The 63247-nt window shown below is 35.7% G+C and overlaps 2 protein-coding genes and 1 long non-coding RNA gene across 3 annotated transcripts; all 3 read right to left on the minus strand.

Annotated features, from left to right (window-relative positions):
- Positions 1-1406: 1406 nt before the first annotated feature.
- Positions 1407-38516, minus strand: LOC307166886 (cyclin-dependent kinase-like 1). The gene is made up of 4 exons (XM_079885629.1): positions 38384-38516; positions 38132-38209; positions 9315-9467; positions 1407-1561 (listed from the first exon to the last, which is right to left on the minus strand). Exons 2-4 carry the CDS (start codon positions 38150-38152, stop codon positions 1460-1462), a joined length of 276 nt encoding a protein of 91 aa, XP_079741755.1. The 5' UTR covers positions 38153-38209; positions 38384-38516; the 3' UTR covers positions 1407-1459.
- On the minus strand, positions 21581-26502 carry LOC307166887. The gene is made up of 5 exons (XR_013822704.1): positions 26197-26502; positions 25374-25537; positions 25125-25189; positions 24866-24960; positions 21581-21832 (listed from the first exon to the last, which is right to left on the minus strand). It is a non-coding gene; the product is annotated as an uncharacterized lncRNA (long non-coding RNA).
- Positions 38517-51270: 12754 nt separating the features above from the next.
- On the minus strand, positions 51271-57765 carry LOC307166874 (cyclin-dependent kinase-like 1). Its single transcript, XM_079885617.1, has 7 exons — positions 57420-57765; positions 57205-57326; positions 55711-55783; positions 54647-54737; positions 53820-54020; positions 51425-51507; positions 51271-51346 (listed from the first exon to the last, which is right to left on the minus strand). Exons 1-7 carry the CDS (start codon positions 57585-57587, stop codon positions 51278-51280), a joined length of 807 nt encoding a protein of 268 aa, XP_079741743.1. The 5' UTR covers positions 57588-57765; the 3' UTR covers positions 51271-51277.
- Between the last annotated feature and the right edge of the window lie 5482 nt (positions 57766-63247).

Raw genomic sequence — 63247 nt, forward strand, 5'->3', positions numbered from 1 at the left:
TGTGGAGGATACATGAAATTGCAAGGCCTCCACTGGGATTTGTTTAGCCAAGTTATTTACTGGGAAACATTCACTTTTGTTTATATTAAGCTTATAACCAGAAAAAGATCCAAAATGGTTACAAATATTCAAAAGATCTGAGACTGAGCCGACATGGTTCGAAACAAAAATCAAAAGGTCATCAGCGTAGAGCGAGACACCATTCTGTCCCTCTTCTAACAATTCCTGAATAGAGTGGGGAATTTTTCTAGGCTATATGGATAGAGGTTCTATTGCTAAAGTGAACAATAGTGGTGAAAGAGGACAACCTTGACGAGTACCTCTTGTGAGGGGGAAATATTTGGAACACAAAAAATTAGTTCTCACACCTAGCAACAGGAGCAGTGTAACAGAAGGCGAATCCATGACGTGAAAAAGGGGCCTAAGCCAAATTTATCTATAGTGAATATATAATTCCACCTAACCCTAAGGCCTGTTCTGCATCTAATGAGATGACTGGAATCTCACTGGATGGAGAAAAAATTATATTTAAGTGTCGTCGAATATTTGATGATAATTGGTCGGCCCCTAATGAAACTGGTCTGATTTTCAGAGATTATTTTAGGATGTCAGGGATCCAGATGGCAAGCCAGCACCTTATCCAATAGTTTAACATCAGAAGTTAACAAACTTATGGGCCTCCAATTGCCTGTAAAGACGTATTTGATAAAAAATACTGGTGCACACTTGCAACTACAGTTGTGTACAGTTACTTTAGTTTACATAGTCTATTCAATCTACCTATGGAACATATGAGTAGACTCATATGTAGTATGTATGCAGAGTATGTATGCAGACTCTGAGTATTCCCAGAGGGGAAGTGCTTAAGGAAGTACATGAGTGGTATGTCTAAAAGTGGAGTTAAACACAGCCACATCTGACAGCAACGGAAGGGTAGACTGCTCCTTCTCCTGGTAGCCTTGAAAGTGGTACAATTCACCTGTCATAGTCTAAAAGTGAAGTGGAACACACCCAAAGTCACTGGCGGTGTGATCGGAGCTCAAAGCTATACGTATACGAGGCTCAACCAACGAGTAACGCGGTGCCAGGGTAACGCTGAAGCTTAGTGCATTGACCAGTACATGTAAAATGGCCTTTAACCATTGAAAGGATTCTACTACAAAGAAATTGGACATGGCTAACTGATTTTTGGTCACAAATTTATAATACTCTAATGCATTAATAACTTTTAACACTAATACATTTGTAAATTCAATATATACATTATGTGTGGTTTAAGTCTCAAAATACGTTTAGGGCTACTGTATATGTAGAATATCAGATTCCAGGACTATAACTTTTATAGTTTTAATACAGTATGTGTTAAAATAGCTATACTAAAAAATATGCTATAAATGCATCAAGTCATTCCACTGAAAACACGTTTGCCCTACCAAACACATTTTCACCAGTCCCAGGGTCAGATGTTGGGTAGGTGATGGTCATGTTTGTGCCTGTGTTTACTCTTCAGTTCAGGTGCTGGTGAGGTGGTACTGTTGGTCAGCTGTGGAAAGTATTGAGGCTGCAAAACAAAATTTCTCTGTCAATTAATAGCCAAATAATGTGAAGTGAGCAACATGCATGATTGGAAACCCAAGTTGGTTTTTGGCCACGTAAAATGTGTACAATTTACCAATTTACTCATCGAACCACATTAAGATTACACTAACAAATGCTGTTAAAAACGGCCAAATTTTACAGTAACATGCTGTTTTCCAATAAAACAGCAATATACCATAGAAAAAAATGCATTCTGGGTGATATTTGTCGTTTTCGAGAAAGTAGCCTACAGGAATATACTGTGAATTAACAGTGCTCAAAGTCGACACTCAGAGGCTGTGTTTCAAATCACACCATATACCCTCATTCACTATTCCCTACATTAGTTCACTAATAGAGTCCACTCGACTGAGTGAACAATTTCATAGTTAATTCAGTTAATTTTCTAAGTTAATTCAGACACTGATGAACACCTGCTGTAAACAAGCAGAATCACTGAAGCAAAGAGGAACAAGAAACAGAACAGAAAAAAAAGATTAAATCAACTGAAGAAAAAATACATTAAATCTCTGAAGATCTAAGCAGAGCAGGATACCAGCATTACCAGCTTCACTTATTACCCCACATGGAAAGAACCTATATGAGGATATATATATGAAACCTATATGCAGTTTATATGCACATATATCCTGCATATATCCTGCATATATGCACATATATGATAATATATATGCTGCATATATGCGTATGTATGCCACATATAGGCAAAATTGAGGTGCATATATGTGCACATACAGGCCATATAGGTCTCCTGTATTGCTTCTTTATATCCACATATAAGCCCTATATGTGCATACAAGATAATCCTATATAGCTCATGGCAGGATGGTCATTTTGTAGCTCATATCTCACTTTGGCAACTGTCATACATGATGCCTAGCTCAGATAGGCACATCTATCAATTCGAAGCTCACGGAGCTGAGATCAAAAAGATAAATTGTTTTTTTTCTGTTCAGTTTTTTTGTCTTATTTTTGTTCTTGTATACTATTTGTTTGTTCTTAAGTAAATAAATAATGTAAATTTCTACATTCTACTTTTATTTATGTTGCCTACACTGTAAAAAAAAAAGGTGTAATTTGACAGGTAATGGTCTGTATTTTGTTTTACAGAATTTTACCGTTTTGTCATTATACAGTGAATGCCTGTTATTTTACAGATATTTGCTATTTAAGATATTTAAAGGTCCACTATTAAATTTACAGGTAATTGCTTGTATTTTGGTTTTACATCAATTTTACGTTTTTTAAAAGGAACTTGTCTGTATTTTTACAAAGTAATATTTTACAGATTTTTTTCTGTGAAATTAGAAAACAAAGAAAAGAAGGCAGAAATCTGCATCTATATGTTGTCCTTACAGATTATTAAGCATGTGGGGGTTAAAGTGTGTTTTTTTAAGGTTAAATAATAGTATTTGTACATACAGTAGCCTACCCTACATATGCTACAGTAGGCCTATTGAATTCTTTTTTTATTGCATAGGCTATAGTCTTTTAATCTTGTCTTGTAAATAGATGCTCATTTTGATCATTATTTCATTGTCTTATTCTCCCATAATTTCATGTATATTTTATTCATATTTTTCCAAATCTCCGTTGCTGCACATTCAGGGCTTTGTGTGTGTGTGTGTGTGTATGTGTGTGCGCTGCGCGCGCACGATGACGCAGATTCAAATTCGCCGCCATTACGTTTCCGCTGTTTAGTCCCGCCCACAACGGTTAGCTGATCAATCGAGTTTGGGCAAGGGCAAACGGGAGTCGGGAGATTTGAATTCAATCTACTCTCGTGAAGTGGATTGTGAGATCAACAGTGGGTCAAAGCAATCGTATTCGTCGAGAGCAGCCGTGAGCAGGAGCCCTGGGCTGCGTTCAGCCCCGACAAAACGTTGCGCACCGTTTTGAACTTGAACGTGCCCCTGTTGTCAGTCAGTCCGTTTGGATCACTGATCTTTATAATGTCATTGGTTTGGATTCTTCGGAAATAACACCCTTTTCAGTGAGCCTGGTTCGTCACAGCGGACATCATGCCAACCGATCACCGGCTGAGGTAAGAGTCTACATGTGAACGATATTTTATATTACATTTGTGTAGGGGTGGGCGATATAGCCTCAAAATTATATCACGATATTTCAAGAATATTTGCAATAATGATATTTATGACGATATAGAAAAAAAATTTAGACAATTTTTTTTTATTACATTTATCTCACCTAAATGTTTGCTCACTCATTGCGTTTTTACAATTGGGTCATTTTGTTTTTAAGAGTTTACACAACACAAGGAAGCTTGATTTCAATCTTTGAATTAAATTGAAAAAAGTAGCAAAAAATATATACAAAATAATAAAAATACAAATAAAGAGAAAAGTTTTTGGGTAGGTCTAACACTAGTATTCAGAAATACTACAGAAACTGAATAAGGTAATCAAATGAAAAATAACACTAGTCCTGAGTCCTGACTAAATTAAATACATAGGCTATTAATTCTGATTCCTTACAATTAAAGCTATGTTTTGTTGTTTTGACAACAACATTAATGACAGACACATATGGCTGCTGTCACTTTTAGAGCTAGTGCCCGGATCCATTACTGTTTACGCGCGTTTTATGCTTATTTCAGACATAACCGACTGTTTACGAATATACTAACCATGACCGGAATTTACACAATTTTGCGTGTTTTTTTCCCCCGTTAAAGCGATATAATCCGCGAAAAAGAACTTTTGTTACTCGCGAGCTGTTTGTGACGTACTGTACTGTACTGTACGTATGAGTCGGTAGACATAACTGGTTTTGAAATAGCCGGTTCCTCTGCTCAGCTGGGTTGCTCGTGGCGAGGGGGGTGGGGTGACAACAGTTCGTTTTTATGACAGAGTGTATGAAAGCATTTACTACCAGACACTAGGGGGAGCTTCGTAGAGAAAAAACACTCAAGAGTTGCCTGGTGTCCCTTTAAACTGATAAGACTTAAAATAAGTGAAAATGATCAACTTTAGTTACGATGCAACAAAATGACAAAAGACAATTCCGTCATGTCCTGACTGCTAAATACAAGAGTGTAGTTTCGACGATTGACATGTGCAACCCATTTTGAGAGCGAGAGAGAGAAGACGCAGCACTGCTGAACACTCACGCGGTTGGTAAAATTGCGTCTTGGAGAAAGTTTTAAAATTATTGATTTGATTTTATAATCTGTATGGATTCATTTAGGCTACTCATACAATGTACATGCTAAAGTGAATCAATGTTTGCGGGGGAATTTCCCGCATTATAAGTGGTAGACCTGCGGGAATTATTAAAATACTATTGAAGTAGCTCCTTTTTAGGTACTAAATTGTCATTGGAGGCTGACTTGCTGCTCTCGCACTCTGACGGGTGTTATTGTTGTGCGTGCTATGGAACGTAATGCGCCATACGTCATTGCGTCGCTATATCAGTGATATCGCGATATGACACTTTTTTTATCATGTAAAAGTTTATACCGGTATTATCGTGGACGGTATGATATGGCACACCCCTACATTTGTGTTAAGTTTACGTTACAGTTTTCAAGCTAACGTTAGCATTTTAAATGATGTTCAGTTAAGTTAACTGGCGAGAGCTGGAGGCAAAACACTGAAAATGTAGCATGCGTCTTTACATTGTCCATCTGTTTTAAGAAAGATATCCCACACCTCAAAAGACCTAAAACAAGCTTTCATAGACTTGTTATACATAGAGTCCGTTTAGAGTCTAGAGCCTGTCAGTAAATCAATCTCTTAAATGGCGGGACATTTTGAAACACTGTCTGGAAGCTGAAAACTCTTCTCTTAAAAAATAGTAACCACGTTTTTGGCGGATTTTTATTACCATTTTTAATAACCACAGTTATACTACAAATAGGCCTAACGTTACCAAGGTTTTTTTTTTTTTTTTTGGTTAAACCATAGTTCATTTTCATAAGGGTTAACGTTGCTATCAAGACCGTTAAGAAAACGAATTCAGTAAATACTGTACTTGTTGATGATACAGGAAAGCACATGAGACTAGAATATGAACACCACATGATAAATTGCATATTCTGGCTGCATCTGCTTGCCAACACGTAGCTATAGAATGCATATGCATATATTAAGCTTATAAAGTAAGTTGAGGTTTTGCATTGTCTCAGTGGAACATATTCTGACATGTGTAAATGTAATACTGAGTTGTAAAAAAATATATAATTTTTTTGTGTGATTTCAGGTCAAGTGGAAAGCAGAATGATCATGGCAAACAAGGTATGGGAAGAAGTAATTTAAAATATTGTAATGGCAGAGTCTTCTGATTCCATATGATTGCACTAAAAGTGGCAGAAAATGTAATTTGTTTTATACTATATTTTCCCATGTGAATATTCATTTGATCCTTGTGAGGCCACTGGAGCTGCACAAGGTTTGGTTTTGCTACAGTAAGACCATGATTGTGTTAGATTCCACCCACCCATTCTATTTTTTTTTTTTTTTGTATTGTAACTAGGCTCTGTCATTTAGAAACATGGGTTTTCCTATCACTTAATGACATATATCTCTACCTTTCATTCCAGCCAGAGGATCTGACGGTTGCTGCTCGCATCTCAGCCTACCTGATGGAAAATTCTTGCTGGATGAATGACCTTCACCTTCAATTCAACCTTGCCAAGACAGAACTACTTATGGTTTCACTTTCAGCCAAACCATGCGATCCTGCTGATTTGCCTTATACAACACTAGAAAGATCCGGCTCTTCCTATCGGAGCCACACAACTCCTTGTCTAAGCTCTTGTTCTCTCCAGACTGGACTATTGTAATGCTCTCCTGGCAGGCCTTCCAGCATCAGTCAAACATCTGCAACTGATCCAGATGCTGCAGCAAGACCTAAACTCACTGCTTCAGATCTGTGTGTCTCCAGAAGCTTGTGTTCTGCAAGTGAACGGCGCCTTGTGTTGCCATCATCCCAAAGAGACACAAAATCACTTTCACTGACCTTTCCCTGGACTGTTCCCTGCTGGTGGAATGACCTGCCCAACTCAACTCATTTTCAAGAAACTGCTAAAGATCCATCTTTTCATAAACATTTGACCCAATAATACAAAATATTTGTTTTAATAAAAAAAATTGCTATGTGTTCCATATGTGCTACACTAACTGGGACTTGTCACTGCACGTGGTGCTTCTATTGTTCTCTTAATTTTTAAGTCACTTTGGATAAAATGTAATTGTAAATGTGTAAAATAAATTATATTAGAGTATAAAGGCATACAGCAATTGCCTTTTAATGTGGATATTTTTACGTTCTAAATTATATACTAAGATTGTATTTCCTATCATTCACATATCTTGTTGTTCAGTGTTTATGTTTAATGAGTAATACTGTAAATGTGCAGGTATTCTGTACTTATACGTTTAATTAATTTAACAGAAATTGACTGTACATTTGCTATTATTAAGTACTTAATTAGAGATTGGTCAAAGTTGTGAAATTTGAAATGCAAAAATTAAAACTGTAAATATACAAACTTTGTATGAATTTATGTACTTAATGCATTTTTATACATAACTTCATAGTTATACACAGAAAAACTATGTATTAAAATATAATTACTGTAGATAGACAGCATTATTATAAAATAACTTTATAAAACCCTAAATTTACAGTAACTTGAAAGTTAAATGTTTTTTTTTTATGTAATTTGATATTTATCCGTTTTTCCACGGTTTAATAAGCCATTATCAACAGTATTGTACTGTAATTTAAATAATTTTGACTGTAAAGTAATTTTGTGAAATGGTTATTTGCTGTAATTTAACGGAATCCGTCTGGAGACTTTGCTGCCAGAGATTTTTTTTTTTACAGTGTAGGCCTAGTAGCTATGGATTTTAATAATTTTACTAATATATAGGTGAACATATAGGTGCATATATAGGTGAACATATAGGTGCATATATAGGTGAACATATAGGTGAACATATATGCATATATAGGTGAACATATAGGTGCATATATAGGTGAACATATAGGTGCATATATAGGTGAACATATAGGTGCATATATGTGCATATATGTACATATAATATAGGAAAACGGCCAATTTTATATATGTCACATATATTAAAAACCTATATCAAAACCTATATTAAAACATACATGTTTATATAGGTTATTTCCATGTGGGACTAACCAGTTTGACTTTATTTCTGTCAGACGTCTACAGAAGGTCTTATTACAAAAATGACAGAGGTTTAAATGTGATTTTATTTTAATTTGATGTTATCATGATGGTGATCAGTGATTGCTTTAGTTGGGCTCTTGACCCTTGACTTTTGAACAATAGATTTTTCTTTGGTTGCAATAGCTGTCTTCAAAATAGATTTGCTATGGCAAAAAAGCTGAAAGTAAAACTGATTTGACATCCAGAAAAGATGAAAGATTTTAAAAAGTTTATTTTCAGAACATTTTGAACTTCTAGATCAGACAGGCATCAAGAATCGACGTATGAATCTCAACAATGGTGACAATCATAAGTTTCATGTTGCAATGGATGTTAGGTACCAGCATACTACAAAACAATCAGCAACAGCTGATTTCATTTTTGTTGGCTTTGTTTCTGCTACAACAAATGTGTCTCAAAAACACACAGTTACAGCAGACAAAGAAAAACTAATGTTAAAGTTAAGGATAAAGAGCCCTAGAGAACTAAAGCAAACACCGATGATAATGGTAACATCAAATGAAACAAAACAACATCTAAACCTCTGTTAATTCCCAATAGGAATTTCTGTAGACGTATAAAAAAAAAGAAAGTCAATCTGGTTACAACTGCCTGTTGCTTTATTTAAAAGTAGTAACTGTGTAGTTGTGGATGTAGTGATAATCTCCTTGCTAAGTATTTTAGCGCATGCGTGCTAATGTTAATGCACTATTACACATTAGGTGTTTGCAGTTTTATATTAAGATATATTAATTTTCAGTGGAATCAAATGAAGTCAGTTCACAGTACTATCAGTATAAATACTAGTTTTTGAACTCAAAATGTTTGAAGCAATCGGTTTCCCAAATGATACGAGTTACCTTCCATGGTATTTTTACGGTAACATACTGTAAAAAAGGAGAGCTGTAAATTAACGGTAAAGGGCTGTAAATTAACAGCATACATATCACCCCCTCTCTACAAAATAGTGGATTACTCAGTAAATACATCCATTACATTTAAATAATTTAAATTTAAATTCAAATATAAACAAATTCCTTAAAATAAAATATTAATCATTTATTTCTTTATTTTATTAAATTTTTTTTGTAAATGAAAACTTAATGGAAAATTTCTCATTGCTTTTTCTATTGAAATAATGGCAATTAATTACGCCATGGATTTGTTTTCCCTTGTGCTAAACTATGCCCACAGTAGTTGATATGTAGTGCATGTTTTTATACCTACATTTAACATCAATAAATGTTTCCATATTTCAAGCACATTTGATGTGTCAAATGTAAGCTCAAACTAGTTGCAAGCTGTACTTGCCTGATCACCAGTGTCTTTGAGCCCTTAGGACATTAAACCAGTGTTTGTGCAAGGAAATTTTTCTCCTTGTAAACCTAAAGACTTCACAAGTTCATAATTTGGAATCAAAGACTTTTTTTTATTAACTTTTTTACTTTTTTGAGAATATATTTTTAATTTCTTCCCATCAACATTATCTTTCTTTACTGCAGATTCCTACCCCAGGAGGTCTGCGTCTTATGCCTTTCTCATAGCGTCTTCCGAGACGATCATTTTCTCTGCCCCATCCCGTTCCCCCATCCTCCAGGAAGTATGGCAGCTCTAAAAGCTCTTCACAGGACAACCTGCCAGAGGGATCCATTACTAGGCAGGACTACAAAGACACAAACACACATACACATTTACTTGTAAGTCTTCTGAACCCATCTTATAATGTTAGAAATCAAATCACATCATTCTAAGTATTCAGACCATTATTTACAACAGAATGTTAACAGTCTTAATACTTTCCAACTCAGCTAACTAACCAATGAATGAACCCATACAGAAGAGTTATGTGCAGCGAGTAGTTAAATTCCAAAACAATAATCTTTACTGAAGGTAAAAAGGCAACAAAGCACAACAAAATGTATGAAGCACCATAACCCATACTCAGAATTTGTCCTCTGCATTTAACCCATCCAAATTAGTGCACACACAGAGTAGTGAGTAATGAACATACACACTGCAAACCATGAAACACCTGTAGCAGTGGGCAGCCATTATGCTGTTGCTCCCGGGGAGCGATTGTGGTTAGGTGCCTTGCTCAAGGGCACCTCAGTGCGCTGGAGCAAAAAACCTCAAACCTCACCTCATCCAAAAACAATAAGTACAATTTACTTAATTTTCCTTTGTCAAGTTTTTGCACGCATATTTTTAAAGTAAATTTCACATATGGATATGTTAAAGTGCCCCTATTATGCCATTTTAATGTTGTTTTGGAGTCATTTTCTCATAATATACATTTGCACATCACCACATTTTCAATGATTCTCAAATGACTCGTCAGATGAATCAATCTCTCTAAATTTAACTAAACTCATTCTTCTAAACTCAACTTCTCTGCATTCATTCACTGTGAACTGAGCCATTCTGAGACAAGGAAAACATTGGATCACGAGCTGATTGTGTGAGCAAAGTGCGCACTTTGCTTTGAAACATGCAGGGCAAACAGACTATATACTTATTTAATTAAATCATCTTGACAGGAGTGCTGAATTGCGATGCATACTTGCCATCTACCTGGGAAAACCTGGGAAGACCATTAAAAGACCATGAAATGACCATGACCATCAATTTGGTAGAAGTCAGGATGTAAGCTAAGGATTTACTGTCAGTTACAGCAGTAAATTCATCCCTGTACAAATAGTCGCTGTACTTGGTGGTAACCGCCCACTTGAGGGCCAGAAGTTTATGGGCAGGATATCTGGCTTCACTCTTAGTTAATCCTCGACTAGCATAAGCAAGAACTCTCAACTGCCCTTCCTGCTCCTCATACAATGCCTGCAGTGCTGGCGTTAGTATGTAATATATAGGGCAATCTAGGATCAGCATATCCCAAAACTGGAGCAGTTGTTAATTTATCCACGATTGTCTCACAAGCATCCCATCTGTCTCACAGCTTTTCTTTTGGATCATAGTAATGACGGTTTGCGTCTTTACATCTCCTTCTTTTCCGAATTGGGGAGTATCCAGCCGTAAGATTGTTGAGTGGCTTAACTATTTTAAAAAGTCCTGAACGAACCTCCTATAATACCCGGCAAATCCCAAGAACAACATCACCTGATCTCTTTTTCTCTTGGCTTTTTTGCTGCAACAAACGTGTTTTATAAACACATAATTATAGCAGCCAGAGAAAATTTTATATTAAAGAGTCAAGGGTCAAGAGCCCAACTAAAGCAAATGCTAATCACCATCATGGTGACTTTAAAATACACCTATTGTTTTCATTCAAACGGAAATGAAATAAAGTCAGTCTGGTTAGTAATAAGTGAAGCTGGTAATGCTGTTTGAGTTGTTTAATCCTCCTCTGCTGAGATCTTCACAGATTTAAAGGGGGGGTGAAATGCTCATTTTCACTCAATCTCCTGTTAATCTTGAGTACCTATAGAGTAATATTGCATCCTTCATATCTCCAAAAAGTATTTTGTTTTATTATATTAATAACAGAAAGATAGACTGTACCGAGTCTTTCCGGAAAAAAACGAGCGGCTGGAGGCGGGCCCTGTGGGCGAAGCTTAGCTGTGCTAACGCGCCGAGCTAGTGACAACACACAGAGACATTTGTTCAGTTCAACAGTTTTACTCACCGTCCGGTTCCAACGCACGACCGCGAATCTTTATCATTGCGACTGCTCGATCCTAAGCATTAGACGATCTGCAAATCCGTCGATATGGGCTTTGTTTATAAAACAATCATCGTCGAAATGCAGGGAACAAACAGTCTTACACAACTCCGTTTATGCTCAGGAAAACAAACTCCATCCACGGGTTCCTTAATGCTGGGTTCTTTGGGAATCTGTGCAGGGTTGTCTTGCCCTGGCAACCAAAAACACACTTCTTTGGTGACATTGACTTCCCAAAAGCCGGGCAGGGCGCTTTGATGGCGAACTGCTTTCGCTCTCTTGCTCTGGTCTAAGAGTGCGCGCGCGGCCGCGATCTTACCGGAGAAGTGCCCTTAGGACCCATATAAGGAAATTCCGTTACATCTGACGTCACACATACCCATACTCGAAAAAAACTTTCCGAAACTTGTGACAAACCGGAAGGAGTATTTTTGGAACAAAAATACTCCTTCAAACGTACAACTTAGTTTTTGAAACTTTGTCCATGTTTAGCATGGGAATCCAACTCTTTACCAGTGTAAAAAACTCAGTATGCATGAAATAGCATTTCACCCCCCCTTTAATGTCTTCTTTTCTCTTCAGTTGATTTCATCTAAGGCTGTGGCTGAAGTCAGTTGTAGTTCTTGTGTTTCTCTTTCCTTCAGTGATTCTGCTTGTTAACAGCAGGTGTTCATAATTAATGCTCAATCATCAGTTAATTATCTCATTAACTTCAACACCGCTTTAACTCTGTAGTGTGCACACATATGAACACTGAGCAGTGTTAATTTAACATGGGTTTTTTTCTGTGTACTATCACATAAATCTTACCTGTTTCATTTACGTATGACTGACAAATATAGATCACATTCATTTTATTAATACAATTACATAAATCTTATCTGTTTCATTTAGATATGACTTAAAAATTTGAGTCACATTCAGATTATTGATTGGTTTATGTTAAAACTATGTAATCCAAATGCATGGAAATTTTATATGCAATTCAAATACATAAATCTTATGTTTAGACACAATTTTTTTTTTTGAGTGCACCGGCAGTGCATAAGTTGTCATTTTCCTTTTCCAAGTATTTTTCTAGATGTTGTCCATGTTTTATTTCTCAATGACATGCAAGCAAACAACCAAATAAAGGATTTCAAGAAAAAAAAAGGTATTCACTTCCTCCCTGTCACATGAGGCTGTCAACTTCCTAGCCCTACTTCCAGCAAGCATGGCGAAGGCAAACCCTCCCAAAGAAAGGTCATTTTCATGTTACTAATAAGTATTTTTTGTTGACATATATATATCTACATAATCATGAAGGTCTCTAGAATCATCCAAACAAAACTAATCTTACAAGAGATCTATAGTTTTTTGTATACTTTTTGTATCAAAAGTCCAAGCGGCAACTATAGTTGCCGGTGGGCAAATGCCTTGTAAGTACATATATCATGAGAAAATGGGGTATTCTGTGTTAATAGGTTAATAAATCAAGGTTATTGGTCTTGTTTAGTGCATAAACATAACTTAACCCTTTAAATGACATCTCTACTGTTCATAAATTGTCTGTATGTACTGTTATTTTTTTTTTTTTTTTTTTTTTTTTGTTATATAGATATATTTTTTTCTTCATTCTATTTATTTATTTGTATTTATTTATTTTCATTTAACTTTTTGATACACAATGCCCTGTTATGGCTGCACTTTGTTCTGCACTATGTTCCACAACTTTAATCCTTGTGCGCTGTTCGTTTGCGGTTTACAGTCAGGCTGTTTGGGGTCTGAGAGACCCCAGGCAACAAAATGTAATTTTGTAACTATATATATATTTTAAACAAATGTAATTTTACTCAGTTTATTAATGTTTTTACGACACATTTGGACATTTTTACTCCACAAAATGTTCAAAAAAAAAGAAGAAAAATTCTCCAAAAAGAAAAAAAGAAAATGATGTAAAATTTGCCTTATAAAATACCCACATTTCTAACTTTCATTCATGGGGATAACATGGATAATTTGACATGGTTTAGTGTAAGATTTTTGCCCAAATTTTGGAAAATGCCGTTTTAAAAGTAAAAAAAAATCCCTTTAACCAGTAGATGGCTGCAGAGCTCTAAAAGTTCTAAAAGTTTCAAACTAAAAGACTTCTTTTCACAAGTTTTTCCAGGTAGATTCATATCTACATATAATGAAATCACAATTATAACAATAAAAGTAACTTTTTGTCAAAGTTTAGCAGTTTTTGTACTGAAAAAAAAATAATCATTTTTTCAATAATGTTACATTATGATTAGAATCAAACCTGATCAGGGCTGCGTTTCCAGATAACGATGGATCTTAGCACTTACGAGGATTTTCTGCGAGCGACTTTACGAACGTTCGTGTTCATTTCACGTGCGTTTCACAAAAATGCACTTAGCACGATCGTTCGCAGCTGTGCTTTAAGTGCTACTTAAGAGTCGCTGTCCGTTTGTCAAGTGCTGAAATGTCACCTTGTAGAATGGCTTGTAATTGCAGCACACGCTTACAATTTTAAATGTTTAACCTAACTGTTTTCACCTGATGTGCATTTTCCACGAGGCCAATAATCTATAAAAGCACAAACCTACGAGTGGAGACACCAGCAAAATGGCTGAACCAAAAAAAAAAAAAAAAGGAAAAAAAAAAGAAAAGAAAATACCTTTTTTTAAAAAGAAGAGATTAAGGTAATTTTAGAGGAGGTGGAGCTATACAAACATATTATTTTCAGCAGGTTTAAGGGAAGTCATACAAATAAACAAAAACAAAAAATCTGGGAGGATTTTGCTAGAAAACTGACTGTAACTAGGGGCATTAAAAGATCAGGGAAGGAGGTCAGGAAGAAGTGGCAGAACTTTCAGCCTTGCTAAAAGGAAAAGGGCTCTACAGAGGACAACATTTAATAAAACAGGTGGTAGGACCAATGATGGCCAACCAAGAAATGCCCAATACATGGCTGGTTTTCATGCATGTCAGCAAGTCATTGACAGATTTTTTTTTTGTTCATCCCTATTTTTTCCAGTCTTTGAAGCATACTACATCTTTTATTTATTTTTTTGTTCATTCCTTTCATTTTGATTAAATTAGATTAAATTATTTATATTTTTTCTGTTTTGTTTTCTGACCTTTTTATTTATACATTAATTTAACCAACAAAAACAAAACAAAAAAAGAGTAATAAAGTGTACAATAAAGTACAATCAAAACCTTATATTATAATCACATTGCATTTGAATAAAGTTAAAGGTGTAATCTGCCGGTTGTCCTGGAGGTGACCTAATAACTCTGTCTTACGATGCACTTGGGGATTTACGATTACTCCAGAGCACTCGTAGATCTACGATGATTTTTAAGTGCTATTTAAGTTACGATTTTGTTAATGCTTTTGGGAAACAGACCGTAATATTAAGATCAGTCGTACGATCGTTTTTACGATCTACTTAGGCTTACGATGCTTTTGGGAAACGCAGCCCAGGATGTTACAAAGAGAAAAGTTGGAGTTTTTAGAGTTTATCATTTATTTCAAATATCTGTTTTTCATATAATTCTACAAATTTAAAGTGTGCCACTTCATTTCTGTCTATGTGTGTTCTGTGTTGTTTCTGATTTTGAGGATGAATTTTGTCCATTGATAAAATTCATTTGATTTTAATCATAATATAACATTACTGAAAAACATTTTTTTTTTCAGTACAAAAAGTGCCTAAACTTTGTTCATGTTCACATGTTCACATAGGACACTATTAACACGATTATATTAACACGATTATATGCATGAAACCATTCAGAAAAATTTGGGAACAAATGGGTTAACACCGAAAAGACCTCCTCTAAGTTGGAAAGCGCATAGAAATCCTTTATAGTTTGGGAGTTAAGTTTCCTGAAGTCGATGCAAAGGCATACCAAATTATCCTTTTCCTCACCACCACTATACACTGAAAAAAATGTGGAGTGACATTTACTTAAAAAAAGCTAGGCAACTTTTTCCACGAAAGTGCTTGTAATCTTACTCGGGCTATTTCAATTAGTAATTAATTGTAAAAGTAATTAAATTGAACAAATTATAATTGAGTAATAATTAATCAAATTAATTCCTTAAAAGTTAACCATTTAAAATGAGTAAAATTTACAAAATATCTTTTATTGCCAACATTGAAGACACCTGATGTTAACAAGCAGAATCACTGAAGGAGAAAACCATAATTAAAGTCACCATTGTGGAGATCAGTGTGTGTTTTAGTTGGGCTCTTGACCCTTAAATCATTAACTTTAAGTTTCGTTTGGCTGCTGTACATGAGTTATAACAGCCAGATGAACAAATAGAAAAGGTGATCTGATGGTGTTGGTTGTGTTTTAACATAATCATTATTTCACAATCATTTGACCTGAATCACTGAACTCATATAGAGTCCAATTTTTGAGTTAGGTGAACTATATTAATTATAGCAGCATAATATTTTTAGCCTGTTCAATGAAATCCAAATGATCAAATCAATAATCATTTTTATATATATATATATATATATATACACTTTTTTTAAGCACACACACACACATCAAGATTTTGCGTATGAATCTCAGCAATGGTGACAAACAGATCACCTCTGATCATAAGCTCATTATTTATTCATGCAGCAATGCATGATGGGAGCCATGAAAGAGTTTTGATTGGTGGTACCCAGAATGCACTGCAACATGCTTTATAAATGTCGAGCATTTATGCTTTATAAATCTCATTGTTGAGATTCACAGGCTGATTATTGATGTCTGTTTGTCTCTTTTTTTGTATAAGAGAAACTTTTTGGAAATTATTTTTGTCTATATTGTAAAAGTTACAAATATTCTGCCGTACAAGGACAGTGCTGCTATAATTATTATAGTTAATCTAACTAAATTGGATTCTATATGAGTTCAGTGATTCAGGTCTAATTCTTGTGAAATAATGATTATGTTAAAACACAACCAACACCATCAGATCACCTTTTCTATTTGTTCATCTGGCTGTTATAACTCATGTACAGCAGCGTCTAAATCACATGCTAAACTGCGTGCATTTTACAGCTTTTGGTGGAACAGCTACACTCTAAAAAGAGATGTGTTAAAAAACAACACACAGCATGTGTTGATGGTATTTTGACACATGTTGTGTATATTTTTAACACACAATGTGTGTTAAAATGTAACTCTGGATAGAATAGCACTGGGTGGAGGAGAGTTTGTGTTTATGAAAAAAATTATAGGTATATTTTATATGGTATCCCATAAAATGCTCTAAAATAAATAAAGCAATACATTCAAATAAATAAATTAAATCTTAATTCATGAAAACTTAAAGATTAACAGGTGTTTTTTGGCAGCCAATCACATCATGCCTCTTTTTCAATGTCTCTTTCAAATGCTGCTTTCACTTGTTATTAATAACCAGATTGACTTTATTTCTGTCAGACGTCTACAGAAGCTCTTATTGAGAATTAAAAGGTTTTGATGTTGACGATTCATTGAACGTTTCATTTAAAGTCACCAGAATCGTGATTAGTGTCAGCTTTATTTGGGCTCTTGACCCTTGACTCTACAACATTAGTTTTCTCTGATTGCTGAAAAATGTGTATTTATTTTGCACATTTGAAAAAGCAGAAATAGTCATAAGAAAAATATGTTCAGATAATAATATTATCATCATGAACATGTAATATTATTAAGCTCCGCTAGAGTTTAATATTTGAAAAATGAGTATAATATATGAAAGATGATTTTTAAAAAGATTAGCATATTTAGCATATTTTAAACGAAAAACTTAATGCCGCAATGCATGCTGGGTGCCACCATAGTACAAATCTCATCCATGACTCCCAGCATGCATTGCAGCATGAAGCTTTTCATTTGTCACCATTGTTGAGATTCATACGCTGACTCTTGATGTCTGTGTTTGACTATTTTCTGCTGCAGATTAAAATTTTCAGAAAACATTTTCATTTTGAAACTTTTTATTCTGCACTGCTGGACAGCATAATGTAGTTTCACAGGATTGTTATAACTAACAGCACATAAATAAATTAAATGTGCACCATCCATATACTCATAAACTTGATCAGATCTGCACTTGCTGATTATGACATCATCAAGAAACATCTCAAGAAACTAGGCTTGTTTGAGATGCGCCTTGCCTCGCCTGAAATGTATGCGAGAGTAGGCGGCTGCAGTGAGGGGAGGAGTGAAAAAAGCGCAGGCAAGACGGACAGTTCTCTCCTCTCGCAGTGGATCTGACACCTGTAAGATCAAAGATGGATATCGCGGGATTCACGCTCGTGCACAGTGTTGCTAATAAACTGGATGTAATTTAAGTTCTGTTGCTTTTATATGAAAATAATTATAATGAACAAGACACCCATTTAATTACATAGGCTACCAAAAACGTATTTATCAATCATTTTTACTCTAATACAGACATGTTTTATATATACAGTGAGGAAAATAAGTATTTGAACACCCTGCTATTTTGCAAGTTCTCCCACTTAGAAATCATGGAGGGGTCTGAAATTGTCATCGTAGGTGCATGTCCACTGTGAGAGACATAATCTAAAAAAAAAATTCCAGAAATCACAATGTATGATTTAACTATTTATTTATATGATACAACTGCAAATAAGTATTTGAACACCTGAGAAAATCAATGTTAATATTTGGTACAGTAGCCTTTGTTTGCAATTACAGAGGTCAAACGTTTCCTGTAGTTTTTCACCAGGTTTGCACACACTGCAGGAGGGATTTTGGCCCACTCCTCCACACAGATCTTCTCTAGATCAGTCAGGTTTCTGGGCTGTCGCTGAGAAACACAGAGTTTGAGCTCCCTCCAAAGATTCTCTATTGGGTTTAGGTCTGGAGACTGGCTAGGCCACGCCAGAACCTTGATATGCTTCTTACAGAGCCACTACTTGGTTATCCTGGCTGTGTGCTTCGGGTCATTGTCATGTTGGAAGACCCAGCCTCGACCCATCTTCAATGCTCTAATGAGAGAAGGAGGTTGTTCCCCAAAATCTCGCAATACATGGCTCCGGTCATCCTCTCCTTAATACAGTGCAGTCGCCCTGTCCCATGTGCAGAAAAACACCCCCAAAGCATGATGCTACCACCCCCATGCTTCACAGTAGGGATGGTGTTCTTGGGATGGTACTCATCATTCTTCTTCCTCCAAACACGTTTAGTGGAATTATGACCAAAAAGTTCTATTTTGGTCTCATCTGACCACATGACTTTCTCCCAAGACTCCTCTGGATCATCCAAATGGTCATTGGCAAACTTAAGACGGGCCTTGACATGTGCTGGTTTAAGCAGGGGAACCTTCCGTGCCATGCATGATTTCAAACCATGACGTCTTAGTGTATTACCAACAGTAACCTTGGAAACGGTGGTCCCAGCTCTTTTCAGGTCATTGACCAGCTCCTCCCGTGTAGTTCTGGGCTGATTTCTCACCTTTCTTAGGATCATTGAGACCCCACGAGGTGAGATCTTGCATGGAGCCCCAGTCCGAGGGAGATTGACAGTCATGTTTAGCTTCTTCCATTTTCTAATGATTGCTCCAACAGTGGACCTTTTTTCACCAAGCTGCTTGGCAATTTCCCCGTAGCCCTTTCCAGCCTTGTGGAGGTGTACAATTTTGTCTCTAGTGTCTTTGGACAGCTCTTTGGTCTTGGCCATGTTAGTAGTTGGATTCTTACTGATTGTATGGGGTGGACAGGTGTCTTTATGCAGCTAACGACCTCAAACAGGTGCATCTAATTTAGGATAATAAATGGAGTGGAGGTGGACATTTTAAAGGCAGACTAACAGGTCTTTGAGGGTCAGAATTCTAGCTGATAGACAGGTGTTCAAATACTTACTTGCAGCTGTATCATACAAATAAATAGTTAAAAAATCATGTATTGTGATTTCTGGATTTTTTTTTTTAGATTATGTCTCTCACAGTGGACATGCACCTACGATGCCAATTTCAGACCCCTCCATGATTTCCAAGTGGGAGAACTTGCAAAATAGCAGGGTGTTCAAATACTTATTTTCCTCACTGTATATATATTTATAAATATGACAACAATCAAATAACCCATAGATAACACTGTCAGAGAGATGGGGGATACTATAACATGCTTTATACACATAAAAACATGAGATAAAAGTTTTAAAATCAAACAGTTTAAAAGAGAACAATACATCACGGTTGTTTAAACCAATGAGCATTAAGCTGTGTCGTCAGCAAGTCGTTTCCCATCATGCTTTTGATCAGCGCAGTCGGTGGAGAGCAACTGCGCTCGACTGCAGAATTCGACACATCTGCCTTGCGCTCGCGAGAAGTTTTTGACATACACCAGCATGACATCAGAGCAAGGAGGACCGCACTAGGACACATTTCTAACCGGCATGCATCTCACGGTGATCACCGGTGATCAGTTCTGCACAGACTTTGCTCATCTCAAACAAGCCTAGTTTCTCTCACCATAACAAGTGTATTTTATTAAAATACAGTTAAAGCAGCCAGAGAAAAACTAAAAGAGGAGTAAACGGTCAATAGCTCAAATAAAGGAGCCATTAATCACGATTCTGGTGACATCAAATAAAACATTCAGTGAAACATCAACATCTAAACCTCTGTTAATTCTCAATAAGAGCTTGTCTATGTAGATTCATGATGTCTAAAACATCCAGGTAATAGAATGTACAAACAAACTCTTTATTAAACATCACTGGACTCCATAAAAACAAGTTAACAATACGTTTCAGTGTTCGTCCAAACACTCAGTTGTAAAAACACAGGAAGTCACTCTGGCAAATACACACCAACTACAGTCACATGTGACACATATCAGACACAAGTTGTGTAACTATAACACATTAGTGTGTAAAAGGTTTCAACACACTTCTGTGTAAGAGGAATAACACATTAGTTGTGTTAAAGGTAAAACAAAATGTGTAGTCCTTATAAACACAGAGATGTGTTAAGAATCGACACAGGTTGTGTGTTAAATTTGACACAACGTGTTGTCCCTGAGCACACACACTACATGTGTTAAAATCTACACAACATGTGTTGTCCCTGTGCACACACACTACATGTGTTAAAATCTACACAACATGTGTTGTCCCTGAGCACACACACAACATGTGTTAAAATCTACACAACACGTGTCATTTTTAACATATCTTTTTACAGGTTGTGTTGTTTTCAACTCATCATTTTATAAGAGTGTGCCGACACTCACCATCACTGTGAATGGTATGCAGTGTTTGCTATGTTCTCAAACAAACATGCCAGTGTAAATACAAGTTATTTGTATACAATATTTTGTCAGTTGCTACATTTTAATTAAATTCAAAGTGCAAGCTCTGTTAACTGTTATCTCTTCATGAACTTTTGTCAAAAGCAGCATTATCAATTAGGGGTTGAAGCGTGAATAATGTCCAGTACAGTGAGTCTGTCCAGTCATTGAGCTTGAAACATTGTATTGTCCCAGCTGGCATTTTAACGTAGAGTCAGCGTTGAATCAACGTCAGGTGTCAGTGTTGGATAACCGTTGGATTTTGTTTAGATTTTGCAAATCTAATCAACGTTGAAATAGCAACGTAATTCCAACGTCAATCTAATCAACGTTGAAATAGCAACGTAATTCCAACGTCAATCTAATCAACGTTGAAATAGCAACGTCATTCCAACGTAACGTTTCTCAACATAGGTGAATTTGCCAACGTTGAATCAATATTGATTTTAGTTTAGATTTTGCAAATCTAATCAACGTTGAAATAGCAACGTCATTCCAACGTCACGTTTCTCTACATAGGTGAATTCGCCAACATTGAATCAATATTGATTTTGGTTTAGATTTTGCAAATCCAATCAACGTTGAAATTTCAACGTCACTATAAAGTCCTGCTTTTCAACAGTTTATTTTGTTAAACTGTTTTCACTAAACTATTGATGTGTTCAACAATAACACTAAACACCTTGAAATGGATACATAAACACTAAGTTTGCGGACACGCACAGTCAGCTAGGAAGAAGCCAATTGGTCAAAGCAAGACCAGGAAGAAGATTAATAAAGACATTTCACTGACATAAGAAACATGCTTTATTGCATGGCTGCAAGTGTGCCAACATTTCACACAACATCATTTTACACGTGTCGAACTTTAACCTTTAGAAAAACGGCCCAAACATTGGGCAACATTGAACACGGCTGGTTAAATCTTCCCTTTTTGTTACTTCTTTCTGCCACCGCCACCTATCCTCTCTGGTGCATATTTCAAGTATTTGACCATGTATTCGTCTGCTTTTGTTGTAGTTGTATCAAATGAGCTCAAGACAGCGTCTGATGAGGGGGGGGGAAACAGATCAGTATTAGCAAACGTTAACCTCTCAAATTAAAATATTTTGCAAATATCAACTTTTGTGGAATTGCCAATGTTTCAAGTATATAAATTAGTATTTATCAATGTGCAAGGTCATTGATAATCATGTGCTTGGGCAAGCAACAAAAGGCAGTTGGTAGTAACCAGTGCTGCCGGTAGAGAAGTTAGTCTAGAGCCCAGAATGGAGTACACTGTAAAAAAGCCAACTTACTGAAAGTTCTCCAAATAAACATAAAACAGTAAAATGAACTAAGATATTTTTATTGGAAGTGTTCATGCATCATACTAAGTTGATTCAACAAATTCGTGACTTAAATGATGAAAACGTACAATGTTTTGTTGTTCAAACTAAATCGTTTTAGTTTTCATTGAAGTCCGCGTTTTTTGTTAGCGCGTGCGCAGTTTGAACCCTGAACGCATGCGCAGTGTGAGACTCGGCGGTTAGCTCTCTGTCTGCAGCTGGTGAGAAGCATAGACGGATGAGAAGTCGGTAGCAAAGTGCTGCCTTCAATTCAGCGTTTCTGCACAATCACTGGTATGTATTAATCATTTTTATAATCGACTGTATGGTATTTGTCTTATATGATGTTTTGTGCTCTTCCCAAACTGATGGCCTGATGTAATTCACCATCACTGTTACAGGCCGCTGTTACATCACTACCAACTCTGACCAACTAATACTGGAAGAGGCCAATGCTGATGTTATCCTGCCTATTCAATCCAGCGTTTCCAAAGATTCACAGGTATGTATTAACGACACACTGACGGGAATATTGCTCTTTGTGTTGTTTACTGTTACCACCGGCGCTCTCTGGAAGACTACATTACCCATCATTGCCTAGAACTACAGCAAACTACGGCAGCTCAAATAGCTCAAAATACACAGCACGTTTAGTTTTGTTTTTTTTGTTTTTTTTTCTCTCGTGGTGACTCTCCCTGCATTCAGAATGGCATAATGTTATGTATTTTAAAAATAATATTTTTTTATTGTGAATAAAATTTTTATTTTAAAGTAATTCATTATTTTTTTAAGTAATAATTGATGTGCTATGTTAGACATTTTTGAAGTAGAAATCCGTTTTGAAAGTTTAAAACACTGTTAATTACAATTACTAGGTTAGCTGAAAGAAATATTGTTAAAAAAAGGTACAAACTAAGACTTGATTTGGCCTTTAGGGACTTGAACATGTCTGGTATTTATCATTTTTATAATCAACTGTATGTTTTGTCATATCAAATGAGATGTTTACTCATTATGTATTTACACTAGTTGAGGAGTTCAGAGAGAGATGGCCTGCCACCTGCACTTTTTCTAAAGGATGAGGTAAACCATTTAATAGCAACTGTTAATATTATTATTATTTTAATTATTATTTCTAAAGATTATTATTAATTATTATTTCTTTAGAACATTTTAGGAATACTTATAGTAGTAAAACTTTGTGGTGATTCCAACTGACTTGTTTTTTACAGATCTCCATGGAGTTTTCGTGTATCTATAACGTCGACCATGAGAATCTACTTTGAATGAACACATATAGAGAGGAAAATAGTAAGTAAATAACTTTATAATATCAGTTATCAATATCATAAACTTAATTATGACATCAGTCTGTTTTTCATGCAGTTGTCAATTGGGAAACTGTACATGATTTATTGACAAATTTTATGATTTTACTTTTTTGATTCCACTGTATGTAAAAGAGCAATCTGTACATTCTTTAAAAAAAAAATCTTTGTTATGGACCAAGTCATATGGATTTGGAATTACATGAGGAAGAGTAAAATATGACAGAATTATCATTTTGGGTGTGCTGTATACATTTAACTCCCAAAGCAGATCCCTATGTTAAATTATTAAGAGTTAAGGTCATAGTGCATCTGCAGATTAAAATAATATATATATTTTTTTCCTTTCTTTTTAGGTGAGTGACATTACCACACGTCAGAAAACAGATCTTGAGGGATTGCCACTTTTCCAGCATGAAAACTCTACAAGTTTACCCAGGAAAATTACCATTTTCATTTTCATTTCTGGTAAATTACCATTTTCATTTTCATTTCTTGGTCATTTTTTAATCTATTTATGTTTTACATGTATTCAGGTTATTTACACAACAACATAAATAATAATAATGTTGTTGTTGTTATTATTTTTAAATGTACACTTCAATTAATACCCTTATCTCATGAATTATTCTCCCAGGATACTGATCCTTTAGACCACGGCACCAAAGATGTAGAGATCGGAATCCTTACTGTGGCCGAAGATGCCGCTGTTACATCACTACCAACTCCGACCAACTAATACTGGAACAGGCCATTGTTCTTGAGGACATTACAGATCTACCAGCAGTATATGCTTGTTCGGACTCATGAATGCACTGAATATGGATTGATGATGACTGACTTTTCATTTTTGGGTGAACTGAAACTTCAGGCTAATGTTCTTTAACATGCATTGGTAAGTACCATGCATTGAGTTAACAAATTCAAGACTTGCTACGATAATGTCATTGTTGTGCATCAGACACAAACTGTTTAAATAAAAAAAGTTATCTGACTCGTGTTATGGTCTGTCTCTTATTTAATTAAACTATTTAAATAATATATAATAAATCAATATAGGCCTATAAGATAATAGGCCCATTTGTGTTCAGCCAACTAAAAATACTTTGTTCTGTTATTCATTAGCTAAACATGACTATTTATGTTGAAGCAACTTATGATTTTAACGTAATATTTTTAGTTGCGTGGACTTCAGTCCCTGTTTGTGGAGTTTACTCAAAAAAGAGCTTGCGATAAGTTGCCTTATTTTTTTAAGTTGACCCAACTTTTTTTTTTTACAGTGTACTATATATAATATTAGAGCATGCTCTGTAGAGTCCTCCAACTAAAATGATTTCTTCATTTCTTATGAATTATTATTCTGCTTACTATATTCAATTATTTTAAAACACTGTTACAAAACTACTATGTTAAAGCAAACTCACCACAGATTATCTTGTAGAGACGGGTCTTCATGAAGGCAACCTTCCCACTTCTTCCTCTGAGGCTCATTATGGCCATCATTTTATTTGTCATAGTTCTGCCATGGTAAAACAGATTTATATTAGAATATTATATTGCAATCAAGTTCATTATGAAAATGTAGCAGAGAGTGAGTAAGTGGGTGTGTGGGGGGAGTGCATGACAGTATATGACAGGGAACATCACTGTAAACTAATGCAAAAAAGGAACAAAGTTACTTACGCAGCCATTGACTTGTTCACATGGTCTGCAGCATCAACGCCTCCCAACGTCTTCAGATGTTTACTCTGAAAAGAACAAGAAACAAGAAATTAAAAATATAACCAGAAAAAGTGGTCAGTAGAGTCCAGACCTCCACAAAGCAGGCACATGATGAGGACGAGGAGTTTGTAGTGGTCACCAAAGTGAACAAGCCAATTGTCATAATGAAACTTTGCCAACACTTTACAAGATTAATTATTTAAAACTTACCAGTTCTGCTCCCTCATTCTTGTCCTCCAAGCGATTCTCTAAAGCTTCAAGCTCTTCTTCAGTGTTTGCCGGCTTCACTTCATAACTTGTTCCAGCAGATTAGGTGGCAACATGAATTTTATCCTTGATTTCGACAAGGAGCTGAAGAACTCTCTTCTGGAATTCTAGCCAAAAAAAGAAGCGATTGATTATTATTTTTATAATGTATTGAGTACGCTCTACACCACAAAATCCAAGTTTTTTCATTTGCCCAATAAAAATGCACTGCAAAAACTCAAAATTTTACCAAGAATATTTATGATATTTCTAGTCAAATGTCTATTTTCTATTCAAAATAATCTCATACACTAAAAAGTAACTTGTGTTTAGACAATTTTCACTTGTTTCATGCAAATTTTCACAAAATAAATAGAAAAATTTGCCAGTGGAGCAATTTTTAATTTTGTTCTAGTTGATCAAACACAGCACATTGACACACTTTCCATCCACAAACTTTAAAAATAAGGTTGAGATTTCACATTCAATTCGCATTCAATTTTGCATTTTGTCGTCTCCATTTTTTGTGATACATCTGGGAGTGTAAAATATAAAAACTAAATATTTTTTAGCCTAAATTTTTTATAAAGAAAATCATTTAATTTGAAAATAAGTCATAAAAACAATCAATCAAATGAGGGCTGTCCTCATCATTTTTAAAATAATATCTTCCACATCAACTTGTATTTAAATTTTACAAAAATGTAAATGATTTTTGTTTTAAGGGTTAAATTACTTTCAGATTCAAATAGATGGTTGGGTTAGGTAAGTTATGGGGACAACTCACCATTGAAGGAGACTTTCAAGTCGTGTTCTTCCAAATCTCTGGAAAAGAGAAGGAAGAATAATGTGAAATCTCAACCTTATTTTTAAAGTTTGTGGATGGAAAGTGTGTCAATGTGCCGCGTTCGACCAACAGAGACATCCCTAACACTAGCACACAACGACGGTTCGCGGTTAAACTAGTCTGCACGCACGCACGCACGCACGCACGCACACACACACACACAGAGAACGGCGGTTGGCGGTTAGCTAGCACACAACGGCGGTTCGCGGTTAAACTAGTCTCTTCCCATACACACAATATTAATTAACACAATACGTATTAATATATGTGACAGAGTCAGGCACACACAACATTTATTTAGGAATTTTCTAGTTATAAAATGTGACTTACCGTTTGAGCTGTTACCCCCAAATTCATTCCGAACCGGTCGAGGTCAGAATCTGCCTGACGATGACGACACAGACCCACTTCGCGCATGCGCAATCGGGTGTTGTCTGGAACCGTCAGAGCCAATAGAATCACAGTTGTGTGATGGACAACCGCCGTCCTCCAATCAAGCTCTTGTATTGAACGATATTCCAAAATGATCAATCAGACTGGAGTTGCTCTCAAAGTAGCCAGGAGATGTAGAAAGCTGATGTGTATTTATTTTTATTTTTTATTCCTTATGAAAACATGAATTGTATCTATGTATTACAAGATCAATTTCTTTTTTCGGCAAATTGTAACAAATGTGTTATGCAATAAAAAAAAAAATATATATATATTTTTTTAAAAAGATGTAACGTTAGAAAGCGCTTTTATCACGACTCAACAAACGTTTAATTCAGAGTTGATCTTTCAACGTTGTATCATTATTCATGTATCAACACTTTTTCAACAGTTAATTGATCAGCATTGTTTGGATGTTGGAACGTTATTTTTCTACTGATATATTTCAACAAAATGTTTAAAAGTCATGGTTGTAAAAAATAATGTTGATTTGACGTACATCTCAAAAATTTATTTTTATTTCTATGTTGAATCCGTAGTGAGTTTACAACACCACTTCAACCATTTAGTGTTCAACGTTGTTTTGACGTTGAATTAATGTTACTTAACAAACGTTTAATTCAGAGTTGATCTTTCAACGTTGTATCATTATTCATGCATCAACACTTTTTCAACAGTTAATTGATCAGCATTGTCTGGATGTTGGAACAACGTTATTTTTCTACTGATATATTTCAACAAAATGTTTAAAAGTCATGGTTGTAAAAATAATGTTGATTTGACGTACAACTCAAATTTTATTTCTATTTCTATGTTGAATCCATAGTGAGTTAACAACACCATTTCAACCATTTGGTGTTCAACGTTGTTTTGACGTTGAATTAATGTTTTTCCATAAACTGACATTATTTCAACCACATTTAAACGTTTAAGGTCAGTCGAATGCCAGCTGGGGTACTTTGTGTGCACAGGCATTCTGTACTCGACTATTGATTAAACGGTTAATATTTTTGCATCTGGCCCTTTCGCTTTATTTTTTAAAATGACACAATTTGTGTTAAAATGACTTACACACACATTTATTGTGCTAAATTTGACACAACATGTGTTGTCCCTGAGCACACTCACTACATGTGTTAAAACTGACACAACATGTGTCATTTTTAACACATCTCTTTTTAGAGTGTATGTCATTCTGGGTGTCGTTTCTCATTAATACACACTGTAAAAAAAATCCCGTAGTTTTTACGGAAAAAAACTGGCAGCTGGGGTTACCAGAACAATTCCGTAAAATATACAACAAAACAGTAATTGCTTTTACCGAATAACATGTACATTTTACAGTTTAAACCAGCATATAACACACTGGAGTTCTGTTATATTTACTGGTTTAAACTGTAAAATGTACGTGTTATTCTGAACAACATGTCAATTTTACAGTATAATCCAGTAAATATAACAGTAAATTTCAGTAATATGATATAATGTTAATTTACCGTCCTATTGAAGTATTAATATCTGTTTTGTACACTGATAACCACCAATCACAGCAGTGATGAGAGTCACATGATCAATCAAAGCTCAACACAAGCAGTTCTTCCACAAGAAAGTTAATACTAATATATATAGAAGCTGCACAGTGTCATTCACACAAACATTAAACACCATCATGGTAACACATGAAATTTTAAAAATGCAATAAACATTAATTTAACAACATTAAATGTAACATAAACCCCTAATGTACATAACTGATTAGAAAAAACGAAGAAAACTATGAAGAAACAAACATAGTTATTTCAACAAAAATACATCAAATGTGAAGTGTCACAGGGATTTGTGGGAATGTCAATTTACGGTTTTTCACTGTAAATTATACAATGAGTTGTTTTTCACTTTCAAAAACTGTAAATTTAACGGTATGTTACAGTAAAATTACATTAAATGTACCGTTAGATCTATCACAGTTATTTACCGTATATAGTACGGAAACTTTCTGTTAACCAATTAACAGTTTTTCACTGTAGCATTTTTACAGTCTTTTACCGTTAAAATTACGATCATTTTTTACAGTGCAGGTAAACTAAATGAGCGTTTAGGAGGCAAGGTGTACAGTCCACTGGCTACTAATAATCCGCCTGGCATAGACAATGTTCCAGGCTGTCCTAATGTTGTCAAGGTTTCTGTAGGACAACGACTTAGATGAACAACTCCATCAAGACCAGCCACAGTCCCTGCTGACACAACTTTAGGAGTAGTTCCTTCCAACGTCACACATCATTTGCTTATGTCTAACATCCAGAATTTTGAGTACTTCTCAATATGCATTGAAGGCTGGATTGAGGTTTCCTGGTTTGTTCCCACAAGGACTTGGGGCACAGGCATCAAATCAGGGACCACCAGTGCTAAAGTGGTAACTCCTGCTTTTACTCCCAAGAATTCCTTAGGAAATCTTAGAGTGAGTTCTAAGTAGCCCAAGTAGGGAACTGACTGCCCATTTGCTCCCTCCACTTCCAGTAAAGACTCCAGCGACTTCAGAGGGTGACTTGAAAGATGATCTTGGTAAAAGTATAGTGGAATGGTGGTGTCTAGCAGACAATTCACTGGAGTTCCTTCAATAAACAACTTGGCATTAACTTGGCAACTTGGCATAAACAAATACATTTCATTCCAACCAATCCTCTTGGTAACTTTTTCTGCATCACTTCTAAACAACATTTGTTGAACACTCTTGGTTTGTTAGGGCATGTGGGTTTTGCCCCAGTTTCTGTACGTCCTGCTCCAGAGACTGCTTGTAGTTTAACTGTGGGGCTGCAACTCGGTTTGTCAAATCCCACTGAGCCTGTTTCTCCCTCAGCTAATGTCCCACTAAGCAAAATGATGTCCGAAAGACGTCTTTTCAACGTCTTTGTCACAAAAATCGGACGTTGAAAAGACGTCCACTGAGGGTCTAGAATGAAAGTTGATATGACGTCTTTTTTCGACGTGTTCTGCACGTCCGATATAGACGTTCATCGAACCTTCGTACAAGGTTAAACACTAGTTCATATGTGGGCATTGTGGACATATTTCAACATCATTTATTGTCTCATTTAGACATTATTACTTTGACTATTGCTGTCAGATGATCTTAGTGAGAATTAACAGAGGTTTAGATGTTGATATTTATTTCATTTGAAGTGTCACCATTGTGGTGATCAGTGATTGCTTTAGTTGGGCTCTTGGTCCCCTTTCTTTATACTTTAATTTTCCTTTGACTGCTGTAACAGTGTGTTTGTGTATCACAATTGTTGTGGCAGAGGATGTCTATAAAAAGTTTGAGTGTTATCAGCTCAATGTTGATGATGACATAATCATCACAAAATGGGCATCTAATATTGTTTAAAGTTTTGTGTTTATATTTGGGATTAATAACCACCAACCTTGTGGAACTGCAATATTGGTGCCAAAAGCATTAAAATTATCACTTATTTGAAGGTGGATAAAAATCATGTGCACATGATGTTTTGAGCAAATGTATCAAATAGTCACACACAGACATCAAGATTTTGGATATGAATCACAACAACGGTGACAAAAAAAAAAAAAAAAAAAAAGCTTCATCCTGCAATGCATGATGGGTAGCTTTCATAGTACAAAACTCATTCTTGATTCTCAAGCTTTTTTGTTTTGATTGTCACCGTTGTTGTGATTCATATCCAAAATCTTGATGTCTGTGTGTGACTATATAATACTCTTGCTCAAAACATGTGCACATGATTTTTATCCACCAAATAAGTTATAATTTTAATGCTTTTGGCACCAATATTGCAGTTCCACAAGGATGGTGGTTATTAATCCCAAATATAAATACAAAACTTTAAACAATATTAGATGCCCATTTTGTGATGATTATGTCGTCATCAACATTGAGCTGATAACACTCAAACTTTTTCTAGGCTTTCTCTGCCACAACAATTGTGTTACACAAACACACTGTTACAGCAGTCAAAGGAAAATTAAAGTATAAAGAAAGGGGACCAAGAGCCCAACTAAAGCAAACATTGATCACCACAATGGTGACACTTCAAATTAAACAAATATCAACATCTAAACCTCTGTTTATTCTCACTAAGATCATCTGACAGCAATAGTCAAAGTAATAATGTCTAAATAAGACAATAAATGATGTTGAAATATGTCCACAATGCCCACATATGAACTAGTGTTTAACCTTGTACGAAGGTTCGATGAACGTCTATATCGGACGTGCAGAACACGTCGAAAAAAGACGTCATATCAACTTTCATTCTAGACCCTCAGTGGACGTCTTTTCAACGTCCGATTTTTGTGACAAAGACGTTGAAAAGACGTCTTTCGGACATCATTTTGCTTAGTGGGCGTTGTTTGCCTTCTACTTTGGAGGGATTTGGATTGTTTTCACAATTTACGGCAACATGTCTGTCCTCTCTGCTATGAAAGCAGTAGCCTGGATGAGGTCGAGCTGAGGTCAATCCACCACTACTGACTTTCTTTCTACCAAGTTTGCTTGGGTTGTGACATTTGCAGAAGGACTCCTAAACCTAGATGTTCTTCCTGGCTGATGTTTCTGTTAATTGACGGTTAATTGAGCTTTTCAATCTGAAATCTATCGTGTTAGTCCAGCAATTTCCTCAGCCTCTGAGCTACTGTTCTGGACCTTTTGAGAAACCGCAGCTTCCAAGCTTGAACCTGCGCTTGTAGTTCAGTCAATTCCTTTTTCAGCGAAGTCACATTCACTGTTTTGGAACAAAGTGGGCTGGCACCTCTGGTGAGTCTATGTCTGGATGGAGGCAAGTAAGGCATCTGATATTTCTGATGTTTGCTTTTTCATGGAGTCTGCATCATGCGAGTGAACAGACAACTGGTGAGCTGCAGCTCGTGACTTGGAAGTGGCTAGACTTTGTTTAGTCATCCCCAAAATGATTCCTCATCCGATCCTCCTTTGAAGCTTGTCTGTCTTCTGTTCTGACAGTCACTACTAGTTCTGCAAAGTACGGTGGGTTTGTCTTCCTCCTTTCCAGCTGGAGATTGGCGATTAAGCCGTTATCCCAGCACCCGTGACAGAACTGCTTCAACAAGCAGCGGTCACGCTTGCTCTCTGCAATGCCACCTCTCCAGTCCTTGTGCTTAACATCACCTGTAATCGATGCAGGTAGCTGGAAGGCTTTTCACCCTGATTTTGTAGCATAGTCATAAACTTTGCCAACAACTCCCCATCCTCCACTCCAGCAACTCAAATACACTGAGGGCGATGACTGTGGACTAACGTGTTTGATTACATCAGCAGCAGGTGGAAGCTATCTAGGATTCTTCTTGTATGAGACAAATCTGAAACAGATAGAACCTGAAAACCAGTTACCTGAGAAACATCTGAGATGCAGGGAGGTATGCTGGGCTGTTACATCACTTGTCCTCACAAAGTGCTCAACCATGACTCTTTGCACACCAGAAGGATCCATCATATCCATTGTCAGAGCTGGACCCTGTGTGGCTAAAGGATTGTTAATTCCCACACTATTAGGTACAATATTCATCTCATTCTCCTTGGACAGGTTTTGAGTTTTCTTGCATTCAACACCCAGCAAGGGTATTATGTCATGTCTAACGTGTTAATCATTCCTCTCTGCTAGATGGAGCTGTTTGCCATAGGTTTAGTTAAATTACCTTTGAAAAAACGTTATTTGTTATGCTTCATAGCAACGCACAGCAGCCATTTTGCAATTCTGAGCAGCAGAGAGATTGTGTGCTTCCTGCTTCTGTTTCCAGTTTGTGGTTTCAAGCACGAGAGAAGCTTTGCTTGTAAGTTTATCACTTATTATGTTTTTTGTATATACTTTGTTAAAATGTATATATAAGAAGCATGTTAGGAGTTCCACATGCATTATACAGACATTTCAAAAGATTGCTATGTGATCACCTAACAACTACTGTAATTTACCAATGTTAATGTAAACATTGTGTTAAGAGTCTTTTAAAAAATTTGTATTTTGTTGATTTATATTTAAATAAGCCTTTTTGTATTTCTTTTTCAGTTTAAAAAAATAATGTAACAGATTAAGAGAAACAACATGATTGCACTCAAGAAAGTCAAGTAAAGAAAGAAATTTCCATCATCTGAGTGGTCATTGAAGCCTCTTCATTACTTGATAAAATGTTTAGCTATCTGTATACGCATACCCAAAGCATACGCATGCAGAGCACAAAATAGTAAAAAAATCAACATCACGATGGGCAGAAGACAACACTTCTGAGAAGGACAGCTATCCAATTATTCCACCCATCACAACTGACTCAAGATGGATGTTAAAGAGAAAGCTGAAGAGTAACAGCTGACCATATCCAGACATGGGCAGTATTTCAATTAAATGTATTTTAAATACGTATTTAATTACTTTAGTGTATTTTGTAATTTGTATTTTGCAGGTGTGGAAAAAATAAAATGTAGTTTGTAACAAAATATTTTGAGGGAGTGTATTTAGAGTATTTCAAATACTTAAATACTTAAGAAAAATCACCATATGCTTATCACCATAATAAATGATTTTGCCATATTTTCGGTCTGATGTTGGCAATGGCAATGTCCAGGTTAGATGCACGAAAATCACGTGAAACTGACACTGCAGCCCTATGGACTGCATCTGGCAGACCAAAAGAGTGCTGAGATGCTAAGCCAACTGATTGACCAGCAAGTCAAGACACCCTGCATTTGCAGGTGTAATTCTCTGTATGACTGCTTGAGTCAGTTGGCATGTCTTCGTGAGAAGCTTCCTGAGATCATGACTGCCTTGCAACTTCCATTATTCAGAGAAGTGGAACTTGACTTCATTGAGGAATATTGCAGAGTGTTGAAGCCTATTGCCATTTCGATAGATCACCTTCAAGGGCAAAATGCATGTTTCTATGGTGAGCTTTTACCGACTCTCTTTTATCCTCTTTTTAAAATTTGCACCCTGTTGACTCAAATGGGGCAAGTTTTAAACCTGCTTTTACCCTCTTAACATCCTTAATGTGTCATTACAAGTGCCCAGCCATTGTGAGTGATTCCTTCAGAGTGAATGCGCATGCGGTGAATCTGACTGCAGTAAATGTGAAAGATATGAAAACAGGAAGAAAATACAGGTATGTGCGCTGGCTGAATTAACATCATTTTTATTCATATCTTTCACATCTACTGCAGTCAGATTCACTCGTGTTCACTCTGAAGGAATCACTCACAATGGCTGGGCACTTGTAATGACACATCAAGGATGTTAAGAGGCTAAAAGCAGGTTTAAAACTTGCCCCATTTAAGTCAACAGGGTGCAAATTTTAAAAAGAGGATAACACGGTGTAGGCAACACCGATTTTTGTCGTTGTTCTCTGTACTGACAGCACTCCAAATTTACAAAAAAATGAGCTCAATGTTAAAATTGACCGGAGTTCTCCTTTAACTCATGAAAGTAAATTACTCATCGTACATCATACTTTTTACAAAGAACTTGAATATACATACATGTATTCTTCAAATAAAGAATATTTTCTTTATATATGCAATGTCTGTGATTATTTTTTTCAACTAACACACATAATATATGACTAACACCTTCTCGTCACATAATTGATCACATAGTTTGCAGTTATTTACCAAATACAGCATTAGCTACACTGTAAAAAATAAAATCTTAAAAAAACGGTCAATGACTGTCAGCTACGGCTGCCAAACAAAAACCGTAAAAATAAAGTAAAATATCCTAATTTAAATGAAGTGTAAAAAACTTTTACATAAATTTTCCTTAAATGTTTTACAGAAAAACACTGTTATTTTACAACTATTTCCTGAATTATTACGATCAAACACCTTCATTGTAAAAAAATCCCATAAAAAAACAGTCAAATGACTGTCAGCAATGGCTGCCATACAAAAACCGTAAAATTTATGTAAAATATCCTAATTTAAATAAGTGCAAAATACTTTTACGGAAATCTTCAATAATCTTTTTTTAACAGAAACACAGTTAATTCACTTTTTTTTCTGAATGTTGTACTGAAAAACACACAGTTAACTACATGCATGATTTGCTGTGACTATACGTCACTGCATCAGCAACTACAGTTACTGTCAGTTAAATAAAGCAACATGCAGCATTTCATCAATGTTTCTTTGCTCATCCTGGACTGAAGCTCAGGCTCTACTCTTCAACACAATGGTGTGACACACAAAACACACCATATACAGAAACACTTTAAACCCCAACAGACAGGGACGGACTGACAATCTGTGCGTTCTGGAAAAGTCCAGAACGGCCGTCCAACCGAGGGCCGTCGGCACAAAAAAAAAAAAAAAGTCTAATAAAGCAATATGAACAGCCAACAGCAGGGGCACTAATACGATCACTTAGATGCTACGTGTAAAAAACAACAACTGAGGAAGAAGAGTCGGCCTATAGCCACTGACAGAAAGTTAGTTTTATAAGGCTGCACTTTTAAATTTGCTTACATTATATTTGAATAGCAGTGGTCTCCAACGTGGTGCCTGTGAGTTGCCCGCTAAACACATTCTATAAATAGCCCCAACTTGCCGTCGGGGTTCCAGACTTCGAATAAATGGTATAATTTTTGCGACCTTTTCAACTAAACGTTTCAATTTGAACTTTTGCCTCTACAAAATTACCCAACTCTCTTTGATTATACGCTGTCATTTGCGTTGCGTATGAGAAACATCAAATGGCAAACGCTCAAAAAGCGGAACAAAACTTGTTTGATCTGAGCAGCGCATTATTAGCTCGGCCCAAAAAACAGCGATCGCGGCCAAAGCACGTTACGCTGATCTCGATCACGCGGACATTATTACACAGAGCTGCGCGATCCACTGAGAAGCATTTAAATTCAGCGCAGAATTCTCTATCTCTATTATAAACCCACAAATGACTATGTGATTTAAGCTTGTAAAAAGCCAGATGAAACAGCGCTGATATTCTCAACATATTGACGCAAAAAAAAAAAAAAACAGGCAAAACATTGTTCCAAGAACAAACCAGTTAGAAGACATTTCACACCAAAACTTATGAATTAACTTTAGTAATGTGCCTGTATTCATATTAAAAATGCTGTTATATTAATATAGTCATGTAAAATGTAGCCTAATGCAGTAATGTTTTGTTTAGAAGTTATGGCAGTTTTTTTTTTTTTTTTTTTTTTTAATTTTTTATTTATATTTATACTAAATGTTTGGGCTACTGTTTTTGATAACACATACAATAGGTTTATAGAAAATCAACAAAAAAATCAATAAATATTTTCATAATGTTTCAGGATTTTTTTTTTTTTTTTTAAACGCTTGTAAGTCTGAACCAGAATATCAAGATATTTTATTATTTCCCATATGATGGTGAAAAGTAAAAAAGCTTCACCATGTTATGTATAATAAATATTGGAGTATAAGAAATAAAAATTCCTTCTAGATTATTTTATCCCTTGAGGTAGCCCTCGCACACAAAAAGGTTGGACCCTGGTATATAGTAACTATATATTTTATAATTATTTTGGGGTTACTGTAGCCAGTGACATTTCATTATTTGTATTTTATGGCATTGTACATTTTTTGTTTTTATTTGAAGGCTGAGGCTTCATTAATAAATACAACCCCAATTATCATCATTTGTTTTGAGATGTTACTTGCTGTGAATACCTTGTCTGATAGGCTACAGTATTGTGGCATATAGTAACAGGACATCCTGGCTAGTGTCAGTCGCACACGGCTAGAGGCGAATGGCCGGATGATGGGCCTATTTGGGAGAAAGTCCAGGGCTGTTTTTTAGCCCCAGTCCGTCCCTGCCAACAGAACATTAAACACTACCAGATCTCTCAGGATCTCAGCATCTTCACTTATTACAATCCAGACTTTATTTCTTTCATACTAACATTCTTAATGAGAATTAACAGAGGTTTAGAAGTTGATGTTTTATTGAAAAGAATAAAGTTTGATGTCACCATGATGAAGATCAGTGTTTGCTTTAGTTGGGCTCTTGACCTTTCAGTTTTTCTCTGATGCATATTTGTTATTGCAGGATTCCAAGAAAAACTCAGATCAGATGATATTGGTCACTTTTTAGTGATAATGGTCATCATGTAGTGTCTTACTTTATTAATACCACCTGAAGTGTAATATCTGCATGCCATAATTGCTATAGAAGACCCTGCATAGCTGTGATACTTAGATTTTATGAAGTCATTATACAGAAAATGTTTTGATAAGATCATATAGAATCACTCAGACATCAAGAATCAGCGTATGAATCGCAACAATGGTGACAATGAAAAAAAAAAACTACTATAAAGTCACAAAAAGGCTTTGTTGGTTGTCACCATTGTTGAGATTCATATGTTGATTCTTGATGTCTCTATACAAAAAAAAATAAAATTAACCAGCTCAAACTTTTTCTGTATAATATATATTTTTTTAAATTTCAGATTGTTATAATAATGATGCCAAGGGTCATGTGAGAAATTGTGACATTAATCGTAGTATTTGTATAAAGCTGAAATTCCATCTATATATTATGTAACCTCAGCTAATATATTCAGAGGTTTGACTGTCATATCAGTGAATCAGATCATATGATGAATATAACATCACCACTGAAAGATCAAGATCATCTGATATTTTTTCTTGCATTTATTGCTATAACAAATGTGTATCAAACACATAGTTAAAGCAGCCAGAGAAACACAAAAGTTAAAAAGTCAAAGGTCATGAGCCCAACTAAAGCAGACACTGATCTCAATCATGGTGACATCAAATTTATTTTAAAGTTTTTTCGGTTTATTTAAATTAGAATATTTGACTTTAATTTTATGTTTTTTGTTTGGCAGCCGCAGCTGCCAGTCATTTGACCATTTTTTTACGATTTTTTTTTACAATGAAGGTATATGATCGTGATTACTCAGGAAATACCTGTAAAATAACAGTGTTTTTCAGTTTATTTAATTTAGGATGTTTTACAGTTTTTTGGGGGGCTGACAGTCATTTGACCATTTTATCATTTAACTGTTTTGTTATGTTTAATTACAGATTATATTTGTAATTTTACATACATTTTTATGTAATTTAAGAAAACAGAAAAAATACTGTATGAAAAATACAATCAATTTTGTGAAAAAAAAGTGAATTACTGGAATTTGTCAATGTCACAATACCTAAAATAACAGCTGAATTTTTATTTTACAGATATTATTTGTAATTTTACAGTGTTTTGAGTACAATTTAAAATTAAAGAAAATGATCGTCAAAAAATCAGTTGTTTTCTGTAAAATTAGGATTTTTTTTACAGTGTAACTTTTAATTGATATATTCACCTTTCCCATAGATTTTATTTCTTTTGCTGTCCTCTTACACACTAATAACAATATAATTAATAACAATTAATAAATCAAACTGACTTACCAAGGAGATTGCTAAACTCATAGAAAATTCCAGAGAGGCATAGGTGTATCTCGTCCCCTTTATTCCTTTTCTTTCTCCCTTTTAATCAAAAATAAACTCTGTAAACTCTTTAGCAATATTCTAATGCTAATAGAGCATATAAATGTCACCATACACTGTGATATTTATAAGTTGAATGTGCGTTTTACCCAATCTGGCAACATCTCAATGTCATTCATAATTAATGCAAAAAAAGTTTTTCATTTCACTCACAAAAATCCATTGATAGAAATCATCTAAGAGGTTGTTTCTTTCTTTTTCCACGGGGCATCAATGTTCATCAGGAAATCCGTGCATGAGAGAGAGAGCTGCCTCTGACTTCACACATAAACCTCGTGCAAAACCCGGAAATCAATTTTTCTGCTGCGCCACATTCTGCGCTCGCATTGACCAGTTTCGAGTTCAAAACTGATCACCATTGGCCACATTAATAACCAAGTGAAAATATATATTTTATAAAAGTAATATTTCCTTTTATAAATTAATTTCTTTTAAATAGTTTTCAAAGGTCTTCACATTATTATGTTATTAAATTAATCACATTCATTTTTCTGTCACTCCCTGGTAACCCTGGGTTAGTTAATAATAATAATAATAATAATAATAATAATACATTTTATTTATAATGCGCCTTTCACATACTCAAAGCGCTACAGCATACAGAGCAAAATAGTCAAACAATCAAACATTGCAGTAAAAAAAATAATAAGTATAAAAAAATACACAATTTATAAATTAAAAGCTTGACTAAAAAGATGTGTCTTAAGAAGTCTCTTAAAACAATCCACAGAAGCAGCATCCCTGATAGACGCAGGTAATGTATTCCATAACTTTGGCGCATTACAGGAAAAGGCCCTTCCCCCCATAGTTTTTAATTTACAACAAGGCTGAAACAGAGAGAGAGAGCCAGCAGAGTGGAGAGAGCGAGCAGGAATGGATGGAGTAACCACACTGTAAAAAAAAAAAAAATCCTAATTTTACATAAAATAACTGTGATTTTTTGACGATCATTTTCTTTAATTTTAAATTGTAGTCAAAACACTGTAAAATTATAAATAATATCTGTAAAATAAAAATTCAGCTGTTATTTTAGGTATTGTGACATTAATGACAAATTCTAGTAATTCACATTTTTTATACAGAAAATTGATCGTATTTTTAAAACAGTATTTTTTCTGTTTTCTTAAATTACATAAAAATGTATGTAAAATTACAAATATAATCTGTAAATAAACAGTAACAGAACAGTTAAATGATAAAATGGTCAAATGACTGTCAGCCCCCCAAAAAACTGTAAAACATCCTAAATTAAATAAACTGAAAAACACTGTTATTTTACAGGTATTTCCTGAATAATCACGATCATATACCTTCATTGTAAAAAAAATCGTAAAAAAAAATGGTCAAATGACTGGCAGCTGCGGCTGCCAAACAAAAACCATACAATTAAAGTAAAATATGCTAATTTAAATAAACCGAAAAAACACTGTTATTTCACAGGTATTTCCTGCATTTTTATGATCAAATACCCTCATTGTAAAAAAAATCGTTAAAAAAGGGTCAAATGACTGGCAGCTGCGGCTGCCAAACAAAAAACATAAAATTAAAGTAAAATATGCTAATTTAAATTAAGTGTAAAAAACTTTAAAATAAATTTGATGTCACCATGATTGAGATCAGTGTCTGCTTTATTTGGTCTCATGACCCTTGAGTTTTAACTTTTGTTTTTCTCTGGCTGCTTTATGTATTTGATACACATTTGTTATAGTAATAAATGCTGGAGAAAATATCAGATGATCTTGATCATTCATTGATGATGTTATAGTCATCATATGATGATCTGATTAACTGAAGCTTTGAATTAATTAGCTTAGCTTAAATAACATGTAGATGGACTTTAGCTTTATAGAAAGTCTATAGTTAATGTCATAATTTTTCACATGACTCTTGAAATATTGTGTCATCAGTATTATAACAATATAAAATTAAAAAAATTATGTATTATACAAAAAAAGTTTTGAGCTGGTTCATTATTTTTTTAGTAGTATAGAGACATCAAGAATCAACAATGGTGACAACCAACAAAGCCTTTGTGACTTTATAGTAGTTCAGATTTTTTTTCATTGTCACCATTGTGAATCATACGCTGATTCTTGATGTCTGAGTGAGTCTATATGATCCTGTTAAAACATTTTCTGTATAATGACTTCATAAATATGTATCACAGCACTGCAGGATCATCTATAGCAATTTTGTCATGCAAAATTAACAACTAATATTTATCGACTTAATCAGATATTACACTTCAGATGGTATCAATGAAGCAGGACATTACATGGTGATTACTATCACTAAAAAGTGACCAACATCATCTGATCTGAGTTTCTCTTGGATTCCTACCATAACTAATATGCATCAGAGATACACAGTTAAAGCAGCCAGAGAAAAACTTAAGTTAAACACTAAAAGGTCAAGAGCCCAACTAAAGCAAACACTGATCTCCATCATGGTGACATCAAACTTTATTCTTTTCAATACAACTTCAACTTCTAAACCTCTGTTAATTCTCAATAAGAATGTTAGTATGAAAGAAATAAAGTCGTAATAAGTGAAGATGCTGAGATCCTGAGAGATCTGGTAGTGTTTAATGTTCTTTTGGGGTTTAAAGTGTTTCTGTATGGTGTGTTTCGTGTGTCACCATTGTGTTGAAGAGTAGAGCCTGAGCTTCAGTTCAGGATGAGCAGAGGAACCCTGAAGATATGCTGTGTGTTGCTTTATTTATCAGACAGTAAGTGTAGTTGCTGATGAAGTGACGTATAGTCACAGCAAATCATGCATGTAGTTAACTGCATAACTTCAGTAAAAAAATCAGAAAATAAATGTGAAATAACCGTGTTTTAACTGTGTGTTTCTGTTAAAAAAGATTAATGAAGATTTCTGTAAAAGTATTTTGCACTTATTTAAATTAGGATATTAATTTAATTTTACATTAATTATAATACATTAATTTTACGGTTTTTGTATGGCAGCCATTGCTGACAGTCATTTGACTGTTTTTTTATGGGATTCTTTTACAGTGAAGGTGTTTGATCGTAATAATTCAGTAAAATAACAGTGTTTTTCTGTAAAACATTTAAGGAAAATTTCTGTAAAAGTTTTTTGCACTTTGTTTAAATTAGGATTTTTTACTTTATTTTTACGGTTTTTATGGAAGTAAAAGAATGTCAAATGTTTTTGAAACAAAAAGCCTGTTGAATTGCACTACTTGAAAAAAAATAGGCATTGCGTTAACCATGCTTGCATTTTAATGCATTGTATTTTTAGGGCTTGCATTTTTATGGGCTGAAATTCAACATGGTTGAATATTTAAGCTGTGAATATTTCAATTAAAAACATTTCAAACACATTTTCATTATTAAAAATTCAATAATCCATATTCACCTTTCATATTTCACTTCCAAAATATTCAAACTGTTTAAAAATACAACCTATAATATTCAACAGGCAGTTTTCGGTCCATTTTATTTCGCTTTGCAAATTCGCTTCCACAAATTCAGTGGTTCAAATTCGACAGTAAATTCAACGGAACTGCAGGAAAAGCAGTAGATTACCGAGATACTCTCCATCTGCTTTTAGTTAACCCCACCAGCAGGTGGTGCAAAAGCGCTTGTTGTTGACGAAGACCAGCAACAGTTAGAGCAAGCCATTCATTCATAAAATGAAAATGATTATCCGTGTCAGTATATATGCGGAAAAGATGATAAAGACACAAAAGCTGTGTTTATGTTTCATTCAATAACTTCATTGTTACTTTCCCTGTGTAGCCTACATGTCATCAGCTTTCTCTACATGAACAGGATTATAATCGGTTTCCCTCAATACCTCACACTCGAGGATTCCCCTTCTGTTGGGACAACACGCTTAACGTAGTTTATGGACTAATACAGTGATATGAAAGACCAAACTCGCACCTTATTGGGGATGTAGGCTGTAGGCTACTATATAGGCTAGATGGACTACACTGTAAAAAGTGAACAGTTGGATCAACTTAAAACAATTACTTCAATTGGTAACACCTAAAGAAATTAAGTTTTCTCAACTTAAATTATCAGATTTTTCACGATAAAACTTGATAATTTAAGTTGAGAAAACTTCATTTCTTTAGGTGTTACCAATTGAAGTAATTTTTTTAAGTTGATCCAACTGTTCACTTTTTACAGTGTAATATGAACGTAACGCGCAAAGTTTCATGCAGAGCGTTTCGTGATATACTGGCATAAAATCAACACTTGATCAATACTAACACTTTCTCTTCTCTTTTCTCTTCTCTTTTCTCTCTCTCTCTCTCTCTCTCTCTACAGTATATAGTATAGTATAGTAGGCTATGCCTACGTGTATTGCATTAGCTTAAACTAGAGTCATAGCACTTGCATATTGTCCTCCTATTGTTAGTTTAACTGTAAATCGCTTTGGATAAAAGCGTCTGCTAAATAAATGACTAAACGTAGCCTAATAAATGTAAAATTGGATTGACATTGGACATTCGCACATTTAGGGACCGTCTCAAAAGTTGCATAAAACATTGGCATACACGTTTCTAACTTCAATAGCAAACTTTAATTTATTTGAATAAATATCAAAAATCCAAAGGGTGCGCAGTATGCCTGACACTACATGAACACTTTACAGTTGGTTTTATGACTGTAAGTGGTTCTATTCAAATGCTATTGAAGTTAGAAACGTGTATACCAAAGTCGTATACACTTTAGAGACGGTCCCTAAATGTGCGAATGTCCAACGTCAAGCCAACTTTATGCCAGTCTATCACTGGGAAACACTCAGCATTAAACTTTGCGGGTTATTCTGAGTCAATCTGCTTGCCTGCGAGTTTGGTCTTTTATATCACTGTAATTAGTCCATTAAGCTATAGGGGAGAGCGGGGCACAACCTAACGCTTTTTGACTTTCTCAGTTTGTGCAAATCTACTTATGGTTCAGAGTATTTATTTTTTCCCCACATTAATTTCCCACATGTCTAGTACAATTATGTGGTTTTGTTTTATTAATACAGTATATACTTTTTTCTTGATATAGCCCGAAAGAATGGAAGTGAAATGTGACAACATGCCCCATAGGAGGGGTACATTGTAACATGTGTGGGGCACATTGTAACATGACCATATGACAGCTTAAAATGTTATCTGATCTAATAAAAAAAATATACAAAACAAACTAAAATATTTTCTAAATAAAATACAATTAAAAAACTTTTTCATATAAAATAATGGCAATTTTTAATAATTAAATAGAAACTCATTTTTGAGTTTTGACTACGAACACATGAAAACACAGCTATACAACATAGTTCAAAACAAATAAATAATTAGTAATTTCTGGACATTGACTCTCAGTCTTTATTCACCTTTTTCTCACGTTTTCTCAATAAAATGAATAAAAGTATAGAATATAATAGCATATTTCTAATAGGGGCACATTGTAACGCAGTGTTACAACATGCCCCTGCCTGCACAACTGGGATTTAAACCCTGCTAGTGTCTTCTGCTAGTTAGCGAAGCATTAAAGAACTATCTCAACTGTTAAATAACATCTTGGAGATTAAAATAATATCAGATTTGTCTTATTTTAAATAAACACAAAAAATAGAGATGAAAAATTAACTTAAGTAAGAAATTTACTTTTGCTATGGTTTAATAAATGTCTATGGATATCTTCCAAAAAGAAAATAATTTTGGCGGATTTTTTTTTTTTCTATAGTGTTGATATGGCAACTAGTAAATAAACAAATATCCGTCATCCAAGCATGTGCGGAAGTATTTAAAACAAGCGTGTTACAACTAACCCCGCGTTAGGTTGTGCCCCGCGCTCCCCTACGTTAAGCGTTTTATATGTCCAGCTGGGGAATCCTTAAGTAGGCTATTGAGGGAAACCCTAATAGCTTGCATGCAGCACATCGCCACAATATAAAGTTAAGGCCACTAAACAACCAAGAGAAATATATGTTAACCTCAAAAATGTAATATTGGATCTGTATCCGCATCGGGGAATAACATAATCTTGTTCACGGTAGAGAAAGATGCTTGTAGGCTACACAGGGAAAGTAACCGTAAAGACACTGAATTTAACATAAAACCGCCGTCATAATAATCACAAATACACTTGCATTGCTGTTAAATGAGTTTTATGAATGAATGGCTTGCTCTAACTGTTGCTGGTCTTCGTCAACAACAAGCGCTTTTGCACCACCTGCTGGTGGGGTTAACTAAAAGCAGATGGAGAGTATCTCGGTAATCTACTGCTTTTCCTGCAGTTCCGTTGAATTTACTGTCGAATTTGAACCACTGAATTTGTGGAAGCGAATTTGCAAAGCGAAATAAAATGGACCGAAAACTGCCTGTTGAATATTATAGGTTGTATTTTTAAACAGTTTGAATATTTTGGAAGTGAAATATGAAAGGTGAATATGGATTATTGAATTTTTAATAATGAAAATGTGTTTGAAATGTTTTTAATTGAAATATTCACAGCTTAAATATTCAACCATGTTGAATTTCAGCCCATAAAAATGCAAGCCCTAAAAATACAATGCATTAAAATGCAAGCATGGTTAATGCAATGCCTATTTTTTTTTCAAGTAGTGCAATTCAACAGGCTTTTTGTTTCAAAAACATTTGACATTCTTTTACTTCCATAGTTTTTGTTTGGCAGCCGTAGCTGACAGTCATTGACCGTTTTTTTAAGATTTTTTTTTTACAGTGCAAATCACAGATGTAATCTGGAGCCAGCCCATGTACTGCTTTATAAGTTAAAATCAGAACTTTAAAATCAATACGTGACTGAACTGGAAGACAATGCAGTTGCTGGAGCACAGGTGTAATGTGATGGCGTGATGATGTGTGAGTCAAAACACGTGTGGCAGAGTTCTGTATATAATGCAACCTCTTAATAGAGTTTGCTGGTAAACCCGCAAAGAGAGAGTTGCAATAATCAAGCCTTGACGTGATGAAGGCATGGATAAGCCTCTCCGCATCAGGCCTAGAGAGAAACGGTCTAATGCACACAATGTTCCTCAGATGGAAGAAAGCAACCTTCATTATGTTTTTAAAATGAGAATTAAAAGTTAGCTGGGTATCAAAAATAACGCCCAAGTTACGAACCTGGCCAGAAGGGGACAATTGGGTATTGTCTACTGAGATTCAAAAATCCTTACATTTACTGACATTCAAAGGAGTGCCATTTAATAAGACTTCAGTTTTGGAACAGTTTAGTTTAAGAAAGTTGAGTTTCATCCACCCTTTAATTTCCAGCAAACAGTCAGACAGGTTTGAAGAGGAAAAATTAAGATCAGGCTGAGAGCTGATATAAATCTGGGTGTCGTCTGCATAGCAGTGATAGCTCAGGCCATATTTCTGAATGATCTGCCCGAGAGGCAACATATAAACACTAAATAAAGTAGGACCCAAGACTGATCCCTGAGGGACACCCTGACACAGAGAAACAGTCTGAGATCTGTTTGAACCCAGGTAGACAAATTGTGAACGACCTGAGAGGTAAGATTCAAACCAGTTTAACACCGTTCCAGACAGACCGTCCACTTATCTGTCCAATAATATACTGTGACATATAGTATCGAATGCAGCACTAAGGTCTAACATGACCAAAATACCACAAGCCCCAGAGTCAGCTATAACAAGGAGGTCATTCAGAACCCTGACCAGAGCAGTCTCTGTACTGTGTCCAGATCTAAACCCGGATTGAAATCTTTCTAATAGGCTATTCGTACGGATATGAGTATGTAATATCATACGAGCAATGAGTCCTCCAACGGAAATCAATGGGATTTTACAAAATGCCAAATAAAACACGACAGAAACTGTATTTTGCTACTCTACTTGTTTTGGAACATCAACGAACACCACTAACCACTCGGTGAGTTGCACAGTTTTGAAAACGAACGTTAAGGGTTGTTTTAAGGACATGTTTGTGCATGGCCATAGACTCCCATTCTAAAGCGGTCATGGGCAATTCTAAAATAGTCAAAAAAAAAGTCGAGACAGGAACCATTGTCAAAATTTCTTTGTCCACCACTCTAGTTCATCCAGAACAAACTAAAAAATAGACTCAAAGTGTTAAATACCGGAATTATCCTTTAATAGAGCGAGTGTTCAGATATGCAAACCTGATTGTGTCAAGGCGGACACCACAGCTGGATGGAGTAGACTTCTGGAGGTAGGAGAAATTAGCAGAGCAGACATGACGCAAAGATAAATGGCGACGATCCAGACGCCTCTGAGACCAAACTGTGTTTATATCTGCTCCGCTTGAATGCAGGTTCCGGCGGGAGCCACGATGAACGTACTTTGGCCGTCGGAGAAGTTGTAGCGATCGCAGTTGTATTTCCGAAACACCAGTGACAGGGGGCAGAAAATAACGAAGCTGTAAAAGTTCCGTGGCAGAGTATTTTATCATAGTGCAGTCCGGGAGGTAGAAGTGAATCTTGCCGTAGACACCAAATAATGCCAGTATAAAAACAAATAAAATCCAGCAAAGCCGCATATTAGCAGATATCAGCCGATATAAAACCAGTCAACAGCACCTTAAAATAAACAATTTAACGCGCTGACGGAGAAGCGGCAGCCACAGTGCGCCAGCGTCCTCTCACCTCAGTCCTCACAATTAGTTACCTTCATTTTTATGAATCCTAATGATTTTAAAAACATATTTGTCTAGTTGCAAGACATGGCTGTAATGTATGTAAGAGACAATTTTATATATATAAATATATATATATATATATATATATATATATATAATACACAAAATAATGCTTTCATACAGAGACACTAAAGCCCCCATATTACATGTGAAAAGGGACATGGCCATGGTTTTACTGTATTATGGTCTACCTGAGCCGTGATGCTTGGACTCTGATCATTGCCGTTGGTGGTTATAGTTTTATTTTATTGTTGTTGTTGTCTTGGTTCCCTTTCGATACGGTTCACTCGCATTGCGTCTGCTTTTAGCCTACGCTTATGGGGAAAACTCCTGGGGCACGTTCAAGTTCAAAACGGTGCGCAACGTTTTGCGACGGTTTCCGGGTTGAACGTCATGTTTCCTGGAAATGGCGTGCACTGCACCGGTGTGCAACGGGGTTTGAGATAGGTTTTCTCTTGTTTGGTGGGTGTGTCAGAACTGCAGTCCAATCAGCAGCAACATGTATATAAAGCACGCGGTATTAAAGTGAACTCGCACAATGGGTTCAAGGAAAGTAATTTACAAATGTGTTCGATGCAGCTCGGTATACGCAACAACTGAGGATATTAGAAGACAAGTTTGTCGTAAGTTTTATTGTAAAAATATAGGATATCAACATAATGATGTAGTTGTTTATATTTTTAGCTTCATTGCAAGTGTACGACATTTGGTATAGAAATAAACAATGGTAATTAAGTGCTTTTCCTAAAAATGAGAAAGAAAATACAGGGTATTAAAACAGTATGAACTACAAATAAAGTCAGTATGCACTGTAAAAAAGAATACATTGATTTTATTGATATCTAATTAATAAAAATGAGGCAACAGATTACAAGCAATATTATTAATTAAATTTAACAAATTAGAATTGAGTAATAATTAATCAAATTAATTCCTTAAAAGTTAACCATTTAAAATGAGTAAAATGTACAAAATATATTTTATTGCCAACATTGAAGACACCTGGTGTTAACAAGCAGAATCACTGAAGGAGAAAGCCATAATTAAAGTCACCATTGTGGAGATCAGTGTGTGTTTTAGTTGGGCTCTTGACCTTAAATTATTAACTTTAAGTTTTGTTTGGCTGCTGTACATGAGTTATAACAGCCAGATGAACAAAGAGTGAGAGAAAAGGTGATCTGATGGTGTTGGTTGTGTTTTAACATAATCATTAATTCACAATCATTTGACCTGAATCACTGAACTCATATAGAGTCCAATTTATGAGTTAAGTTTACTTTATTAACTATAGCAGCACTGGCCTTGTACAGCATAATATTTTTTAACTTTTACAATATTAGGCAAATCATTTCTAAAAAGTATCTCAGACATAAAAAGGAGACACACAGACATCAATAATCAGCCTGTGATTCTCAACAATGGTGACATTTATAAAGCATGTTGCAGTGCATTCTGGGTTCCACCAATCAAAACTCATTCATGGCTCCCATCATGCATTGCTGCATGAATAAATAATGAGCTTATGTTCAGAGGTGATCTGTTTGTCACCATTGCTGAGATTCATACGCAAAATCTTGATGTGTGTTTGTGCCAAAAAAAAAAAAAAAAAACTATTTATTTTTTTTTATTATTGATTTGATCATTTGGATTTCATTGAAAAGGCTAAAAATATTATAGTTAATAAAGTTAACTTAACTCAAAAATTGGACTCTATATGAGTTCAGTGATTCAGGTCAAATGATTGTGAAATAATGATTATGTTAAAACACAACCAACACCATCAGATCACCTTTTCTCTTTGTTCATCTGGCTGTTATAACTGAAGTACAGCAGCCAAACAAAACTTAAAGTTAATAATTTAAGGTCAAGAGCCCAACTAAAACACACACTGATCTCCACAATGGTGACTTTAATTATGGTTTTCTCCTTCAGTGATTCTGCTTGTTAACACCAGGTGTCTTCAATGTTGGCAATAAAAGATATTTTGTAAATTTTACTCATTTTAAATGGTTTACTTTTAAGGAATTCATTTGATTAATTATTACTCAATTCTAATTTGTTAAATTTAATTAATAATATTGCTTGTAATCTGTTGCCTCATTTTTATTAATTAGATATTAATAAAATCAATGTATTCTTTTTTACAGTGTGTGAGGCTAAATAGATGCGTTTTAGTCTGAATTAGGTAAGATGTGTGCTTCCATTTCAGTTTCAGCAATCCCTTCACTCGATTGGGATGTTCTCTTTTGTTCTGGGCGGCAAGTGCAGTAACTGTAACATCGGGCATATTTTGTAGTATTAAACACATATTTATACCGACTTCATCAGGCTCCGAAAATTCTTCACAAAGAACACAAAGAATGGCCTTCTCGGCTGCCATAGTTGCAACTCTTGCGTCATCAGAACAGTGTGTTCAACGCATCACCGTTTCTGTTTAAAAAATGTTGTGGAACGTTTTGTCAGGGCTGAACGCAGCCCTGTTTTCTCTGAATTCTGAAGCCTGATTGGTTCACGTCTGTGCAGTGGCACAGACAAATGGCATTTCAGCCCCCCAAATGGGCTGGGTTGACTGCCTTTAAAGTCTTGCAGAAACACCTCTATTTCAGATTTCGAGTGGTAGGTCTCGTTTGGCGAGTCTGATGGCGCTACAGTCTTCTTCTTCGGCTGTTCTCTCTAAAGTCAACAGTGTCGATGAAAAATGAAACACGAAGCGAGTTGTTGATTTGCAGGCTCTATCTGTGGAACCTTCCTACCTTGATTTCGGCACCAACGACATTACTAGCCAAAAAAAGGGTATGTGCCAAAAGTGCTCTCCACCCTGTTCAGAATGTAGGTGATAGCGCTGTTAGCTCTGTCCCGCAAGGGCCTTGAGAGTGTATATCGAGCGCTCAGGCCAGTTTCGGCAATCAGAGCAGCTGTTTGTTTGTTTCGGAGGCTGCAGCAAAGGACTTCCAGGGCCCTGTTTTAACGATCTGAAACGCAAGTGTCAAAGCGCAAAGCGCAAGTAACTTTGTGGGCGGGTCTTGGCGCTGTTGCTATTTTCCCGGCGGGATAAATGACTCTTGCGCCAGGCGCAAATCTAAAATGGGTTGGTCTGAAGTAGCTTCATTATTCATAGGTGTGGTTTGGGCGTAACGTGAAATAAACCAATCAGAGCGTCATCTCACATTCCCTTTAAGAGCAGGCGCGCTTGTTCTAAAGCGGATTCCTATTATAACGGCGGATTTGCCAGGCGCGCGCCAGGAGCGGTTCACAGCCGAGGAGAGCAATGCTCTCGTCAGGGAGATTGGGGATAGAGAAACCCACCCAAATTAACTTCGGTTAAAAAGGCGTATGATAATTTGGGTAAATGTGTAAGCTAGATGTATGCTTTTATAATAAATTGTCTATCTATCTATCTATCTATCTATCTATCTATCTATCTATCTATCTATCTATCTATCTATCTATCTATCTATCGTAATAATGTATGATTGAAATGAAATGAAAACTGCTGCTTCTGTGTAGATGAGAGAATCAAAGTGTATGCGCGTTGTGCACACGCTTCATTGATTATGGCCAAGCATGCGCCCTTAAAATAGCATATGAATAACATGCGCAACACGCCACTGACTTTAAACTATTTTTTCCTGGTTAGTGGCGCAATTGTTTTCTAAACCTGCAAAATAGCATGAAGGAACATTTGCGCCGGAACACACCTCCTTTTTTGCGCTGAACCGCCCAATGAGCGCAAGTTCATTCCCTAGTTTAGCGACGTGCTTCTGTGGAGGGAAAAACGCGCTTTACGCGGGTGCAAAATAGGAATGATACATGCGTCGGTGTACAAAGTCAATTGTGCTGGGTGCAAGATAGGGCCCCCAGTCTCAAAGCAGACTTTCCAGATGGATTGTGGAATCTCCATCGCAGATATCTGTGTGGAGAGGTTGTCCTTGCCATCCACATTTATCAGATTTTATAACCTGGACATCCCTGTTCTTCAAGCTAAAAGCAGACGCAATGCTCGTTCCAGTAATCTCAGGGAACCAGGGTTACGTGAGTAACCATAATGATTTTGAGAGCAGAACTTATATTATCCTCAATTTACCAAAATTTTTTATTCTGTTATTATGAACTCACTCATGTTATGCATTTACATTTATGTATTCCGTAGATGCTTTTTATAAACAACTTACATTTCATTCAAGATGTACATTTAATCAGTTCATGCATTCCCTGGGAATCAGTCTTCTGATCTAGGCATTGTTAGTGTCCTGCTCTACTGTTTGACTGCCAAAGGTCTCAGCTTAATTCAAAAATGGTGTGTAAACATCATGAATGGCAGAGGTTAAGAATGTCACTGTCTGTGAAAAAGTGGTATATGATACTTATGTCTGTATTAACATCTCACCTTCATCACAGTAATAGCATGAGGAGAAACATCATGAAACCTTTTCTCTAGCGGCTCCTATAACAACAACAATATCAAATTTAGTTACCTTTCACAATTTTTTTTATTTTTTTTAAGTGTAGGTATTTATGTTACCATGGTATCAGGCTCGGGGATGCTGACTCCGCTAAAGAAGACATTGGACCGGAACACCTGCTGATGACGTGGGATCAAGTCACCTATCAGGGGGTCAAAGTTTAGATGTTAGGAGCCTGTGTATAACTGGCTTTTTATAGAGATTTAGACTAAACTTTAGTACTTTTACAATTGACCCCTTGAAAATGTCCCACAGGACAGTATTGTCTGTAGTGTAGATATTTCTCCAGCTATGGAGAAAAGGACCTGGCTGCAGCCTGCAGATACACCCCCATACCTACTCTGATTGGCTCCATCGTCTTTCATAGCTATACATGATAGAAAATGTGTTCATAGTTGGTGTAGGAAGGAGTATGTAATTAAAAAAAAAACTGGAAAAACTGTGCGGTTTCACAAAGCCTTCATTAGCCTGTAACTCGCAATGTCCCTGAAATGATTGTTTTAGTAAATTAAGCTGGTCTTTCGACTAACACACGAATGACCCCACAACATTTAAAAAAAGGAATTGGTTGATTATCCACAACAGGAGGTCTTCAGTTAGAGGAATGAATTATGAATTAAGCTAAATAATTTATTTATCATTTTGATTATTTCTTAGTATGAGAAAGGAAAATGAAAAGGATGTATCAGTATCGTTATCAGTAACATGACAAGGCATACATACAACTGTACCAGTTACCTTCTACTCAAATAATCCACTTCTGGAGAACCTTGTCTTGTCCTGTCTGCGTGTTTGTTTAGACTGTTCTCTGCCCAGCCATCCTGCTGCTCGTGGTCTCCAACCTCACCGCTACCTGCATATCTGCAACTACTGGCCTAAGACTGTCATCCTTGCTGACCGCTGTTACCAAACTCGGGGACCTCTGATGTTGTGTTTCACCAGCCAAGTTATCGACTTTTGTGTTTACCAGTTCTGCGTCCGCCTGACAGCAGAAAGCTTTTGTTCCCTTTTCTATTAAACTTCGTTTCTGTACCTGCCTTCACTCTTGGGTCCTCTGTTTATCCTGACACTCTTTTACAGTTTTGTAACTTGATTGATGACATTCATTCATCAATCCATGCACTACTCTGACCTACACCAACTACGAACACATATTCTATCATGTCTGCCTAGACGAATGTGCCAATCAGAATAAGTGTGGGGCGGAGCGACACATGCAGCTCCGTCCCAGGTGTAGCCCCGTCCCGCAGGCTGCAGCCAGGTGTACTTGGCTATGGAAACAAAATTCCCCTCCATCTTTCAATGAATTTCTGCGAGATGTAATAAGCTTAATTAATTTGGAAAAAAAAAAAGTTAATTATCTTTTTTTCTAAAATATGTAGTGCTTCTACCTGTCAACCTAAGCATTAAGATGTTATTATGATTGTGGCTTGAATCTGTTCAGGAGTGTGTGATTATATAGGTTATATGTATGTGTGGACATCTGTGTACTTTATATTTTTAAGGTTTTGTTTGTCGATATATGTGTGTACACTGAATATATGGCTAAATTATTTCATTTCTAAACTTTAATGATTCAACATACACGATTGACATACTTTGCATTACACTCTATAATTATTGATTGAGTTAGTGCTTTTTTAAATTTAGTTTCATTTTATTTTAATTTAATTTGTATTTTTTGGGGTTGAGGGGTGGAGTGGGAAGAATATTTTTTCACTATTCTCCTGTATCTTTATCCTGTAAATATTGTAAAAGTTTAATAAACAGATTAAGCAAATATTATTATTTTTTTTATTTTTTTTATTTTACAGTGACATCAGTCAGATGACAGGAAATTTTGTAGTGATTCCAACTGATTGGTGTAAGTGAATAGGACTGTCCTTTCTACATTTTCTACAACTAATGTATTGTGAACCCTTTAGTTATTATATCTTGAATCAATGTTTAATGTCACATTAAGAACCACAAAATAAATACCACTTGTGTCACTACTGTGTTCTGTACAATTCGGTTATTTAAACAAACTCTATTTTTATGTTCATTATACAAACACAGAACTTACAGGGCCAAGTAAACAGTCAATTACTAAGCTAATGGGAAAAAACACAGACAATCATTTTATAGTGGCTGTGTTCTGTGATCCATGTTATTCCAGTCACATTTAAGGAATGTTCCAAAAAAGCATATTGTGTGCTCCAATAGAAGCAAGGATATCTGATCTTTTCTTGATGGAGCTTTATTGAGTAGTGACCTAGATTTAGAGTAGATATTTTGTTGTTAGTTTTACGGTAAAATACATTATTTAAAAAAATATATATATATATTTTCAGGTTTAAATTCACTCAAATTTAAATAGTTATATTGCACATTTTTAAGTGGTCTCAGACTTTTGGACCCTTTTGTATACAACTTTAAATGCACAAACATTCTCCTTTCTTTCTCTTTTAGTACCCAGAGTTTGTCGAATGAGGTGCAACTGATCCACGTCAGAACGTCCTGGCCAAAGAGGATTTCCAGACAGCAGTTCAGCAAAGACACAACCAAGGGCCCAGACATCAACTGGGGGACCGTACTGAGTGTCTCCGACCAAGAGCTCTGGGGCCCGGTACCATCGTGTTGCCACATAATCAGTGTAATCATCACCTGGACCAGCTGTTTGACACAAACACACACACACACACACACACACACACACACACACACACACACACACACACACACACACACACACACACACACACACACACACACAGAGCTTTTAACAAAATGGGGAACTTACATAGACTTTTATTGTTTTTATTAACAGCTAGTTCTAAATACTATAACCTAACCCACATCATAACTATCTGTAGTTTAGCTAATTTAAAAAAAACCTTTATTTACTTTTATTTACAAATGAGGACATACCCAAAAGGCAGTTTTGGGAGCAATTGCCATGTCTAGCTTACTTCTGGGTACAAATTTGTGCCCAAAACATGGTTAAGTAGCTACACATGCACAGATTCAGAATTACATGTACATCATACAGAAAGGATTACAACATGCTGATGGATAGACCTTGTGTTAGCCTATAGTAACAATACACTGAAACCCAAGGATGATGTAAGCTGACCCTGACTGGCTGACTGCACCTGTGAGGCTTCACGCTGCTCTGAAAGTGTGCTCAGGACGCATGACAGCTGATATAGGTAGGATGTATAAATTAGTCATTAATGAAGTGAAGATGCTAAATGCACATAAATGGCTAGAGAGTGTGTGAGCTAGACAAAGTCACTTACTGAGGATGCGAGCAAAGCCAAAATCACATAGTTTGATCACACCAGTCTTGGTCAGAAGAATGTTCTCCGGTTTTACGTCCCGGTGGATACACTAGTATACACATACAAAGAGTGACACTGTCAGAGATACATACACAAAATACACATACACTACTACAAGGCAGGGATTTGTAAAAAGACAATTTCTTTCTAAAAATATAATAATTAATATCTTACCACAGGCAATAGAACTGATCTAGCAACAATCTAGCACAATAAGTGTCATTCCCTTGTGTCCGAATATGCCTATTTTATAGTTTTCAAAAAGCAGTATCTGAACTGTTCAAATTCATAGTATTCATGATTTACTACTTCCACCAAGATTCTGAAGTGTGCATTCAATGGACATTACAATCCCATGATGAGGCAACAGGAGACCATTTGTAAATGCATGGAAGCTGCACATATGACGTGGTAGGTCACATGACAATATGGCAGTTGTAGTAAGGATTGCATTCATATTATATGTATCCATACCTAGTAAGTTCCTCATCAAATGTAATACTTACTCTGAAAATTTCAGACACAGCGACTGTACGCATAGTGCACTGTGCATGCATGTCATTTTCCAATTAAGGTCCATATTATGTTTTCATGTTTCACAGCTAGTCATATTCCTATATAGGTAAGCAATATCACAGTAAAAGTTGAATAAACAAAAAGTTAATATTGAGTAACTTGCAGCTGTTTTGGCTATTGTTCCTTATGAATCAATGTTTTTGATAAAATTGGTTAAATGAATGAATGATTCGCTTATTACACACACACACACACACACACACACAAACAAACAAACACTTGTTGCCTGCCACTGGTATGGCATATCATAACTTGCAGAAAGAGCCACTGAAAAATCTTTACATTAAAGCACACGGAAAGCCTGGTGTAGGTCATAAGACTGAAAAAATTAGTCTCCTCATTCCTCCCAAAAGGCTCTTTAATAGTGCAACTTTTCACAGTTGTCTGTAGAAGTCATAACTGACACAACATTGGTAGGCTAAAAAAGAGAGGCGGGGCATACTGACATTGTGTTTGTGACAGAAGTTTACAGCTTGTAGAGTTTGCCACACAATGCTCTTAAGTTGTGCCTCAGGAACCCTGAAGAGAGAAAAAAGGACAAATGTTAATTTAAAGACTAAGGCTGCTGACCAAGAAACAGACATAAATCAACTATATGGCATTTTCACACCTGGCTCATTGGTTCCTGCACCTGATGCGTTTTCTCCCTTAGTTCGGTTTGTTTATGCATATATGAACACAGCAATCGCGCTCGGATCCGCACCAAAACAATCGCACCAAAATCACCTGACTGAGGTGGTCTCAGCCCGATTGGAAACAAAGATTGGGGCGGTTCAGTTGAGGTGAGAAAGCATTCAGACCCAATGGACCAACAAACCAAGCGGTATCATATTTCATAATGGGAAATGTGTTATATAAAAAATGTAATAATACATTTATATATAAATTTGAAATATCATTAAATATATTCAATTTATCAGTAAGAGTGGGAATGACGGCTACATTCATTTGTGTGTTTGTGTGCATCTCAACAGCTACAGATAAAGCCACAATAAGCTTGCAGAGCGAACTTGTCAATACATCTTGATGGATGACACAGAGGAAACTATGACCAATAAAAGGACAGTTTTAATCACATGTGACGTGCAAAACAATTTGGTACGCTCTGAATTGTTGTCATGTGAAAGCGAACTAATAAGAAATTGCAACATTGTAACAAATTAAGTCCCTGTATCAGAAAAGGAAAATGCAGGTCTGAAAATGCCCTTAGATTTTCCTGATTAAACATTTTTGCCATTCTGTAGTTGGCAGGATCTAACAGCAGTTAAATTCTCTTGTTCTCTAAAGATCATTGCAGCTCCCATATATCTGTAGTAACCATGGGCATGTAGTCCATGGCAACCAGTTCCTTTGTTTTCAAGAGAAGCTAAGGTTACGACTGAAAGGCCTTCTGGGAAGAGAGAGAATGCTGGGCAGCCACAACCTTTGTGGCCTGACCAGCTTAAGAGCTTTGAAAAACAAGACTGTTGACGAAAAAACGTTAGGTCAGATCAGGAATCGATTACTTTATGAAAAGTGGGCATTTCAGTTCGTGAGAGAGGAGGTGTTGAAAAGGAGAGATTGGTGTAGTTGAAAGGAAAGTTGATTCTAGGGTGGGACAAGTTATTATGAATGCAAGATTACAAAGGCAAACATTTTTGCAATGAGAATAGATTCATAATAGGGACAGTTCTAATTTAATGTTGGTTTTAGAGATAACAGTATAAACATATGAAATTGTATAACCGTATATGAAATTTGGTTGATTTTATTGCGTTGGTCATTGAATATGGGAGTGAAAGGTAATGGTAAGAAAAAGGAAAGAAAAGTTCAAAAGGAGAAGAAAAATAGATAATCTTCTATAGGGCCCAAATATCTTAAACCATAATTATTGAAGTTGCTTTATTTTCCTTTCATTTTTAAGATTTGGATTTGTTTTTAATGAGGAGAATATGACTGACCCTCTGGGGTGCTTGTCCAGTTCATTTAGAACAGTTTGCTCACAGAACTCAAAGACCAGATGAAGGCGTCTCTTTCTCCTGAAGACCTCAAGTAAATTCACCAAATTCACATGCTTCAACTGCTATATGGATAAAAATGGAAATGTTTATGTATAATTGTGCAAATGTTTGGGGATTTGTATGCATACAATCTCTATATCTACCATCTACTGTACCTTCAGCATGCGGATTTCTCTCAATGCGATCTTCTTGATGACTGGATCATCTTCAGACTCTACAAATTTTTTAATGGCCACTATCTGACCTGTGTCCCTGTGTCTGCATTTGAACACAACTCCATACGAGCCCTCGCCGATCTTAGCCAGTTTCTCATACTTATCCATCTCAAAGAGATCATGAAGGGCTACATACTGCAAACAAACAAACAAACACACAAAGTCATATGGTGTGGAACAATATAAATGACAGAATTTTAATTCCTGGGCGAAACACAATGGGCCCTATATTAACGATCTGAAACGCAAGTATCAAACGCAAATCTTTGTGGGCAGATCTCAGGATGCAAATCTAAAATGGGTTGGTCTGAAGTAGCTACATTACTCATAGGTTTGGTTTGGGCGTAACGTGAAATAAACCAATCAGAGCGACATCTCACATTCCCTTTAAAAGCAGGCGCGCTTGTTCCATGGTGGATTTGCCAGGCACACGCCAGGAGCGGTTCACAGCCGAGGAGACCAACGTTCTCACCAGGGCCGTAAAAGACAGAGAAGTGACATTGTATGGGGATGGAGAAACCCACCCAAAAATTAGCTTCGGTTAAACAGGCATATAATTATTTGGGTAAATGTGTAAGCTAGATTTATGCCTATTTTTTCACATCTTCATGGACACCACAATGATTTCCCTTGTGTGTTAATATCTTTCCTTGTAATTATGTATGGTTTGCAAAAATGGGAACTGCTGCATCTGTGTAGATGAGAGAAGCAAAGTGTATGCGCGTTGTGCACACGCTACATTATGGCCAAGCATGCGCCCTTAAAATAACATCTGAATAATGCGCCACTGACTTTAGACAAGGTTTTTCCTGGTCTGTAGCGGAATTGTTTTCTGAAACGGCAAAATAGCACAAGGGAACGTTTGCGCTGGAACACGCCTCCTCTTTCGCTGAAACGCCCCCGGGAGTGCAAATTCATTCCCTAATTTACCGAAGTGCGTCTGTGGAGGGAAAGGTCCGCTGTGCGTCGGGTGCAAAATAGGAATGATACAAGAGTCGGTGTACAAAGTCAATTCCGCTGGGTGCAAGATGGGGCCCATCATGTCCAAAAGTATGGACACCTGAACAACACCTCCACATATGGACTATTAGGTCCACCCTTTGCTATAATAACAGCTCCATTCTTTTGGAAATAAAGACTGATTTGCTCCCATTCAGACAAAAGAGCATCAGAAAGGTCTGATAATACTGATAGGCAATGGAACCGCTCACAGGCAGCACTGCAATTCATTCCAAAGGGGTTTGTACAAGCCTGTCAAGTTCTTCCACACTAAACACAGTAAACCATTTCTATATGAACCTCTATCTGGGGCTAGTTGTAACACACATGGTTTAAAAGCTTCCACACATGCCAGCATGATAAATCTTAGTGTATATACTAGTTGCCATATCAACACTATATAGTGATAAAATTGCGCCAAAATCTTTGGAAGATATCACTGAACATTTATTTAACCATAGCTAAAGTAAATTTCTAACTGAAGTTAATTTTTTCATCTCAGTTTTTAGTGTGTATATACAATGAGACAAATCTGTTATTATTTTAATCTACAATTTGTTATTTAGCAGTTTAGATAGTTCTTTACTCCTTATCTAACCAACTTTTAAATCCCAGCTGCGCAGGTGGAGCATGTTGTAACACTGCGTTACAATGTGTCCCAGTTAGAACAATGCTATTCTAGGATGTTAGTGATATAATTCACATTAACAACTTTTATGAATTCTATTGAGGAACCATGAGAAATAGGTGAATTAAGACTGAGAATCAATGTTCAGAAATTATTAATTATTATGTTTTGAACTATGCTGTATAGTTGTTTTTTTTGTGGATTTTTTTTTTTTTTATCAAACTCAAAAATGTGTTTAATTTTAATTATTAGAACTATGCTATTCTAGGATGTTAGTGATATAATTCACATTAACAATTTTTATGAATTCTATTGAGGAACCATGAGAAAGAGGTGAATTAAGACTGAGAATCAATGTTCAGAAATTATTAATTATTATGTTTTGAACTATGCTGTATAGTTGTTTTTTGTGGAGTTTTTTTTTATCAAACTCAAAAATTTGTTTAATTTTAATGATTAAAAAATCCATTATTTTATATTAAAAAGTTAATAATTGCATTTAATTAACTAAATATTTTAGTTTGTCTTGTAATTTTTTCTAAGTCAGATAACATTTTAAGCTGTCATATGGTCATGTGTCATGTGTCAAATCATGTGTGAAATTAATGTGGGAAAAATGTATATTCTGAACCCTAAGTAGATATACACAAACTGAGAAAGTCAAAAAGTGTTAGGTTGTGCCCCGCTCTCCCCTATCCACATAAGTTTGCACGTGTTTATTTTTTGCTGATGTATAACCTGATATCCAATCTTTTTTTTTTTTTAAATACATTTTTTTTTCTTGAAAAACCCCCCCAGTTAATTTAGATATTATCTGACAAAACAGTACAGTGTATGCTAATATGATGAATTACAATAGTAATAAAATTACATTGAGTATTTCCAAAACTATTAAAATAACACAAATAAAGCACAAATAAAAATGTTGGCCATTAGTAGGACTATTACCTATTTTAAAGCAACTTTAGTGAATACCAAATTAAATATTTATGAGAAGGATTTTTAAATAAAAACATGCTGCTAAAATCGCAATATGACTGACATATCTAATTCAAATAAGCTAAAATGTAAATGTGTTTTAAAAGCACGATCTACGTTGCTTGGTCACCTTACCTTACCTGAGGAATGACTCGTATAAATTACAAAGCATGTCTCTTCTCCTCTTCGTTAAGGAATAACAGTTCTTCCTCTTTGACTGTGAACATCATTTCAATGTTTAATACAGTCGCAAGTTTTCTTCATGAGCTAAAAACACGCAGTTCTTTTAGTTTAGTGCCTGCACTTTCCTGAGGCATTGTCTTCGAGAAAGCTCCATCCTAGACATAAGCATTCATTCCTCTAGACCAGTGACAATTTATGGAAATGTCACCGGAGAGTCGTCGATTTGAGTCCTTTTAGAAGTGTTCTTACGCACAAACGACGTGATGACAGTAACAAGAACTGTTGGCTGCACCTCAATGTCTCATCCACGGCACGTACCTGTAGCTAGCGGCTCTGAGCTCAGTGAGCAGGTGTAAGTGATCACTGACAGCAACACAACCCTTCCACCTCTCTGTGAGGCTCGTATATGGTTTATGTGGACGTTGATTGTGCACTGGGGCTCTATAATAGATCTATAACGATACATTACACTTATTTACATTTCTTGTGTCCTCTATCATGGATTAAAGTCAAACTGGGGTTCAAGGCCACAAGGGGGTGTTAGAGGTCCACGGAAAATTTTATGAGGAAAAAATATATTTAGGGGCCAAGCCCTAAAAAAGGGCGTAAGCCCCTATTGTATCCGTTAGTTTTCTTCTTCTTCTTCTTCTTCTTCTTCTTCTTCTTCTTCTTCTTATTTTTCCCGAATGGGAGTCAATGGCAGCCCTATTAACGTGCATTCACCCGCCACAACAGGAATTCTGGAGAGAGATCTTCAAGTCCTATAAAACTATTTATTAAGAGGTCCTATTAATCCTGACCCCTTAATAGCTATTGTCTATATTTGATCCTAACATGGGTTTAAACACCCCAGCAATTTTTAGTGTAGCAGTAAATGTGGGAAATTTTAAGAAATAACAGTTAGAGTAAATCCATAGTCTTGTTAATGTTAGTATATAGTTCACCTATATAAAGTCTGACATCCTTATAATATCACAATTATTATTTTTCGCACACCATATAACAGTCTATTGGTGCATTCTTCCAATGCATAAATTATTTATTGTGTGTGGATTTGGTGTGTGCATTTGATGTGTGCCTGTGTGGTTCTGTTTCAACTGTTGATGTAAATCCTTCTAATCCATGTCAAAGTTTCTGTTATAGGATGAGATCTCTCAATTAGAGAGCTGTAATTCCATTTTTACCAGTAACAGTTTCAAATAGAGGGCTCTCTAATTCCAACAGAAACAATTCAATTAAAGAGCTCTTTACAAATACACAATTAACAAATACATAGGTTATTTTTTCCTTTTTTTAAAGAAAAAGTCTAGGGGTAACATGGTTGAAGAAATGATCAGAAGGACTTTCATACTTTCATGAGCACAATGGAAATAATCACACACAGTGTTCTGATTCACAGTCCAGTTTGAGTTTGTGGGATCAAAAGTGCATGCTGGTGCCAGCTAGCGATCTCTCTGTTTTGGAGCCTGGTTTCCTTGGCTTCAGTTTGTGAGAAAGATCACAGGTCAGTGTTGACTGTAACACAAATGGTGTTGGGCAGAGTTAGACCTTGTCCTACAGTAACCTGATGTAACATTACATTTAGATATTTGATATAGAGAAACCATAGTGTGGGGTTTTAGGAAATTGTGAATTTCTGGAAAGAGAAACAAACTTTCTTTCTAAGAAAGAGTACAGAGTATTTTGTAGTAAAACAAATATTTTTTTCTGTGGTTAAAACACTTCATCCTATTCCAACATGCTGAGATGCATACAAGTATGGTAATACTAGTGTGACTTCCCCAGTAGTAAACACTAGGATATAACTCTGGTGCTTTCAAAGATGTTTTGAGCAGTCTGATGTGGTGTGGCTATCTGTTTATCTGACCAGTGGAAGACACGGTAAGTGTTCATTATGTTTTATAGTTTTTCATTTGGTGGCAGGCCAGTATAAATAGTAGCAATAGGTATTTGAAATTGCATGAATTTACTTTCAAGACTTGAAATCAGCAGATTATTTAACTGCTCTTCTGGTCCACAAGGGGGTGCCAGACACACATGAAAATGGATGCTGTCAAAACAAATTGAAGCTGCTTTATTTTATGAGAAATAGTCTCTTTACCTATGTCTCTGTACCTTCCCAAAACTCATAAAACACAATATGTGAATCTGTTTCATTTTCTGACATTTAAAACAAACCAAAGAAAATCCAAATGAGAATCATGCTAAAGTTTTACTAATGTTATGGATGCTTTGTGGAAATGCATGATGGAATTCTTTTCCAGCAAAGTATACTATACTGTAGATTCCCTTTAATCAAGCAGTGAGATTATCTGAGAACATGCAAATAACTGGCTTTTAGAGAGTGTTGTGCAGGTTGAATAACTGAAATAAACAATTCTGGTAACACTTTACAATAAGGTTCATTAGTTAACTACATTAGTTAACATTAACTAATAATGAACTGCACTTATACAGCATTTGTTCAGTTTTGTTAATGTTAATTTCAACTTTTACTAATACTTTATTAAAATTTTGTTAACATTAGTTAATGCACTGTGAACTAACATGAACAAACAATGAACAGCTTTATTTTTATTAATTAACATTAACAAAGATTAACAAAAACAGTAATAAATGTATTGCTCATTGTTAGTTCATGTTAGTTAATACATTAACTAATGTTTAATAAAGGAACCTTATTGTAAAGTGTTACCACAATTCTGTTAAGGTGCAAGCTACTTCAGCTCTTTCAGTACAGAGAGGATATTGTTATTAAAGAAAAAATCGTGATGCTCCTAAAAAATTTCTAATGCTCAAGCCAGCCAAATGTGGATTTGGATCACATGTGTCTAATATTTCAGCTTCACATCTATTTAATGACAATCAAGAGGCCAGAAAATAAACAGCAAAGTGAACATCAGCTCACCGCATTACATAAATGTGGCCTTCATAACAGTGTTCTGTTGTGCAGCTCGTCGGGGTTCAGGTTGGGAGTGTG

The sequence above is a fragment of the Squalius cephalus genome, assembly GCF_949319135.1.
Source record: "Squalius cephalus genome assembly, chromosome: 11".
NCBI classification, from domain to species: Eukaryota; Metazoa; Chordata; class Actinopteri; order Cypriniformes; family Leuciscidae; genus Squalius; species Squalius cephalus.

Coding starts and splice junctions, on each gene's coding strand:
- LOC307166874 (XM_079885617.1), bottom strand. CDS start 57,587: ATGGATAAGTATGAGAAACTGGCTAAGATCGGCGAGGGCTCGTATGGA. Junction 54,738..55,710: donor ACTTCTGTCACAAACACAAT/GTCAGTATGCCC, acceptor TGTGTATACTAG/TGTATCCACCGGGACGTAAA. Junction 54,021..54,646: donor TGGCTTTGCTCGCATCCTCA/GTAAGTGACTTT, acceptor TGTGTCAAACAG/CTGGTCCAGGTGATGATTAC.
- LOC307166886 (XM_079885629.1), bottom strand. CDS start 38,152: ATGAGTTTAGCAATCTCCTTG. Junction 9,468..38,131: donor TGAGTTTAGCAATCTCCTTG/GTAAGTCAGTTT, acceptor GTGTCTTTGTAG/TCCTGCCTAGTAATGGATCC. Junction 1,562..9,314: donor TAAGACGCAGACCTCCTGGG/GTAGGAATCTGC, acceptor TTTGTTTTGCAG/CCTCAATACTTTCCACAGCT.